The sequence below is a fragment of the Ceratotherium simum genome, chromosome 23 (assembly GCF_057802395.1).
Source record: "Ceratotherium simum simum isolate JZ-2026a chromosome 23, ASM5780239v1, whole genome shotgun sequence".
Lineage (NCBI taxonomy): Eukaryota > Metazoa > Chordata > Mammalia > Perissodactyla > Rhinocerotidae > Ceratotherium > Ceratotherium simum.
Window position 1 is genome coordinate 44264877 of NC_141922.1, and position 62107 is coordinate 44326983.

The window sequence follows — 62107 nt, forward strand, 5'->3', positions numbered from 1 at the left end:
TGACATTCAATTGACCATTGAAAAACCATCCTTTCCTCACTGCACTGCATGCCTGCCTTGTCATAAATCAAGTGACCATATACACCTGTGGATCTGTGTCTAGTCTCTGTTCCACTGGTCGTTGTCTACCCTTGGGCCACAGCCATGCATTTCTTCTGTAATAATAATTATAATAGAAGCAAAGTTATTTTTTAAAGCCCCCAGATTGCTTTATGTTGGGCAGTTTGTCTATCTCTGCTTCTGACACTCCCAGCAATGTGACAGGGTCTTAATGCAGGCTCTGGTAAGACTAATCTGAGTCTTTCAGAATTAAATATTAATGGGACTTACGACCACCACCACCACCACCACTGCTACATAGCTAACGTGGTATTCACTGTGTGCCAGGCACTCTTCTACACTGTACAAACTCATTTAATCTTTCCAATAACTCTGTGGGGTAGCTACTATTATTCCCTTTTACAGATGAGGAAATTCAGGTACGTGACTTGCCCCAAATCACCTAGCCAGTAAGTGGTGGAGCCAGGACTTGAATACAGGCAGTCTGGTTCCAGAGTGCATGCTTTCATCCACTACCCTCTTCTGCCTCTTTTACAGCCAATGTAGTTTCTTGTGAACCATGCCATGTAGCCAGGCAATAGCGGGCAGGAGCACCAGTCTCCCAGCCCACAGACCATCAATTATCCCAGAGCAGTTTGACTGCAGAAGGTCCCCTCTTGCCCCTCTGTCCATTCACTCACTCTTTGGGGGTACTGAAGTATTCATTTGAAGGTAAGCTGGTAAATGTAGCTTGGTTGAACTCTCCATACGCTGTGGCTTGATGTAAAAACCTTTAATGATATGGCGCCTGTTTTCCTTTCCAACCTCATCTCCCTCCAAAACCCCCAAATGTACTGTTCTGTGTTCTTTTATGTGGTGGTCAGTCAGGTGTGGCTACAAGAGGAGACACAGGAGAGGCTCAGGGAAACAAAGATTATTATACTCACAGGTCCTAGAAACAGGAGGCATGCCACACTCACAGGCACCACACGCCACGCAGAGCCACGTGGGGAAGCATCAGTGTTGGCAGGAGGCAGAGGGCCAGGTGCAGGGGGGAGAGCCAAGGCCATGGCCTTTGTTAGTTTCTGCATCTCTGCAGGAGCAGGGTAAACAGCTTAGGATTGGCTAGCTTGAATAATTACAGTGGGTTCAAAGCTATAGGAGTGGTCCCTGGTCGCCTGGTACCTGATCATGGGATAATCAAGACAGAGGAATAGTGCCACCTGGGGTGGAGAGGCCAGACAGCGGGTATGGATCTGGATTGGTGAGTTTGCATATCCAAGGTTTGCTCCTGCCTGGGCCCTTTGCTATCTCTGGGAATTGGTTAGTCCCAGTAGGACAGTCTCTCCCTAGCCAGAAAAAATTTTTAAGATGTCAAAACACATCATAACACACAGAAAATTTAAAAAGCATGAACAATACATGTATTCTGTATTCAAACTACCTAGAGTACCCAACGGCCATGTGCATCATCTCAGAGCACATATCATTCCTTGCTTTCATTGCACTTGTCTTGTTTATCTTTAAATCTTAGATCAAATACCACTTTTCTCAGGTCAAAGCTCTGATGACCACAGATGCACGGTTAAGAGCTTTCCCCATATCACACCCCGGTGGCTGTAGCCCTTTTCAGATCACTGTAATTACTGGTTAATATACCTGTTTCCTCTACTAATTCTAAGATATTTCTGAGGGGCTGGGGAGGGAAAGAGGTAGAAATATTTGAATTGAAAAGTTTGAATGAACGTATAAATGAATGAGCAAATGAAAGAAACTCTCCCTTCCAGAGACAATATGCCACTCTCTTCCCCGTTTTTCTAATCTGTACCATGAACCACGTCTACAATATGGTGTGGTGACAGCTCCTTCTTGCCTCCTTTCACCGACAGCTGTAACATCTACCAGGGCCTCTTCCTGGCGAGGCTGGGATGGCTGAGGTAGATGTGAGGCCCAGAATTTTCGTTGGTCCATTATTGAGATCAGTAATCTGAGTTTCAATATCATGGAATTAAGTTATTGGCAAGATAGAAAATATATTTTGAGGCAGATATTTTAAACTAAAAATTATAAAAATTCCAGTGTTCATAGTTTACTCAGTTATAAGCCTATCTTAATGAATTAATCCTTACAACAAGTAGTAAGCAACGAGAATTATTTCTATTGTAGAGATGCAGAATGAAGCTCAAAGAAGCCATATGACTTAAAGTCCCAAAGCTAGTAAGTGACAGGGGCAAAATTCTAATTCAAATCCAGGGCTTCTGTTACTAAATTTGGAGCATTTTCCATTAAGCCACACTGCTCCTCGACTTACATTTATTTCCTCTCAGCTTTTATTTGTCAATATTTATAGACAACAAACAGAATACATGTTTCATGCTTGCAAGCAGTTATGGTCATTTTGAATGCTTCCTGATCTAGGTAAGCAGCGGAGCCTTCTCAAAAGGCAGTTTGTTAGGACAGCAGTATCAGAGAAGTAAGTAAATATAAACATCTCATAACAGAGAGACTGATCTGCAGAATTATTTTAGGGGCCTATGCATTTCTAAGGAGGAAACAAAGCACATGGCAGCTTGCAAAGAACCTCTAGGTGAACCCACAGTTTGTTTCATTATGAAATGATGAAGAGACTTATCAAATGTTTCTAAGTAATCATTAAAATTAGGGATATAAGATGCAAAGTACAGTGAGTTTGTGCAACAAAAATACACAAAAGATTGTGGATCTAGTGGGAAATTAGGCACATGATCACAAAATTTAAATTGTGGCAATATGAACAAAAGAGTCAACAGTGTACGAAAATCCGAACACATTATTATGTATCTAACCAGAGTAAAAATAATATTGTACAAAACTAGTTTAGAATGATTTTTTAAATGTCTTTTCCTTTCTCTGTTTTATCAGCAGGTGAGCCAACTAATCATATTTTTTGAAATTTCTATTTAAAAACACTCATACTAATATTAACTTCTCATATATGGAATGAGAGTTGAATTTCTTTCTTATGCTTCTGAGTAGGTGGTTTTAAAAATCCATGCTGGTGGGGCCGGCCTGGTGGTGTAGCAGTTAAGTTTGCGTGCTCTGCTTCGGCGGCCTGGGGTTCATGGGTTTGGATCCCGGGCGCAGACCGATGCAGCACTCATCAAGCCATGCTGTGGGGGCATCCCACATACAAAAAAAATGCAGGAGGATGGGCACAGATGTTGGCTCAGAGCCAATCTTCCTCAGCAAAAAAAGGAAGATTGGCAACAGATGTTAGCTCAGGGCCAATCTTCCTCACACACACACAAAAAATCCACGCTGGAACATTTATTTATCTCTGTGGCTTTTATAAAGGCATTTCTTTTTTGTGGGTGTGTGTGAGGAAGATCAACTCTGAGCTAACATCTGATGCTAATCCTCCTCTTTTTGCGGAGGAAGATTGGCCCTGGGCTAACACCCCTGCCCAGCTTCCTCTACTTTATATGGGACGCCACCATAGCATGGCCTGACAAGCAGTGTCGGTGCGCGCCCAGGATCTGAACCTGTGAACCCCGGGCCGCCAAAGCGGAGCGTGAGCACTTAACCACTGCGCCACCAGGCCGGCCCCTATAACGGCATTTCTATACTGTGACCTCTTAGAAAGTGGAGTTTCAAATACTCGACTTACTAGCCCTCCCTCTTTCTCCTCAGTCATACTCAAGATTCAGGGAAATGTAAAAAGATTCAACTTTGGCAATGGCTGGGGACCCCTGTCCCAACAGTGCTGTACTCCTAAATGCTATTTCATGAAACACACATTACTCAAACAGGAAACAGAAACACCAAATGTTTTACTTTATATTTTCAATTCAGAAATATAAATAATACTTATATAGCATTACATTTACGTATTTACATAGTATTAACATAGAAGGCAGTAAGAAATGTCGGTTTAGGGTAAATGAACTGTTACACTTGAAATAAGGTGCTTTTCAAGTTCATGGTATACAATGAAAAGGATTATTAAGGAGTATATTGAAGAAAAATCATATCATGGAAAATTATTAGCTACATGGCTCAGAATTTACACCAATTATATTTTGAATCCTAATATTTTTCCTTATTAAAAAAAAAATACAAGCCTACTAACTTATGAAGCCTAAGTTTGCTTTCAATAAATCACCTTGTTAAAATAACATGACAATCTACAGTTTATTTGTTATTTACAATCTTTAAACATAATTGAAGAGCAAATCTTTGGGAGTGCTTTTAAAATGTTAAGTGATTAAAAATGTATAAAAAACTGCATTGGGGAAAATGTCACACATTATAGCTTAATAAATGTAAATGATATTAGAGATATAAACATACGTTAAGCGACATGCATCGCTTAACAATGGGGATCCCTTCTGACAAATGCGTCGTTAGGCAATTTCGTGGTTGTGGGAACATCATAGAACGTACTTATACAAACTTAAATGGTACAGCCTACTACACACCTAGGCCCTATGGTACTGATCTCATGGGAACACCGTCGTATATGCAGTCTGTTGTTGACTGAAACATCGTTACGTGGTGCATGACTGTACTTCATGGAAAGAGTATACTGACCTGATAATACAGGTATACAAAGGAACGAATACATACCATTTCATGAAATGCCTATTAATCCAATAGTGAATCAGTCCACTGCCAAAGAGGGTGACCAATTAAAAAGAGGCAAATTGAATAAGCAATATACAATTTCAAATTTCTAAGTAAACTTGAAAATATTTTTCAATTTATTTAACCATGAAATATATAAAACAAGAAAATACTGAACTGAAAACTAGGCTTGAACTTGGAATCAATAATTTTGTCAACGTGAGAAAATGTAGGCAAATCCCAGTTTATAAAATAATCTACAGAGACAAATAACGGGGACTGCTTTGATTATCATTAAAAAGTGTTATGCTGAAAGCAACATTTAAATTTTTTTGCTATCTAATTTATGAGTTGGTGAATTAAATACCATACATACTGGAAAAACAATATTTTCCATTATATCACATTATACATTCACACAGCAAGTTATGTTTCCACAAGTTATAAAAATAAGTCTTTCTGTAGATTACAAAACAAAAATAGAATAATTTGTATCGCAAGTTTTAAAAAAACATGGCAAACTAACCTGATAATCATGACTTTTTTTTGCCATGATTATATATTGAGTCTCTAAGTTATCTATTCAATAAATTAAATCAGAAATCTTTGATCCACCAATGTTTTGGATGCCAAATTCTTCTGTCCTACTGTATTACGGATAAATCTAAAAATCTGGAAAAAAAATTAAAACAATTCAGAATAAAAAAAATATATATAAAAGAAATTAAGTACACACATCAAAATATCCAAATTAAACTAGTTAATCACCTCAACTATTTATTTTCATATATCAAACATCTGAATTCCATGGTGATATACAAAATTATTTCAAGATTATCATGTTTCATAATATTGAAGCAGTGTATGTTCCTGCTTAGAATATATACATATATATATTTTTTATTTTGTGAGGAAGATCGGCCCTGAGCTAACATCTGCCAATCCTCCTCTTTTTGCTGAGGAAGACTGGCCCTGGGCTAACATCCATGCCCATCTTCCTCCACTTTATATGGGACACTGCCACAGCATGGCTTGACAAGCGGTGTGTCGGTGCGCGCCCGGGATCCGAACCAGCGAACCCAGGGCCGCTGCAGTGGAGCGCGCGCACTTAACTGCTTGCGCCACCGGGGCGGCCCCTAGAATATATTTTTATAAATTAATAATACAAATCCTCTCATGTTCACAGCAATGCACTTTTAAGTATCTGGTAAGGCAAATTTCCTCTAGCTCTAAAAGCTATGGAAACATCAAAAGAACTGGTAGGGATAGAATTTGTTCATAATTCTAGATCTCTATCAAGGACTAATAAACTATATCTTACTAACTTATATACTTCCTTTACATAGTGGGAAATATTTGGGTGATAGTAATAACAACATTTCCAGAACAAATTTGTCATTTCTTGAAATCTCCATTTCAGGCTCCACACCCATCCAGGTAGTTGTTTTGCCCACACTGGTAGGGAATGTGTGAGTTGCAAGTTGAAGGGGCTGAGCCCTGAGCTAGATCTCCAGTGCCTGCCCTTATGCAGCGTTAATATCTGGGGCAGAGGGTGAATGGGCCTCTATTACTGTTCACTTCTGGCATCTAGGAGATCGGCAATCGAAGTCTCTTCCTACTGGATTCCTTTCACGTTTTCTCAAGCAACTTATGCCCAACTCAGGACCCCAGTATTTCACTGACCCTGAAGGAGAGTGTATAATGAGGTTGGTTGAAATGTTATTCCTTTTTTTTGGTGGGGTTAATCATATTCTAAACCTTTACAAATTCCTAATGAAAGCAGACATTGTTACTCTCAGCTATAAAAATAAATATCTGCTTCCAACATATTTCTTTTAAAAGAAACCCAGAAAAAATTTTAAAATTTACCTCTTGTTGTAGGTATGTAAGGAAGGCTGCTAAAATAAAATTCTGGCAAGCCAAATCCACAACACAGAAGAACAGCAGGTCATAAATAAGAAGAGTGGCTTCATTTCCATAATACAGAACACTGCTGAAAGAATAACCTTCATCTATTAAAAAAAAAGCAATTTTTAAGCTATAAATTAGAAATTTGAAAACAGAATAAACCTGTGATAAATTTCTGGTGATAAAATTTGGATATTTAAAAACAGCATAATAGAAATGAGTTACTATTATAATACTTCATGGCTTATAAAGAAATAAATGAAAGGTATTGAAATTTGCTAACCTAAAAGGTTAGTCAAGGAACTCTGCTCATAAAAAGCGGTTTTAACATTCACATCAAGGATTGGTAGTTTCTAGCACTGCAAGTATACAGTCAATACCTTTCAAATACCAGGTGATGAATAGCCTTTATTTGTTTATACAACTAAAGGGTAAAGAATCTTAGAAAGATTCTCTAAGACAAAGTAAGTTAAAAAAGCAAAACAAAACCAGCAAGGACTAGAACAGTACCTAGTGTGCTATAATTTGTGTCTCCAATAGTTCCCTAGGGCTCTGCTCTGAGACCTCTTCTCTTCTCACTCCACAAGGAGGGGTTCATCCTTTTTGGGATGTGAACACTCTTTTAAGATTCTGATGAAAGCTAGAGACCCCTTCATCAGAGGGGAACAAAAATACACATATCCGAATCTTGCACACAACTTCAGGGAGGTCCAGAGAACCAGTGAAGCCGCCCATGGGGACCCAGTTAGGAATTCGTTTTATACAAGGGGACGTCTGGCATGCTGGTAATATTCTTTTTTGATCAGTGTGCTAGTTAGAGGGATATACTCAGTTTGTGACAATTCACTGACCTTTAAGCTATATCCTTATAAAATACACACTTCTGTATATATACTATACTCGTATATCTACTTAAATAAACAAGCCTGCTCTATATGCTCTTCCTGGGTGATCTTCCACTGCCATTGCTCCAGCAACGACCTCATTTGATGAGACTCCTCGGCTTAATACTGTGTGCATTGACTTTCTCCTAAGATCCAGCCCCTTACATTTAATGCTTTACTGGACATCTCTTCCTAGATGTCCCAGAGGTATCTCAAGACAACATATTCAAAACTAAATTCATCCCCTTTCCCTCACAACCTGGTCCTCCATCTGCACTCCCTGTCTTAGTAAAAGGTACCACCACCAACCACCTAGTCACACAAGCTGGGATTCTGGATAATTTTTGACTACTTTTTCTCTCCTACCTCTTTTTTTCCTTAACATCTCTAGCAATCCTTTCTTCTTCTTTATCCCCATCATCAGTACTGCCTTAGCTCATATTCTCATCCACTCCCAATAAAGATGAAGATGATGATTGTATTATTATTAGAAACAGTAACATCATCACTTTACTGGGTGCCTACCCATATCAGGTACTGGTACGTAACTGGTTCTTTATACATGGTAACACATGTATAAACAAAACAATCTTTAGAGGGTTATACTTAATTTTACAGAGAGAGCATTAAAGTTTAGAAAGGGTAAACAACTTTCTGAAGTTCACAAAATTAGTAGAGTCAGATTTTGAATCCAAGACCAGAAGACTTTGAAAGCTATATTCTTAATAACTAAGCTACATTATTATAGACTTGCATCTCTTTAACTCAACCTATTCACTACTGCCAGAGCAGTTCTTCCAATTTACAAATCAGATCTGCTTAGGACTTTTTCATGACATCCATGTTCATCAGCAGTGGTTTCCAAATTGTTTTGATCATGTATCCCTATCAGAATAAAATGTTGAGGATGCATCCCACAACAGGCATATTTTATTATTTACTACTATATATTATAAATTTTTAAAAATATAAATTAAGAATGATGGAATTGCAAATACACAAAAAGACATTTTAATATTTTCTTCTCAAATCTCCATGGATCAGCCTCCACACCTCTGTGGGACAAAAATTTAAAAACATTTTTTTTGGAAAAAACTGCTCTATAGGATAAAGCAAAACTCCTTAGGGTGTCAGACAAGGCCTCTGGGATTTGGTCTCTGCCCTTCTTATCTCCCATGCACTCTCTGCCACTGCCCCGCCTCATGCCAGGCTCCAATCATCAAGTTCACGAGCGCGTCACGCCCTTCCCCGCTCTGCACCAATCTCTTTGCCTCTCTTCCCTTGACCCTCCTGTTTGACAACAGCAACTTATTTTTAAGACCCAGTTCAAATTTCTCCATGTTGCCTCTCTGGCTTCACCCTGTGTCTGGTTAGATTTTCTACTTTCCTTTCTATACCCAGTGTAACCTGTGTCTGCACAGACTTCTATCCCAGCCTCACTCCACTTGCCTATTCACATGCCTACCTTCCACAGTCTAATAAAGAAGATGCTCAAGGGAGGGACCATTGGTGTGTGTATCCCAGGACTGGCCAACTCAGTAACACAGGGTAACTGATATCTAGGCCAGGACATTGGTCATACCGTTTCCATTTTTACCAAGCCATACAAGAGGCTATCAGTCCCATTTAAAGTGGCAAATATACTACTATTTTAATGATAAGAACCCAGGTTTAGTTACTATTCCTGTCACAGATATCTGCAGTTTTTAAGAATTTAGATAAAATGAAAAATTAAATGTTAAAAATTAATTACAAATGTTATCCTTCTTTAAGTGTTTCATAAGGTTGCCACTAAATGAACATTCCAATAAAATCTAAATTTTATGTATTTGTTTTACAATCTCTTCTATGCATATCATTGATTTCAAAATTCAGCTTTTTTACTTTCTTGTAGAATAATTGTCTTTTATATATTTTTTTCTTGCTACATGACACAATAAAATGGAACACAGAAAACTACTATAATTCTATGAAGGTAAGTCCATTATGTTTCCTTTGTTTTTATATAAAATTATAAAATCAAAAGAAAATTAATAACACAATAAGCACTTTTTCTCAACCTTTGAAAACAGTAATCAAGTTCAACAAAGGCATTTGTAGGATACCATTGTAAAAGATGCTTTTTTCCATTGGTTCCATGAATTCCATGCCAAGAATTCTCTCAAGAAGCAATTTATCCTTTATAAAGTAGTCCATTTCCTTATGAACCTGAAATAAAAAGCCAGAGTCATTTCAAAAACAACAGTGAAGTAAATGCTTCCCAATTTTTATAAAATCAGCAGGAGAGAAAATGAAAAATGAATAGTACACCAAGAAAATCTGTTCTTCAAAAGGACTGAATTTACTACACTGGGCTTTATAACAAAATTCTCTTCAAGAATGTTTTAAATTTTAAATACCCGTAGTAGTATTCAGGGCTAGGTAGACTGAAAATCCATTTCTGAACAAGCTTTTCAGGAATACAACCACAGCACAACATATTTCTATAATGAATAATACAGTAACATTCTGATAACTAACAAAATTTCAGTACAGACATATTTTAAAGTAATCATCATTATGCTAATAGACATGTAAAATCTCATTTTACTTTTACAGAATCTAACTCTATCCCTAAGCTACAGTATTAATTTTGACAGCCAAAAAAAAAGGGAGCGAGGACTCTAAACCCATCAACTTGGCTGACTGAAGAAATAATTGATACTCCTGGTTAACTTTTTAAAAACTGCATCTGATTCTAGATTAAATATAAATGCTGACATACATACATGATCGATGAAAGAGCCAAGAAATTTATTCATAGTATGATACGCTTTTATACTCTGCTCAAAAGTACTTGCTGATGAACTCAATAGTCTGGCAGGGCCATTTTTCTAATGTGAAAAAGAGACAAGGATAAATGCAACATGCCTTATGTTCTTGTCATTTAAATAATATGAAATATTGGCAAAATATATCTGAATAGTACTTTATACAAACCCTCGTTAGTGTCTCATGAATTCTGTCGTAGTGTTGTCTCATCTGGCTAGAAATCGCAATCTGAAAAGTCTGACCATCCGTGTTTGGTACTAAACCTCTCTGGCTACATAAACTTTCCTGAAAAGTTAAAAGATTTAAATTAAGATCAAGATTATGAAAATTTTGCCTATCTCAAAAAGAAAATACAACATTTTTCTCCTAGTTGGTATCACACATTACAAGATTTGGAAGTCAGTTGAAATTTTACTGGAACTATCTCAGTGATAAAGAGATTCTAACATTACCCCAGGTTCCCACTCCCCTCCAGGTTTTCCTCATTTCTGTTTTGTCATACTCCCTGGGAGGTCTTTATATCATCTCCTTTACTCTGCCCTACTTTTAAAAAAAAAATCTCATACTAAGTTCATTGAGTATTGGATATTCAGCTTTTTTCCACAATTAACTTTACTGCTCTTTAATGCATACCAAAAAGTCTAGTCTTGGAATTAACTACTTTTATAAATGGTCTTTTTTGTTTTCTAAATACTTTTAAAATGCTTCCTAATTAATTCCAAAAGGTAGTGATACATGACCGAACAGCTGGTGTCATGGACCAGATATCCATTTCAGGCCTCCCTGACGTGACCTGAATCCCGAAAACCATAACAGGTAACATTTTGCCCCACCCCCACCTAGCTAATTCCCATTGGTGCTTCAAGGTTCAGCTCAAGTTCTTGACTCTGTTCTCTTGCCTTTATTTGCCTACTCCAGAGCTTAACGTTCTCCTTCTTTGTCTAAACCTAATCTGCAAACATAAGGTAACATTTGGTTATTCTACTGACTTAAAGGAAGTCTACGTGTAGTGAATTTCTCTATTCAAAAAAAAAACGTTTTTTTTTCCCTGATTAAAAAAGCACATGCTACTGCAGAGAATTTATGAAATATACAGAGGTAAAAAAACAAAAGGAAAAAAAATTACCTATAATATCAACATCAAGAGATACAGGTTTATAAAGTATTTCATTTCCAGTTCGTTGTCTAGGCATATACATATAGATGGCAGAAAATTGGGATCACACCAATTTCTTTTTCAATTAACATTATATACTGAACAACTCTCCATGTTATCAAATATTCTAAAAACATGACTTTTAATGTCTACCTAAGATTTCACTGTATAAACCAATTAATATTCTCTCATTTTTGCATGTTTTTGCTCTTATAGATAATCCCTGTGATGAAGATCCTGAACCTGATTAGCTATTCACATTACTAATTATTTCCTTAGATTCACAGAATCAAAGTCAGAGATAATGAACTCATAAAAAGCTCTTGGTATATACTGCCAAATGCTTTCCAGAAGGCTTGTAAAAATTTCTCCTAAGACCAGCAGTTTTATGGGTGCCCATTTACTGTGTCCTTGATGCTATTAAGTATTAGTTTTTTAAAAAGTTTGCTAATTTGAAGAGAGCAAAAGTGTTATTTTTACATTCATTTCTTTCATTATTTATGAGTTAAACATTTTTTAGAGGTTTACTAGTCTCTTCTGTTTCTTATTTATGTAATTTTTTTTTTTTTAGGTGAGGAAGATTGGCCCTGAGCTAACATCTGTTGGCAATCCTCCTCTTTTTGATTGAGAAAGATTGTCGCTGAGCCAACATCTGTGCCAATCTTCCTCTATTTTGTACGTGGGACACCACCACAGCGTGGCTCGATGAGTGGTGTGATGTGTAGGTCCGAGCCCAGGATCCAAACTTACAAACCCTGGGCCGCCAAAGCAGAGCACCAGAACTTAACCACTACACCACTGGGCCAGCCTCTTATTTACGTATATTTAAAAATCTTTATGTCATTTTTCCATTGAGGTTTTAACTTAGTGTGTGCTTACTCATTTGTATGACTTTCAATATTGTTATCAATATCTTTTTCATATTTACTGTGAGAATTTTACCCTAATTCACTATGTATTTTATTTATATAATTGTTGGATATGTAAACATTCTATACTAATAAAGTAAAATCAATTAAGATTCCCTTTTTGATGCTTTGTACGTTTTATGCTTAGAATGTCAACTCTCAATCCGAAATATTCTTTTCTAGGTTTTTATAGTTTTTTTTACACTTAACTTTTCAATCCAGGTGTAATTTCTAATAGCTAACCAACTGATCCAGTTCAACGTATTAAGTAAATCATTCTTCTCTGAGAGGCTGTTATCATGCATTAAATTCTTACAAGTCACAGGCATAGTCCCTTAATCAACAAATCCTCTTGGTTTTTCCTCTTAAGTATATATTTTTCTTCTTAAATTTTCTTATGGAAGTTTTCTAATGTATATAATAGGGAATACTAATCCACCCATCACCCAACTTCAACAATTACCAACATTTTACCAATTTTGTTTCATCTATCCTAACTTTTCTTTTTTCTTTTAAAGCAAACCCCAGATAACATGTCATTTCAGCTGTAAATACTTTTGTGTGTATCTCTAACTAATAAGATCTTAAAAAAAAATCATGCCATTTTCACACCTAACAAAATTAATCTTTCTTAATATTATATAATTTTTAGCCCATTAAATCTCCCAGATTTTTTCCAAAGGTTTTTTTATAGTTGGTTTGTTTGCATCAGGATCCAAACAAAGTCTACACATTGTCTTTGCTTGTTTGGTTTCTTAAATCTCTCTCACTATCTAACAGTTCTTCACCCTCACCCCCACCCCTCCTTTTCTGTTCACGCCTCTGACTTGTGGGAGACACTGGGTCATTTGTCCCATGGGACACTGTGGACCTGGCTGATTGCTCCTGTGGTATTATTTAATTTGTCCCTCTATCCCCTCTGTTTCCTGTAAATTGGTGGTTAGATCTAGAGGCTTGATTATATGCAGGTTTTCTCAGGCAAGAATATGTCATGGGTGATGTTATGGACTTCCTACTGAGTCATCACAGGACGTGCATAATGTCAGTTTTCCTAATTTTTACTTGTAGTAAGATTAAGACTGTGTGTTCAGATTATGTCAACCTGGTTCCTCATGACAAAGTGCCCTGTCAAACTTCACTTAATTGTTTTAGCATCCACTGATAATTACAGCCTATATGCATTAATCTATTAGTCATTACAAAATAGTGATTTTCTAACTTAGAATTCCTTTCACTTTCTTCTATAAGGAAGACCTTCCCCTCATAAATTGATTACTCTGAAATACAGTTCATATAGGAACTGCAGGATGAAATTTGCTTCTTTCCCTTTACCAATATTCAAGGTAATGAGTTGGTACTCTAGCAACTTGCAAAAGTAATCAATGAGGATTTTTTAAAAATATTACTACAAATCCTAGATATCTAAAAAAAGAGAACCCATCTCTCAACTTAAAAACAAAAAGATGTAAAATACATTCATACCGCTTCTCTTTTAAGATTCATATTCATTTCTTCCATATTAGTATCTGCATGCCCATGTACTGATCTACCATGAATGTAATATCCAAAACATTTGTGGGATAACAGAAACACTGATATCTATAAAAACAGAGGAAGAAGGAGCAATTAGCAACTCATCTATAAAACAACAAAAATTAAGTTTTAATTAAAATTGCTTCCTTTCTCAAAATAATAAGGGTTGATGTCTTGGAAAATATATAAAGAAAATAATGTAATAAAGGATAATGAGGTTACTAAAAAAAAAGTAGATGGAAAAGAGATTGAAGATATTTTCCAAGAAAGGAAGAAACAGGGTTGACATATAAAAACTATTCAGGGAGTCTGGGCTGAGTGAACTATTTGGTGGCATAAGGAGGTCATAATTAAGAAACTGCAAATAAAGAAGAAAAAACTAAGGCAGTAAATATTAACTTGTAACTCATTGTAACTTTCTGGAATTAACAACCAGTGGAAATTAGACTAAAAATCCAATCATACCAAATCACTTTTAAAGCCTCTCTTAATGTACTCATGACCTTTAAAAACGGAAAAAATAGCAGTTGCAAGATAAAGTCAGAAAGTACTTACATTGCTCATACAGCATAAATCAACAAACTGTCGAATTTTATCTTCTATAAATCTCTCATAAAAGACAGCAAAGAACATGATCTGAAACATTAAGCCAAGTGCATGCTCATTAGCTTTTAGGATTTAATTTTCTTTTATAGCCACAGTGTAGTATCTTAAAAAAGAAGTTTTTTTTTTGAGCACAGTGGCCTCTAATTACTGTGGGATAAAATCCTACTTATCATTTCTGATTCTCTGTCAAAGGAAGAAGGTTTTGGAATTGTGTTAAGATTCATTGAGGGAGCTTATTTTGAGTTTTAAAAATTTTTCTGTGTCATTAAAACAAGATAGGACAAACATGAAGGAAGAAAGAGCTTTAAAAAATTTAGAATAGGGGCCGGCCCCGTGGCATAGCAGTTAAGTGCTCACGCTTCGCTGTTGGCGGCCCGGGTTTGGATCCCAGGCGCACACAGATGCACCGTTTGTCAGGCCATGCTGTAGCGGAGTCCCATATAAAAAAAGTGGAGGAAGATGGGCACTGATGTTAGCCCAGGGCCAGTCTTCTTCAGCAAAAAAAGAGCAAGATTGGCATGGATGTTAGCTTAGGGCTGATCTTCCTCACACACACACACACAAAACTCCTATGTAGGGGCCGGCCCGGTGGCGTAGCGGTTGAGTGCACGCGCTCTGCTGCTGGCGGCCTGGGTTCAGATCCCGGGCGCACACCGACGCACCGCTTGTCAGGCCATGCTGTGGCGGCATCCCATATAAAGTGGAGGAAGATGGGCAGAGATGTTAGCCCAGGGCCAGTCTTCCTCAGCAAAAAGAGGAGGATTGGCATGGATGTTAGCTCAGGGCTGATCTTCCTCACACACACAAAAAATTTAGAATAAACCAATGGGGGCCGGCCCGGTGGCGCAAGTGGTTAAGTGCGTGCGCTCTGCTGCCTCGGCCCGGGGTTCGCTGGTTCGGATCCCAGGTGTGCACTGACACACCGCTTGGCAAGCCGTGCTGTGGTGGCGTCCCATATAAAGTGGAGGAAGATGGGCATGGATGTTAGCCCAGGGCCAGTCTTCCTCAGCAAAAAAAAAAAAAAAAAGAGGAGGATTGGCAGATGTTAGCTCAGGGCGGATCTTCGTCAAAAGAAAAAAAAAAAAGAATACCAAAGTATTAGTGCCAGATTTATGTCTGGTTCTGCAATTCTGCCCATCTCCCAAATTCCAAAAGCCATTAGAGAAGTTGCTGTTTTTTCAAATTAATCTTCTCTGACAGAGTAGCACATAAAAAGCATATATCAAGTATTCTATTTCAATTACACATGTGTTAAATATTCAAATGGAATGGTTTCAAGTGTTTTCTTAGATAGATTTAATTACAGTACTACAAAGGGACATTTTATATTTATTTTATTTTTTGTGAGGAAGATCAGCTCTGAGCTAACATCCGTGCTAATCCTCCTCTTTTTGCTGAGGAAGACCGGCTCTGAGCTAACATCTATTGCCAATCCTCCTCTTTTTTTTTCCCCCAAAGCCCCAGTAGATAGTTGTATGTCATAGTTGCACTTCCTTCTAGTTGCTATATGTGGGACGCGGCCTCAGCATGGCCGGAGAAGTGATGCGTTGGTGCGCGCCGGGGATCTGAACCCGGGCGGCCGGGAGCGGAGCATGCGCACTTAACCGCTAAGGCACGGGGCCAGCCCCCAAAGGGACATTTTATAAATCAAAGGAGAAAAGTTTACATTGTAGACCTTAGATATGCTTCAGAGAAAGATACCATGTCCTAACCACCCAATTTAAAGCTGTCCCCACAGTCCCTCATTCCTGACTTCCATTCCCCTCACCTCCATTGACTCGCTATCTCGTCTCTCTGCTGATGCCCTTCACAGCACTTGTCACAATCTGTAACTTGTTCCTGTTATAGCATATCCTTGAGCTCAGCACAGTGCCTAGTACATAAAATGTACTCAGATATGTGAATGAACAAGTAAATGAATCTACAGCAGCTGATTATTGAAAACACTCTCCTAAACATCTACGTACATATTCTTTAAACCCCTATAAAGGACATGAAAAACAGCAACACTCAAAGTTTAAAAATTAAAGGATACCACTTAAAAGTTGAAGGTGGGTTTAGGGAAATAAAAGGAGCGAACAACAGAGCTTAACACTGTAAGAATGAAGAAGAGTTTGTATAGACAAATTTATGGAACTAGAACAGGTTATTAAAGGAACACTTAAGGATACTTGAGTAATAAACACTGATAACCTTAGAATGTGACCATTGAGAGAAATAGTTTCCTACCAGAATGATAGTGAGAAACAAAGAACAAGGTTAGATGGTGGTGCCTGAGATTGTCACCAGGGTACGCCCTAAGCAGCTCGAAGGAAATTTAAAAGTGTTTAACACCTCAAGGTTGTTTTTCAGAGCTATGCTGGAAAGAAATACTAGCATCAACCGGCCTGAACCAGATGGAGCCCCACTGCAAGGGCAGCGCTTGCGCAGACAGCCCGGAGATGACCAAAAGATGCCCTTTACCTCATCTCAGTAGTAAAATCTCCACCATAGGAGAAGCCTAGGCCTTATTAGCATAACATGTGATGTACGTGAGAGCATGTTTTCAGACTGCGCCTGCGCAAGCTAACACCTACTTCTATATGTGATGACAAAACTTCCCCCTTAAATATTTATTCCCCACCGAAATAAAAGACACCTGCCTCCCACTGTACCGGGAGCCACGACTTTGGAAATGATTCTGTGAGGTCTCCTACGTGCTGCAAATAAACTCTACTTTGTGTAACAACTACTTATGCTGGAGGCTCTGATATTAACTCGCCAGGAGGAGAACTCACTTTGTTTTGATAACAAGATGGCTAGTTGCTGCCCCAACAATCCTTTCCCCTTTCTCCTTAGTGACAGACCCCTCCTTTGAGTGGGTGCACTGCTGCCAAGCTGAAAGATGCCAGTGCAGCCGAGTGTGGCTGTGTAACTAAGTTCCGGCTAAGGAGAGGCTGAAAGGCACTTCCGAAAAGGCTCTTAAAGAAGAGAGGGTGAGCTTTTCTCCCCCGACTCCCTCTTCAGCTCCGTCAGCCATTATGGACCATGAGGTGACCTTAGAGACAGGAGTCCTGAGTACAGAGAAGAACAACAGGCCTGGGTCCTGACAGCAGCCGCCATGCTGGGCTGCATCACTGACCTCTGCTCTCCTTTCTCACAGGGGAGATCAAGTTCTCTTTTATTTCAGCCACTATTTTTTTTGTCGTACTTGACCAAATATGAAAAGCTTCAGATGGTATTCCTTTAAATTCTCTACGTCCAAATGAATCCTATCTATTCATAAAAACATACTGGTGTATGTACAAAATAAGATATTTTCTTACTATTATATACTGATGATAAACATCAAACCCCATACTCTTTTGATCCTATCTTACTTCAAATTCTAATTTCCATTTCTCCTTCTTTTCTGATTGTCAAACTATCCCTCACTAGCTAGGTCCCTGTAGCCTCAAGTTTGAACAAGTCTCACCAATTTAAAATAAACGCAAATTTAAAGAGTCTATTCTCAGGTTACAGAATGCCACCTAGATCCAATTCTGTAGGAATTTTGGGATTTCAATCCCAGATCTTTAAAAATAGGCTTTTTTAGGCAGATATTTGTTTGCCAGGCTATAGAGGTTTAACCTGGTCTTTCTAGAGGTCCCCTCTTCATTTGTTTATTTAAAAGCTAAAGGAATTTTTAATCAAACAGAAAGGCTCTTTCCATTAACAGGAGTGTCTGGAAACAAGAGAAAGAAGCGCAGGTATCAGAGTTAAGTGTTTTAGCTGCTGATTCTTTCTTCTCTCCCTTTCATTCTTTTGTTTTGTTTTGTTTTTCAAGTTTTAAGAAGATAATGAAAGTAAGCATAGAAGAGATCCTCTTTTAGAGCCACGGGACCTGAGGCTGAGAAGATTTATTTTTAGTTTCAGCTTTGCCAATAAATATTTCAAAGAAAATTTCACAAGGGTACTGGCAATTTGAGGGAGATTTAATGATACATAAATAAATGTAAACAACAAGCTACATTTCAAAAGAGAAAATATCAAGGGTAGCTTTGCCATCCCTATAGTTACACATAAAGGAAACAAGGAGTCCATCTTATGACTAGAAAGCTGCAGCCTGTGAATGAGCCTGCAGGGCCCCACTCCTGATAAGAGAGGAGCTCTGAAATCAGACTGCCTGGGTTCAAATTCCCATTCTGCCACTCTCTAACTGCATGACTTAAGGCAACTATTTCTGTGCCTCAGGGTCCTCGTCTGCAAAATAAGGATACTAACAGAACCTATCTCTGAGGGCTACTATAAAGACTAAGCAAGTTAATATGTATAATGCAATTAATTAACACAGTGCCTGGGTTATAACACTACATAAGAATTAGCTAACAGCTATTATTATTATTATTTTTCTTGTCACCTTTTTTCTGCTATAAAAATGAGGACATGGTCAATATTTGAGGATAATGAGTATGTAAACAGTTATAAACACATGTTGCTTAAGAGGCACACTTAGCTATGTGTGAGGCAATGCTGCTTAAGCATGATATAATCTCTTGTTACCTGTATAATTCCAATGACTAGCCAAAGAGCAGTAGACACCGCATATCTCAAAATGCGGCTATAAGGAGCGATGTAGCTAGCTGGGCTTCTGGAAAGACTAGAGGATGAGTCCATTAATGCTAAGTTCTTGAATCCCACAACCTGGAGTAAAAAGGAAAAATAATAATTTAAACAAACATGGATAAAGAAAACTCTTCCAGTCTGAAAATGAGACACTCCTCCCTACTACTTATCTTGAAAAACTAAAATATTCAAGTTTGTACAAACAGTAGAAAATCTAGATAAAAATAATTATCCAGTAGATTAAATACAAAGTATTTAATACAAAATATTTAGTTAGTTCATTTGGTATTCTCTTCAATACGACTAAGGGCCAAATATAACTTTATCATCATATACACTAACAAAACTCAAAAATTTCTGCCAAAAGAATAAAACTTTCTTCAGTAAACTACCAATGAACAACCAGCATTTCGTAAGTTTTTAACATATGCCAGGCACTATGCAAAATACTTTTTATACTTTGAAACAGCATTTTCCAAAATATCTTTTGAGGAAGATACCTTCTTTGAAAAAAAGGAAGCCACGGTTAAATAAGTTGTGTCAGTATATTATGCTCACTTCATGCCTTCCATCCTCATAGAATAAACGCTCTGGGAAGTTTTATGGCAGAGGAATTCTACATGACTTTATTGAATCCAGTGTTTTCCAAACTTACTTGACTATAAAACTTCTTTCTCATGTACACCTTTTAAAGCTTTAAAAAACACTGCTATAAATGAATTTTTGAGATATTGTTCATATGTCCTAGGGACACACACATTCTTCTAACTTTGAAAAAAGGAAAGGAAGGAAAAAGGAGGGAAAGAAGGAAAAAGGAAGGAAGGCAGATAGACATAAGAGTTAATAATTCATATCTTATTTAAGCTGCTAATTCCTGAGAAAACCTGTTACCCATATAAATGGTTTCCATATTTCAGTCTCATACTCAGTACTGAATACTTCAACAATTCCAGTCAGATCCATGAAATAACTGTAAGGGATCATAAGCATGTACCCATTCACTGTATCTTGTTCAGCTGTAGCCCCAGCTCTTAACACAGAAAACAGTCCATAGTAGGTGTTCAATGATAATTTTTTGGAAAATTTCAACCTTATAATAGTGGGTGTAATACAGGAGTGAGAATACGAATCATGGAGGGAGGGAGTTTTTTCAAAATACAGATACCTGGGGTTACTTCAGAGCTACTGAATCAAACATAATCTCTAGGGGTGAGGTAAGGCATAGGTATTTTGCAAAAGCTTCCCAGGGGATTCTGCTACAAACCAGTGGTTTAAGAGCCACTCCTTACCTAGTGTAGTCAAATTCAAAGAGACAGAAAGTAGAATGGTGGTTGCCAGGTGCTGGGGAGAGGGGAGAATGGGGAGTTGTTTAATGGGTTTCAGTTCTGCAAGATGAAAAGAGTTCTAGAGATTGGTTGCACAACAATGTGTGTGTACTTAAACTACTGACCTGTATACTTAAAATTGGTTAAGATGCTAAATTTCATATTATGTGTATTTTACCATGATTTTAAAAAAGCCATTCCTTTTTAATGGGTTGATAACAATATTTTACCCTTTAGAAAACTCTTCCACTGACATGAAAACATGAAATATTAAATTAATATTTATGAGTACCCATAAATTGCATAGAATTACGTCAAACAGTTTATACCTCCAAAAGGAAGAGGACAGTAAGTACTTGAAAGAGGGGATTAATTTTTCTCACAGTCTGAATTTCATTCCATTCATTTGCTACAAAATATGTTCTCCATATGCTCACGGGCACGGTAGCACTCCGAACACCACCCTCACCTGGTCAGGGAGATAAAATGAGTAAAAGAGTTTCATCTTCTTCACTCTGCAAGGGTAGCAAAAGCATTTGGTACAAATGGTTATTTCAGTTACCTTCAACAGCTTTAAGAACCTTTCCTTTAGGTCGCTCCCAATCGATAAAGAATATATCTATGGTAATCTGGGATATGAGCTTATGCAAAAATTGCAGAGCCTGAGAATGACAAACAAAACACCTAAAAGTATCCACATTAAGCCTGCTTATGAAACCAATACTGACTCTTTAAGAAACAAACATACCATAATCACAAGAATACATAATTTTCACAAATGACAAATAAAGTTAAAATACCATTGGGGATCACTAGAAACTCATCAACATGGAATCACCAAATTCACAGAATTTTTATACACGTATTAATTCGTCTTCCCTTCCTCCGTCTTTCTTTAAAATACAAATACAAAAAAAGGAGACATACTACCTCCTCCTCACACAGGGGCCTTGCATAATTGACTCTCCTAAGGTTTCCAAAAGCATGCTTTGTCTTCTAGATCATCTGACTTCTTTATAAGTAAAGAAATTTTTCAACTGTAATTTGCCTGTCTTAATTAAAGTTTTAAGATGCTCTGTCTTTTTTCTATTTCTGGTATTGAAATTTCTGATTAAAAAAATGTATTGTTGAGGGCGGGCCCCGTGGCTTAGCGGTTAAGTGCGCGCACTCCGATGCTGGTGGCCCGGGTTCGGATCCCGGGCGCGCACCGATGCACCACTTCTCCGGCCATGCTGAGGCTGCGTCCCACATGCAGCAACTAGAAGGATGTGCAACTATGACATACAACTATCTACTGGGGCTTTGGGGGAAAAATAAATAAATAAAATTATATTAAAAAAAACGTATTGTTGAAACACATCTTTCTCATTTACACAAGTAAAATGTTTAAACTGAGGCATTCCTCCTAGTAGATGCATTATTGATTAAACAAAGGATAAAAGTCTAAGTATGGGATGATTCCTCTCTTCAAGGAGCTCATAGATCAGTGGGAAAAGCAGACACTTAATAATCACAATACAATGGGATGGGATCTACCACAGAGGCGTGTAAAGAGCTTCACATACATTGACAGAACAATGAAGTAGGGAAAGGGGTTGCCGGGGGAATAGGAGGAAAGGAAAGAGAGGAGACAAATTGTAAGATATCAGCACTTTACCCAGGGTGGTACCTTCTACTCTCAATTAACAGAGACAAAATTCATGCCTGAAGGCATTTTGTCCTGTTATGAATGGATCATCAGACTTTAAAGAAGAAAGTCATATAATGAAATATCATTTTATCAAATTAGCTATACGTCATGTTAATCCAAAAATATTTATGGCTTCTTAGGAAAAATTATTTAAGGCAGATTTTCAGAATGAGCTATCTATTATAAATAAAAATAGACTTCCTATGTAAAATAGAATAATTCATGCTTTCTTTCAGAATCAAACTAAATTTTACACCAAAGATGCTGAAAGCATTTTAATTCTAAAGACTTACAAGTTTATTAGCAGGCCTTCTAAACTTGGTAACCAGTCTTTTGAAACTTACCTTCAGAGCAAAAGCACATCCCACATAAGTAACAAAACGTTTTTCCTGAGCTGGCATTGGTAGCAAAACAGAGACAGACTTCTGTGCCTAAGATAAAAATTATGCTGTTAAATATGACCATACAAGGTTTTTACTAAGCACAATTTATAACCCAAAGAAAGCATAAAAGAGGAAGGTGGTGATGTACTCAGTAAACACAGCACACTCAGGGAAAGGTGAGTTTAGCACTTGCCTCAATATTCTTGATCAGAAATACCCCCAAATAAAAATAGTTCCTTTATAAAGAGAGTTTACTAGTTATTCAGGTATTGGCATCTAGGTTAAATTCAGAAACTCACTTACTTTGAAGAAAATAAGCCAATAAAGACCTGTTCCCACGGTGATGATAAAGAAAACATTGGCCAGATCACCAGCATAGTATACCAAGAATTTCATAACTGTCTGCAATTTAAAAAGAATTACAGCTGTTATAGACTCAATCTATTTATGCTATCACTTTTAATAACATACTATCTACCCAGTTCTCAAGCTTGAAGCCTCGTTTCATGTATCCATGGATCAGTTAGAAAGACCAACTGCAGACACCTCCCAGACATACTTCTGGTCCATTCCCAGTAGCCTCTGTCTTAGTCAACCCTTCTCATCTCTCACCATTTAAGAAAGTGAGAACCGCTTCCTAATTTTCTCCTAGTTTGGAACCCTTCTTCTCAATCTATCCTCCATACTACCACAAGAGTTAGCTTTCTAAAATGTAAACTGGATTGTCACTCTCCTTAAATATGTACGGTGACTCCTCACTAAATTCCTGACCTACCAGGTCCTTCACAACCTAGACCAAAATTAACTTTTTTAGCCTCATCTGCCAGTTCCAACCACTTATTCAATGATTAACCACTCCACACTTTCACCTCAAATATTTTGTGGAATGAAATGGGCATTTTTCATCAAATATTCTTCCCTTCTCTTTGGCAAACTCTCGTGAGCTCTCAGGGCAGGACCATGTCTGTCTTTGCTCATCATCACATCTCCCAGCGCCTGGTAGAGTGCCTGGCACCCAGACAGTAGGCCCTCATTCCTATCTGTAGAATGCACAGACAACATAGCTTAAAGTTCACTTCTCTGGGAAGCCTTTCTTGACTATCCAAAGAAGAAACCAAGCCCCCTCCTCTGATTCCTTGGCACATTGGCTTTGGAGTCAGGAAGATACCTCAGCACAAACAAGTGACTATGTTGTCTTTCTCATGTTCTTAATGAGCTAAATGGAAATACCATCCATTACTGAGTTGCTGCAAAAGTCAAATAAATAGAAAGTTTATTCATATTTAACCTCTGCCATAATTTCATCATGTATAAAATGGAAATGATAATAATAATACCCAAATTCACAGAGCTATTGTAAGGATTAAATGAATTATACATGTAAAGCTTAAAAATATGCCTGGCACATAGTAAATATTCAATAAATGATAGATAAAAACAAAAACAAATATAAAAAAAGATTAAATAAGAGGTAAAAATATAAATTTACTAGAATAAAACATGAAGAATATTTTGATCTTGAGATAGGGAAGGCTTTCCTAAACAAGATTCTAAAAGCACATGCCATAATATGAAAAACTATTCAGATGTAACAGTATCAAAATTGAGAGTTTCTGTTAAACAAAGGAACACACAGATAAAATAACAGATGGGTCACACTTGGAAAAGAAATTTCAACATCAAAACCAAAAGGGTATTCATCTTTAGAAACTACAAAAAACTCCTTTAAATAAATAAGAAAAACTGGAAACCTAATAGAAAAATGGGCAAGGAATATAAACAGGCAGTTCACAGAAGGGGAGACCCAAATCATTAATCAAGCATAGGAAGAATAATAAAGAAAGGAAAATTAAACTCAACACTGACATGCTATTTATACCACCACAGAGAGGCTGGGCAAACGCCAAGCGTGGGCGAGGAGGTGAGGAGACAGAAGAGCAGGCGGGGGGTGCAGGCTGGCCCACAGCAGCGTGCGGAGAAAGCAGCCATGTGCTGCTCCTGGTTACCCTCCCCGAGAAACTAAGGCAACTTTTTATTCACCCTCTAGCTGGGTCTTATTTGTAGGATATAAAAGAGTCAAAAGACAGAAATATACTTTACCAACTCCTGAGGTCATACCTGCAGATCAATCACGGGGCTCCCAATGCGTCTCTTCCACCCTGCTGTCTTCAGGAGAGATGACAACACAGCTAGCCCACCCAACACACCCAAAGCAATCTAATGAAAGAAAAGGGAACATTTTGGAATTTATGTAATTTCCCTCATCAATGTTCAAAAATACTGTAAATAGAAAGTAAGGAAGTACTCAAAAAATGGTGGTGGAGGGTAGGCTGAAAGGACACAGGAACCAAACTGAAGGAACTCCCAACGGTCAAATTTGGAACAATTTGAGCAAGAAAATAGACAGTAAATGGATTATAATCACTAGAATAAATAAATATCCACACGTCCATACTGATTCAAATAAATAATTTTTTTTTAAGTTTTATTTATTTATTTATTCCCCCAAAGCCCCAGTAGATAGTTGTATGTCATAGCTGCACTTCCTTCTAGTTGCTGTATGTGGGACGCGGCCTCAGCATGGCCAGAGAAACCGTGCGTTGGTGTGCGCCCGGGATCGAACCTGGGCCGCCAGCAGTGGAGCGTGCACACTTAACTGCTAAGCCACGGGGCCGGCCCCTCAAATAAATAATTGAATAAATAAATCAATGTGAAGGGATAGCTCCCCTTTACAGCAGAATTCCAATTAACACATAGACAAGAAATAACAGAAAGAGAAAATCACCAGTATCACAAATATCACAGTAATACTTTTTACAGGCAAGAATTATCAATGGATGCAAAAATCAGAAGGCAAAAGAATAATGAGTAGCAGGATATTTGCATAATCTCAAAGTATCTCCCCACAAGATGGGGAGATAAATTAAAAGATTAATATTTATTAATTATAAATGGAAAAATACAGTGGAGAACTCTGCAGACACCACCTTAGCCATATGATGAAAGTTAACATCACCAGTAATAAGACATACTGACATCAAGTAGCTTCTGATATCACTCACTGAGAAGGGCATGACATCATCTCTGTGGTATCTGTGCTCAAATTATATTTAATCACGGGAAAATAAATTGACCAATACTCTTCAAAAATGTTAGGGTCAGTCATGAAAGACAAAGAATGACTGAGGAACTGTCATAGATTGAAGGAGACTAAGGAAACATGACAGCTAAAAGTAACATGCAACTCTGGTCTGGGTTCTGCAATAAAAAAAGGAAAGTGAAAAAACTTGTGAAATTCAAAGAGTATTTAGACTAGTTAACAAGACTATATCAATATTAATTTTCCTGATTATGATCTTTGTACTATGGTTATGTAAGATGTTAACAATAGGGGAGGCTGGGTTAAGGATATATGGCATATCTATTTTGACAACTTTCCTGTACATCTAAAACTTTTTTTTTTTTTGGTGAGAAAGATTGGCCCTGAGCTAACATCTGTTGCCAATCTTCCTCCTTTTGCTTGAGGAAGATTGTCCCTGAGCTAACACCTGTGCCAATCTTCCTCTATTCTGTATGTGAGACACGGCCACAGCATGGCTTGATAAGCAGTGCGTAGGTCCGCGCCAGGGATCCGAACCCACAAACCCCGGGTCGCTGAAGTGGAGTGTGCAAACTTAACCACTACCCCACTGGGCCGGCCCCTAAAACTTTTTTTAATTAAAAAATATACTGTAAACATTTTAACAGGTCAAAATAAACTCACATCTGTCTGGACATGCGCTTCTCCTTGATTCATTTCATATTTGACTGAGAAAGAAACCTGATATTTAAAAGAAAGCAAATCAGCCATACTGAAATAATATAACACAACCTACTTTTACTATAAAAATACATTTGTAGCTGATATTTTTAAACTATCAATATGACTAGAGTTGACCCTTACTTATACATAAATGGATATGCTATTGGGAATTATTCATGCTGCTTTGAATATCCCTTTTGAACACACATTAAAGAGAGAGAGCTTCATCAGGAGCTAGATTAGGTCCATTAACAGCAGTCAAGCCAAACTAATCATATTTCATTTTTTGATAGGGTTCTATAACTAAGGAATGTGACTGATCTTGTGTACCAAGAATTCAGCAACCGGCTAAACAATCACACTCTAAGAAAGGAGATGAGTCAAAGGGCTGAACAGAATCTTAGGGAAACCACTATGTTAAGAGTCAGGAAGAGAAAGAAGAGCTAAAAAGGGTTAGAGAAACGGGAGCGTGAGCGGTAGGAGAGGCACGATACCTAAGTCTTACCATGCTCATAATAGCGAGCTTCAGGAAGAAAGCAGTCAAGAGTACAACGTCGAACGCTGTATAAATGCCAAGTTAAAGAAATAAAGCCCGTGTATGTGGAATTCATTGCTGACCTATGTGAAAGAGGTTTTCAAAAAAACAAAACAGCAAGAGCCAGACTGCAAATGACGAAAGAGTGAACGGCTGGGAAATCAAGCAGAGACATACGACAGCAAGCTGAAAAGCTGGCAGAACTGAGGAAAGATTTTATTGTTCGGTGGTTTTAGTTTAATTTGTTTTTAAGAATGGACGAGGTGTTGTAAGCAAAGGGACCAGCAGAGAAACTGGCTGAATAAGGAGTTGGGGGTGAAACAGGATACTGGAGACACTACCGTAAACAAGTACAGATAGAAGACTAGCGTAAGAGAGGAGGAAGGGCCCTTTTTTCTTAGAAATAGGAACAAGAGACAGGAAGGATAATGAAACAGAGATTCTCAAGTATTGAAGAGGAAAGGTGAGGGAATTCATATTGGATGGTCTTGATCAGCTCAGTAAGATAGGAAGGAAGGTTATTTGCTATTGGTGAGATGGCAGAGATGTAGCTGGATGCTTAAAACTAATGTAGAATTTTTGCAATGGCTGTCATAAGAAATTAAGGAATGATGAGAGAACTGTGCACTCTACAATTAGAATGAATCTGAGGTGGACTGCGTGAGTGCAGTGTCATGACTCTCTCAACTCTTCTTCCATCACTTATTTCCCAATTTGTCAAGACTTAGTTTGGAGTATTTTGAACAGGAAAAATATTTAAAGAAAAGACTCAGAAGTGTTTTATATTAAAATAAATAATACTCTTGGTTACCCAAGAACGATCACTCCAAGAAATTTTGAACTAGGCAGTCTTTTGTTGTTATTAAGCATGTTTCTGGATTTTCTTCTGCTCTCAGTACAGTGTATACAAGCTCAGGCAATGGAAACTAACTTTAACATCGAATTAGGTAATACAAATGAGGATGTGAAATCTTTCCGAGAAAAGTTATGTTACGTGCCTACTTTTTGCTTAATGAAAGCCTGAATCCAAGAGTAGCTGAGCACAAAGCACAACAGAGAGGTCAAAAGCACTGGCTGAAGAACTAGAACACCGAAATTCAGAAAAGTAAAATGTAGACATTACAAGCTATTAGTGAGTCTGGGAGGTAAGGAATGCTTATCCCCAATTGTCATGTTTCAGGAGAGGGAAGGGAATATCCACTTACTCTCTGAGGGAAAAAGAGATCCGGTTTTGATCTCTGCCCCTCTCTCATTTACCCCTCCTCAAAACAGGGAGGGTTTATCTGACTGGTGAAGTTGAGAGGAGGAACTGAGAACGTGTGGCTCAGCCTTTTCCAGGCTCATCCTCTTTGGGGTAGCCTGTCTTCAGGGTGTGCATGGTCTCCCTTCCCTATTCAGGCTCTTCCAGGCAGGGGAGGCCTTTAGCTCTGTGTTAAGTTTAATTGAGTTGGGGAAGTAGTAGGAAGCCTAATTGGCTGCATGTCCAAACTGCATTCTCTAGCTCACTTTAACCCTACTAGTTCTAAATTTGAACCTCTTTCTGCCTGTTGGAGTGTCTCTCTATCAAGCGGCAATGCTGGTAAGAAGAGAACACACACGCTCACTGTAAAGTTTGAGCTCCGGGTTTAATTAGGCAAGGAGACAAAATCTTAACAGAAGTGAGGCAGCCAAAGAGGCCAGGAGCAGAAGCTGCATATCTCAGCTCACCCCAATGTCCTGAACAGGAATGCCTGGCTGCCGCCGATGCTGTCTGCTGAAAAGCTTAATTCTTGCTTTTTGATACTTAGGATCCATAAGAACTCACGTCTTACCATTATTAGTAAAAAATAATTAAGGCTTGATTAGATAAAGTGCAGTGCTTGTCTAAAACTTGAAAAAGGACTGATTGTCTTTTGACCATAACGTCAACTGCATCAGTATTATATTAACACACTTAAATAGAGACACTGGTTAGTAAGGAACTCACCTTCACAGACTGGCTGTTGGGATCTTTGATATCAAGGTCACTGTAGGCAATGGTAATTAAGGGAGGGTAGATGTTTCCATTTTTTGTGTTGGGTACAAGGTGGATACTGTTGAAAAGAAAATACATTTCTAGTTATAAATACATGTAGGCCCTTAAACATACATTTAACTTATTTCTTTCGAATTTAATATGGATAGTCTTGGTGATCTCAGAACTAGTTAATAGGGACTAGGGAAGGTCAAACAAACTAACAATAACAACACAAGCTATCTTAAGTGGTCAAAACTTTAATGTTAAAATACACCCTCTCTCAGGGGGCCGGCTCGGTGGCGCAAGCGGTTAAGTGGTTAAGTGCATGCACTCCGCTGTGGCGGCCTGGGGTTTGCCGGTTTGGATCCCGGGCGCACACCGACACACTGCTTGTCAAGCATTGCTGTGGCGGCGTCCCATATCAAGTGGAGGAAGATGGGCATGGATGTTAACACAGGGCCAGTCTTCATCAGCAAAAAAGAGGAGGATTGGCAGATGTTAGCTCAGGGCCGATCTTCCTCACCAAAACAAAATATGTATATATACCCTCTCAGACAAGTGAGAAACTCTTCAATCTAGGTAGGTCCTATGAAGTTCACAATGAAATCACTGAAGTACTGTGAACCATCTTTGAGGAATACTCAAAAGAGCAGTGTTACATGAAGCCTAGAGAAAGGCAGATAATATCTTGATTTTCAAGAGAAAGATGAATTCCTAACAAAAAAATGTGTCACATCTAGTAATGTTTATGGCACACAGCACTCATTACTGTTTTTTTCTGAATTCAATGCATTAGTAACGTACAGTTTGTAAACTTAAAAAGGAAAGTGCCAGGGGCGAGCATGGTTTCACCAAGGTCCAGTCAGGCTTGACTATGGTCAATTTCGTTTTCACTAGGGATACACATTAGCAGATTGAGGAAATGCTAAAAACACAGTACATTTGGATTTCAGCAAGATATATGACAAAGTTTCTACTGCCTACCTCATAAGATTGTTATGAAAAGCAAAGTGAAAGCAAAGTGAAATAAGTCAGAGGGAGAAGGTCAAATATTGTACGCTCTCACTCATTAAGTAGTAGATAATAACAACAACAAACAAACACATAGAGACAGAGATTGGATTGATGGTTACCAGAGGGGAAGGGGGGAGGGAGGAGGGCAAAATGGATAATTCGGCACATGTGTGTGATGATGGGTTGTAATTAGTATTTGGGTGGTGAACATGATGTAATCTATGCTGAAATAGAAGTATAATGATGTACACCTGAAATTTATACAATGTTATAAACCAATGTTACTGCAATAAATAAAACAAAAAAAGACAGTGAAAAAAATAACATATATTAACGTGCCAGACTGAGGTAAGATAATGGTATTGATTTTCATCAGTGTATTCAAGGTACACACCATAAAATATTGGAGTAGGAAAGTCAGATAAGGTCTTAGAGAGAGGAATCTCACACTGGAAAAGAGAGAAACAAGGGCTACATGGCACTACCTTAAGGTAAGGTGGTCATTAAAGTATCCTAGGAAGAGGGAGGTGTTGATAATTAACAAGGGCCCATCTAGAACAGCAGCTATGAAAGGAGACGAGGAGAGATGAGGCCTGCCTATTGCAATCACCTGGCGGGCTCTTTCCACCACACCAGTTTCAGCCCACTGATATTCTCCTTCCTTCCACCTTTCAACTCATTCTAATTCAGCAGGTCTAGAGTACCGCTAGAACAGCAATTTTGACAAAACTCCTCAAGCACGTCTGATATAATTTTCTTCTTGGTCCTCACCTCCATTGGTGTCTATCAGTCTACACAGATATCTAAAAAATCCTTATGTATTGTTCCAATTCAGTTGTCCTTATGGTTTTCATCTGATACTTACTGATAAACACTTTCATTATGACATTCATTATATACAGTTTCCTCTTCCCATATACTCCAAGCCTAATTTAGTGCATTAGACACTTGTTTACCTCAGTGATATCTGGGTAGCAATTCGAATTAATCTTGGCTGACTTCCTAAGTCATTTTCTCGTCCACTTACTGCATCCACTAAGAAAATACGCCGAGTCAGAAGCCACTTGCTAGAGCTGCCATCTTTTATCGTAAAAAGAAAAAAAAAAGATGACATTAAAAAAATGCCTTCAAACTGTTCAAGATGGCTCTCAAGGAGAAGTTTACTGAACAAATTTAAAACACAAAATTAGTACATTTTATTTTAGTTAAGATGGCTGCAAAAACAGCTACTTCTGTAAGAAATTCCTGCTAACAGCCTTCCTCACCTCACTTGAACATCTTCTGCCTGGATTTTTCATCAATTTGGAAGGATTTTCCCTGCAAATCACCTGAATAAACAGGATTTTATAATATGGGAAATAACAAAAGAAACTAATTTGTCCAAAAAGCAGTTGAGGACAGCTTGAAGAAGTCCCAGTTTACAGTTCTACTAATTTTTTATCAGGATACACTTTTAGCAATAATATAATTTCTTAACAATAAGTCTGACACACTGAGTAAATATTTCTAAATATATCAGCAATCTTACGGTTTTACTCTTTGGCATGCTATATAAAACCACACAATAAGAGAGAATCCATGACCTTTCTTATAACCTATGGTTTATTAAATTATCATGTTGATTGACTTATTTGTTGGTTTCAGCTCAGAGAAAGAGTGGTATGTATGGATGTCTTACCTTGGTTCACAAATATTTTATTGTGTTGAAGATTTAAATTTAACACAGGCACAGCCCAAATATGTTGGTGTTGATTTTCATCAGTATATTCAAGGTACACATCATAAAATATAGGAGTGGGAAAGTCGGTTAAGATCTTAGAGAGAGGAATCTCACACTGGAAAATAAAATAAAAAATAAAAGCATCCCAATTGAAAATTAGAAAGCATATTTATTTATTTATCTTCAAAAGAATGTTTTTTTAATTTTGTAAAATAAAGTATCTTTAAACTATCTTGTTTATATGCATTTCCATGTGCCTTCCAAAACGTGAATACTATAAATATGTTTCTTTTACAAGGGCCAAAAATACTAACAAAAAGAATTGCCTGGTTCTCGTCCTACAGTCTAGCTGGAGAGGGTATGCCTTCATTCTCAACAGTAAGTATACAACAGTGAAAAGGTTTAAAAACTCCTGTCCTATGGGATAAGATCCTAATTCTTTCTCCTGATATACAACGCTGACTATGATTTGGCTCCCCTTAACAGAGCCACACTTATCTCCCACTGCCCCCTACCAGTCTGTCACTCACTCTGTGAAGCCTTTCTACACTTCCCCAGGAACTACCAATGACCCCTTCTTTTTATGGTACCTTGTATACACCTATAGAACGACACATCACATTCTTTGCAATTCTTTGTCTATAAGCTGTCTTTCCTACTAGGCTGTGAAGTACTTGAGAGGCAGCCAGGTTCAATGGAAAAACCATGGTTTTTAAGCCTAAAAGAACACTGGCTCCACAGTTTGCTTGACGCGAGACCTTGAGTAAACTACCTAATCCCCCTGAGCACCACTTCCTCATCTGTGAAACACAGATAACGTTTCTCACGTAGTTATTCCATGGATCAGATGGGATGATAAAATGCTGAACACACAAGAGCAGGCAGCTAACAAATGCTGATTCTCCTGGCCCAAGGTAGACACACAGCCACATTTCTTTTTTTTTTTTTTTAATTATAAGTCATTTCTGATAACAAAAGTAAATTCATATTCATGATAGAAAATTTGGAAAATATAAAAAAAAAAATCACCTGTAATTCCACCATCCAGAGATAAACACTGCTACAAATGTTTATTTTCTTCTAATCTGTTTTCCATGATGGTATTTTTCATTACAGTTTTAACAAAACTGGAATTACAGTTTTGTTCTATGGCGTGTATATATACATTTTATCAAGAAGTATTTTTGTAGACTAGTGAATATCTTTCAAATGTTTAATGGCTCACAATATTCCTTTGTACCATACTATAATTTCAAAATGGGTTACCAAAAGAAGAAAGTCAGAGAGGGAAGCAAAAAGAAAAGTATGCAGAGAGAAAAGGAAGCATTTTTATTTGTTACTGGGGGCTAGAGGGAGGAGAGAGTAATAACATTTTTATTAGTCACTAAAAATAAAGTAATATTTTTACTTTATTCCAAAATGCTCAGAAGTAGACATCATTTTAAGATCTATATGCCTAGAAGCAAATAAACAATTGATTATGAATATCTAACATTATCTGATGTTTAAGACTCTATAGATGACAAGGTACTCTCTTCATGCTGATTAAATTAAGATTTTCTATACCCAGATAATAAAAAAATATATTGAGTGAAATTATTCATTAGTATAAAAAAATTTCCAATTTCAAAAATTCAAAGATTATTCCAATTATTGCTGATGTGAAAAACAAAGCTAAAATATAAAATGTCTAAAATAGTTGAAACTTACATTTTGTTGATAGGTTGTTCCAAAAGAATAAGCAGCATTTAGTCTTGTCTCTGTGTCTGGACAAAGCTACAGCAGAAGAATACAACTGATAAAATATCTCTCACAAATGTTTTCTTTGCTTATAGTCAAGGGTTCTCAAGCCCCAACACGGATATATGCTTTATATAATAGTTATTTAATGTATTAAGGGTATGAAAAGTTAAGGGAACATCTTTATTATAAAGTCATAACTTACTTTTAAAAAAATTCCTATTTAAAGCACAGGAAAAAATCAACTGTAGCATGCAACTGATGCTCTAGTCAAGCAATAATCTAGTCTTTGACTCAATCAAAAATAAGGCACATAGTAATTCTTTAACTAAAATCATGCTCACCTGTAAAACACCTCCTTCTAAAGTTTGCCACTTGAGAAAATTTCCTCTTACATCATAGGAAGCAGCAACAAACTTCAGTTTTGTATTCTGATTAAAGAGAAACAAGAATAAAATAATGTCACATACTCTGAAAGTAATATAATAGTCTGTAAAGAAATTTTCATTGTTGACCGATCCTTTCTTTTTCCAGAGATCAAATGTTAAATTCAATTATCTTTACTTTGAAGCAAAATTAATCTAAGTATCTCTATGATTAAACATACCAAAAATAAATGGACTATTGTTTTGCACAAAAACTATTATTTCAGAAGTAAGAGGATGCTCTAGTGACAGATAACGTCCTTTCAAATTTGTTAAATGTGTTCGTGTGGAGGGGGTGAGTAGGGGACGGAATAATCTATTCTTTCATTCTAGAAGGTCAAAAAGTTGGAGACGAAAATTTGGACCTGTGAAGTGATGAGGAAATGGCACAGAGTCCCAATCAATCTTTGGAAGCCCTTCTTCAAAACATGGAGATACAGAAGGACAGAGACTGTTCTGCATTTGGCGATGAAAACTACCCTCCCCAACCCCACAAGTACTACTTGCTGCCATAACCACATGATCCAGAGGTATCCATATACTCAAGTAAGACAGCCAAACTCTATACAATTTAGTTCCTATACGCAGATGATATTTGGATTTAGTTTAGTAATTAAATTTTTAAAAACAACCTAAAGAAGCAAGAATTATGATTAGTAACATTCTTATTACCATTTTAAATTGTAAATCAAAACGTAGTTATCCTTTAATAATATAGTGACTCGTACCTGGTTTTGATCTCTAAAACTGAAATTTGTAGGAAGAGGTGTAGTACTGAGTACTTGAGGTGCTAATCCTAGCTGGTCTCCATAGAACAGCCATGGAAGATTCTGTCTCCTATAAAAAATTACAATTGTTTTAACAATGGGGAATATTTCTTAGTATATATTTGTGAAAGTAACTGCACTGAATTTGGTCAAAATGACAGTTTATTAATCAGAATATCCTTACCAAAATGAAACAGAATGAACAGTACGCAGTCCAACAGTATTTTCAAAGATAAACTGAAACAGTCGACATGCATCAAAAGTGGCAGGGTCATAAGAATTCATGTTCATCACACATATGTTTCCGAGAGCTTGGCAAGATGTTAGATTGGCATACAACTACAAGAGAACAATGGCAAAGAAATGTAACACAGACTTTAATACCCTAAGCAAAAGTTGATATAAAAATTATGCTTGGTTTTTAATTTTATCTACTCTACAAATTCTTTTTAGGGGTATTCTTTTGCTTTTTAGTACCCTTCCTCTTATTTAAGAAGAAAAGAACTTTCCATATGGCAGATGAATAATGTGTACATTTTAATTATAAATTTTAGGTGAAAATGCAAAGACAAGCAGTTGAAAGAAGAACTAAAACCTTACAGCATGACATTTAAGAAAACTATTAAGTAGAATAATTATATTTGAAAGAATAATAATTTGTTTCTATACTAGAGTTTATGCATATAAATCTAATCCATTTTATTTAAGTAATTTGTTTTATGAACAATAAAATAAGATCATTTGTTGAGTCTGCCCCTCAAACTTTTTTCTCGATTTTCCCTATTAGGAAAAGGCAACTCCATTTTTACAGTTAGTTAAGTCGAAAACATTGCAATGATCTTCTTTCTCTCCCTTCCCATAATCAACTCATCAGTACATCCTGTTGGCTCAATCTTCAAAGTGCATCCAGAAGCTGAACACTTCTCTCGTTTCCGTGGTCCATCCTTGTCCATGGGTCCACGAGCTCCCACCTGGATTACTCTAACACCTGCCTCTGTCCTTGCCCCAACAAAATCTATCCTCCTTGCTAGAGTGATCCTTTCAACACCTAAAAGTTCCATCATGTCTTCCTTTGCACAAAATCCTTCTATCTCCCCTACAATAAACTTCAGGTCCTTGCCACAGCCAGTCCCTTCATCCCTGAACTCATCTCTCCACTTTCCCTGCTCACTCTGCTCCAGCCACTCCAGCCTCCTTCCTGTTTCTAAAGCATGAACACACCACAGAGCTCCTGCTCTGGCACCTCTGCACGTGCTGCAGTCTCTGCTTAGAACTCTTCCCCTAGATATTTACATGGCTCACTTTTACTTCCTTCAGGTCTTTGCTCAGATATCACCCTCTCAGAGATGCCTGTCCTGACTGCCCTATATAAAATAGCACGCCCTTTGCACTCTCTATGCCCTTTATCCTAATTTATTGGTCTTTACAGCACTTAGCACCACCTGACATTTACTTAGAATATAATTCCACAAGGGTTTTTTTTCTGTCTTTTCCTGAAATACATAAACTGATCCGAGAACAGGACCTGGCACACAGTAGGTCATCAATAAACATTTACTAAATAACAGTATCAATCAGTTTCCCCTAACATTCAATTCCAGCTGAATAAGCTTGGACACATTTAATTTGTGTATAATGAAATGTGAAATGAATAACATTTTCTTTATGTATTCTCTTTCAGCCCACTAGAAACGGTTTATTCTTCTTATAGAACATGACCAAAAAGATATATCTACTTAGAGAGAAAACTTTTATCTGGGGAAAAAATGGTACCACAATTCTTCAGAATGAAATAAAATTATTTTCTAAAAATTCAAACTTACCCAACAAGCAGCTGCTGATGATTGCAAATACTTTGCAAACCATTCTGAAGTGAAAGACTTGCCCTGTAAATAAAAAGATGAATTTTAGTTTTAAGTTCAAATGAAAATTCCTTAACCCTACACTGTTAGGAAGACATTAATATGTATATTGTTGAATGGGAAATGACTATTATTACTTTCTCAATTTATCAGAAAAATAGACTCCAATGAGAATATAAGAATTCTAACTAATGTCAGTTATTAGATATATGACTGCATTACGAAATCACATTACTTAGGCAAAAGATATAAAGAAACAAAGTACGTCTATAATCCAAAAAAACTATTATGTCTATTTCACTAAGAAACAAAAATCAAACTGGCAAAAAAACGAAAGAAAAACTGGATCCTGACTTCGTGTTGAATAATTAACATTTGCTGACTTAGGATTATCATACTGTATTAAATTGGCAAGTAATAAAAAAGAAATATTTGTGAATGATTTCTAAGCAACAGGAGATTGTTGATATACAGTTGGCCCTCCATATCTGTGCGCTCCGCATCCAATGATGTGGATACAGGTAGAGAGGGCCGACTAAGGGACTTGAACATCTGCGGATTTTTGTATCCTGGAACTAATCCCCCGAGGATACTTAGGGACGACTCTACAGAGTAACTAATGTTTAAAATCTCCTAAGTGGTGATTGTCAAACAATGATGGGCATCAGAAAGAATCACCTGTGGAACTTCTAAAAACAGAAAATGCCTGGCTTCATTCCAAACCAAATGAATTAGAATCTCCAGGATGAGACCAAGTTCACGCATGTGCTCTGAAAGCTGCAGATATAAGCCTCTGGCTAAAGAATCACTGCTTTAAAGCTTATTTGCACATCTTACTAAAAAATGAGACAGTGAGAAGCATCATTCAGAGTAAATTCTCTGGACATGGACAAAGGAGATAAAACTGGATTATATGGAACATGGCACCACAGCTATCAAAGAAATCTAAAGTAAAATTATGAGTCACTATTTTCATCTCTTCAATAAGCAAAAATTTTCATTTTGTAAGAAAAAACATAGGCATAGAGGGTTGAACAACACACCAAAACACTAGTAAAAATGGAAGGCAATGGCAACAGTGCTGGCAAATGCATGTAAAACAAAGCTACAGACAATGCCAGTGATAGTGTTACAGCTGCATGATCCTTTATAAAACACTATCCACATTCTTTAACCCAGGAACTTAGAAACACTTAGGAAATCTGTTGTAGGCAATAATCTCACCAAAAGGAAAAACACGTCTATGTGCATAAAATGTTTGATAGCAATATCATTAACAACAAAAAACTTAAATATTCAATGGATGTACAATTACACAAATTTCAATGCATAAACTAGAGTATTATGTGACTATTTAAAATTATAATTAAATTGGTTGGGCCTGGAATATGGTATGGAGAAACCAAGGTAGCGCCTAAAGACTGACGGAGGCATGTCAAAATAACACAGGAGCTATGTCAAAGGGAAATACAAATTTGGGACAATTTGAGCTTTGAAAAGAAGAATAACAGTAACAGATATAACACACTGAATAAACAAAGATTCTAGGAGTTTGCAGTAAAAAAATAGAAAAAAAAAGCACAGGGAAAAAGGAAATTGCCCTTTATAGAAGATTGCTAACTAATAAATATAAAGGGAATAATAGAATTGTGAAAACATTTTGAAATAACCAATTTAACTACTGATTCAGGCAAGAATCATCAATGGTTAATAAAATGGGTATTTACATAGTCTCAACATAAAATATCAGACTAACATATTAATCACAGTACTTTACAATGGAGAGAAGTGGCAGACAGCAGCGTGACCAGCGTCAAATCTAGCGTCACCAATAATTTGACAGCCTGACATTATGTGCTCCTTGTTATGATGCAATGGGCTGTACACAACATCTATATCATATTTTTGCAAAAAGGTGTTCCATGAGTCTATCATGAGAAAACAATAAGAAATATCCAGATTGTGGGACATTCTATAAGAAAGCTGGCCTTGATTCTTCAAGAGTCAATGCCATAAAAGCAAACAAAGCAAAAACAAAAACAAACACAATAGCAAAATAGAGCGAGCGTCTCTGTTCTAAATTAAAGGAGACAAAAAATGCTAATTGTAATGTGGGATCCTTGATTGGATTCTGGAAACCTCCCCCCCCACCCAAAAAAGTGGAAGGGAATAAAAGATATTTATCGAAACAAGTGGGAAATTTGGATATGAATAGTATATCAGGTAATTCTATTATTATCAATTTTAAATTTCTTAGGAGTGATGCCAGGAAAATGCCCTTGTTCTTAGGAGCTACATAATAAAGTATTTAGTAATGAAATGTCATATGTTTACAATTTATTTTCAAATGGCTCAGAAAAAAAATATGTGCACGAGTGTGTGTGTGTGTTGGGTGTGCATGCATTCACATACACAGAGAAAGATAAAGCAAATGTGGCAAAATATTAATAATTTGTTAACCTAGGTAAAAGATATATGCATAGCCACTGTCTTACTTTTTTCAACTTTCCTGCAATTTTGAAATTTTTCAAAATAAAAGTTGGGAAAAACCAAAAACAAAGATGTGAGATCTTTGGAGAAAGGGAATGATGGGAAGACATTGACCCATATATATACAAATTCTTTACTGACTGGCAAGTATATTCCTGGAACAGGACTGGATGCCTCTCTAGTAAAATTATACAAAAATAATTACATTCCAATTCTGTATTACCCAAGAAAACATCTGACCTGTAATGTTCTAACTACACTTTCCAATTAGGAAGAGTGTATGTTATTAGTCAATACAAGTATTTTAGTTTAGTTGGCAATTACATTCTCAACTTAAACTAATAAACACGCATTCTGGCTTATCAATCAGTCTAATGTCTTGTGAATTTAATGACATTGAACTGGTCCCTTAAAACCTGACTGATCTACAAGTGCACTGATAAAACTGAGTCCTTACACCTGCCAAGCTGAGGACTGGGCCAAGACAGTCAGGCCATCTTACCTACATTTTGTTGACATGTTTCACACATTGGCTATGCAGAACCAGTCTGAACACCAGTTATGACTTAAAGTCAGAGACTTCACGTTTGTCCTTAGGAAAATGCCAGTGTTCAAGACTGGCATGTTTAAATAAAATGCATTAACTGGATAAAATAAACTTTAAGAGTGGAATAGCCTTTCCCTGCCCACCTGCCCTTCCTAGCAGAGAAGTCTGCAATGGATCTACCGCACAGTGGTGTCGGGGGAGGGAGGATGTGGAGGTGGTGTGGAAGAGAGCTGTGTTACATGAAGCAAATGAGTAAATTGAGAATGACACCCAGATTTCTCACTACTGAAGAAAGTACTGTCAAAAGTCTCACTACCATCAAAAGAAAAGGCTAAAAAGAACTCTGAGGTATTGCTTTGAAACTGTAAGTATCAGTACGAATTCATTTATTTTAATATATATACAAGATAAATACAGAAATAGACGTATGTATGTATTTTCTGGCTATGTCTGCTAAGAGGGAATACTAATTGTGGTAATCTTGGTTTCTAAATATTATCCTTAAGAGCTTCTTAGAGAAATGACTGACTCCAAGGCTGAGGCAGGAAAAGTACAAGATGAGCCTGGATATCTTGTGCCAGAAGGTAAGGAAATGTTCAAACGATGATTAGGACAGGTCAATAAGACATAGGAGCCAACTTCCAGGGGCTTCTATTGGCCAAATCTAGGAAAATTTGAGGATCAAAACAAATAATACATGTATTGGATTAAGTATTGAATAGGAACCAACTAAATAAAATAGGAATCCACAAATCCATACTGTCATTAATAAACAAATAAATATATAAATGAGAAGAAGGGAAAATTCTTCCTTAAGGTAGAATGTTAATTAATAAATGTGGAAGGAATGATGGAAACATCTGGCAACCATCATAGTAGTAGTTGAGAAAGGCAAGCAACATCTAGTGGAGACTAAAGCTACTATGTTAAGGTTTAGTGAAGAAGAGGAAGCGTAATCTTGGAAATTCTCTGCAAAAATACTAACCAGAAAGGTGATGTCAGCATCATGGCAGAGTGAACTCTTCCCTTAGACTCTCCCCTCTAAGATACAACAAAAAGGACATTCACATACCAACAGAGGACATTCACACAACACAAAAGACGTCTGAGAGATTCATGCAGAGATACATCTGAAGGTGGAGGTGCGGGACCCCCAGAGGAAAGTGGAAGGGGGTAAGAGGACTCCTCTCCCTCCCGCAAAAGCAGTGACCCAAGGTGCAGGACCACACACAGCTCTGAGATGAAAGGGGGGAGGGGCAGCCCTCTGAGGAACACCTTCACTCTCCAAGTTCCCTCACAGCCCGTGGGAAAGCCCCACGCAGAGGTGACTAAGCTATTGTGGGGGTGTCTTCATCAAGCCAGCACCCCAGAAGAGAAGATAGTGAGGGCAAAGCAAGAACACCCCTGGGATCATGCAGGTGAAAGAAAGCACCCCTTCCCCTACCTGGCGCTCCAGCTCAGCCAGTCAGCCAGAGTGCCTGCACCTAGGTTAAAAAAACAGCAGCTGTGAGCCAGCAAACCGGAAATCACAGGCAGGACCTATCAGCGTAGATTCTAAAGACAGGCACAGACGCCAGGGGTCACAGCAAGCTCAGAATACACAGCTCTTGACCCCCAGCCAGTGTTGCCAGGTGGAAGCTGCAATCAGATACTATCACTATGCGGAGGTACAAATCCACACCATCAAACAGTATGAAGAAATATATTAATACTCCAGACCAGAAGGAAAATGACAAGAACTCAGAAATCAACCCTGAAAGCACAGAAATCTATAATCTAAATGACAGAGAATTCAAAATAGCTATCATTAAAAAACTCAACAAGTTACAAGAAAATACAGATAGACAGTGCAATGAAATCAGTTACTTCTTCACAAAAGAGATTGAAACTACAAAGAAAAACCAATCACAAATGTTAGATATGAAAAACACAATGGATGAGATAAAGAAAAATCTGGACCCTGAATAACAGAGCCAATATCATGGAGGAGAGAATCAGCAGTCTGGAGGACAGAAATACAGAAATGCTTCAGAAGGAGGAGGAGTGAGAACTAAGACTAAAAAGAAATGAAGAAATTCTCCAAGAAATATCCAACTCAATTAGGAAATGCAACATAAGGATTATAGGTATTCTAGAGGACTTCAGAGAAGGAGAATGGAGTAGAAAGCTTGTTCAAAGAAATAATAGCTGAGAATTTCCCAAACCTGGGGAAGGAGTTGGAAATACAAGTGAAAGAAGCTAACAGAACTCTGAATTCTATCAATGTTAAAAGATCTTCCTCAAGGCATATAGTAGTAAAGCTGGCAAAAGTCAAGGACAAAGAAAAAATGTTAAGGGCAGCAAGGCAGAAGAAAACAACTTACAAAAGAACCCCTATCAGGCTTTCAGTGGTTTTCTCAGCAGAAACCTTACAGGCTAGGAGAGAATGGAATGATATATTCAAAATTCTGAAAGACAAAAACTTTCAGCCAAGAATACTCTATCCAGCGAAAATATCCTTCAGGTATGATGGAGAAATAAAACCTTTCCCAGATAAACAAAAGTTACGGGAGTTCACTGCCACAAGATGCCCCCTACAAGAAATGCTCAAAAAAGCCCTCATACCTGAAAAACAAAAGGGGTTACAAAGACTGGAGTAAGGAGATAAATAGGTAGACAAAATCAGAAAATTGCAGCTCTCTATCAGAACAATTATAGCAAACGATTATAACATTAAAGATAAGGGGAAGGAAAATATCAAAAATAAATAAAATCTCGTCATTTTAACCACAAACTCACAACACAAGACAGAATAAGTTGTGACAATAACAACTTAGAAAGGGAAGAGGAAAGGATGGAATTGGCTTAGTCTAAGGAAATAAGAGGCTATGAGAAAATGGACTATCACATCTACCAGATTTTTTATACAAACCTCATGGCAACCACTAAACAAATAATCAGAACAGAGACACAAATGATAAATAAAGAGAAAACTAAGAAACCATCATAGAGAACTACCCAACTGAATTGGTAACCCAAAATACATGTGACAAGAAACAAGGGAAATGCAGAAGAACCTGAAAATGAGCAATAAAATAGCAGCATTAAGCCCTCATATATCAATAATCACTCTAAATGTAAATGGATTGAATTCTCCAATCAAAAGACACAGAGTGGTGTCTTTTGACAATATGCTGCCTCCAGGGAACACATGTCAGCTCTAAAGAAAACACAGGCTCAGAGTGAACGGATGGAAGATGATACTCCAAACTAATGGCAAACAAGGAAAGTAGGTGTTGCCATACTTAAATCAAAGTAGACTTCAAGATAAAACAGGTAATGAGACACAAAGAGGAGCAGTATATAATGATAAAAGGGACACTCCACCAAGAAGACATAACACTTATAAATATATATGCACCCAACACAGGATCACCAAAGTACATAAAGCAACTATTAACAAATCTAAAAGGAGATATTAACAACAACACAATAATAGTAGAGGACTTTAACACGCCACTTACATCAATGGATAGATCATCAACAAGGAAATACTGGATTTAAAAGAAAAACTACACCAGATGGACTTAACAGATATATATAAAACACTCCATCTGAAAACAGCAGCATACACATTCTTCTCAAGTGCACATGGAACATTTTGAAGGATAGACCATATGTTGGGAAACAAGGCAAGCCTCAATAAATTTAAGGAGATTGAAATCATATCAAGCATCTTTTCTGACCATAATGCTATGAAACTAGAAATCAACTACAAGAAAAAAGCTGGGAAGGTGGCAAATATGTGGAGACTAAACAACATGCTACTGAACAACCAATGGATGATTGAAGAAATTAAAGGAGAAAAACCAAAACATATGCAGAGACAAATGAAAATGAAAATACACCATACCAACCCATATGGGATGCAGCAGTTTGCTAAATGGTCCTAAGAGGGAAACTCATAGCAATACAAGCCCACCTTAAACAAGAAAAATCTCAAATAACCAATCTTAAACTACACTTAACAGAATTAGAAAAAGAAGAACAAAGCCTAAAGTCAGCAGAAGGAGGGAAATAATAAAAATTAGAGCAGAAATAAATGAAATTGAAACAAACAAAAAAAACAGTAGAAAGCATCAATGAAACTAAGAGCTGGTTCTTTGAGAAGATAAACAAAATTGACAAATGCTTAGCCAGACTCACTAAGAAAAAAAGAAAGAAGGCTCAATAAATAAAATTAGAAATGAAAGAGGAGAAATTACAACAGATATCACAGAAATACAAAGGATTATAAGAAAATACTATGAAAAACTACATGCCAACAAACTGGACAACCTAGAAGAAACGGATAAATTCTCAGACTCATACAACCTCCCAAAACTGAATCAAGAAGAAACAGAGAATCTGAACAGGTCAATCACAAGTAAAGAGATTGAAACAGTAATCAAAAACTTTCCCAAAAATAAAAGTCCAGCACCAGATGGCTTCTCTGGAGAATTCTACCAAACATTCAAAGACTTAATACCTATCCTTCTCAAACTATTCCAAAATATTGAGGAAGATGGAACACTTCCTAACACATTCTACAAGGCCAACATCACCCTGATCCCAAAGCCAGACAAGTACAACACAAAGAAGGAAAATTACAGGCCAATATTGATGATGAACATAGATGCAAAAATCATCAACAAAATATTGGCAAACTGAATACAGCAATACATCAAAAAGATCATATACCATGATAAAGTGGGATTTACATGAGGGACAGAGGGATGGTTCAACATCCACAAATCAATGTGATATACCACATTAACAAAATAAGTGATAAAAATTACACAATCATCTCAATAGATGCAGAGAAAGCATGTGACAAGATCCAACATCCATTTATGATAAAAATTCTCAATAAAATGAGTATAGAAGGAAAGTACCTCAACATAATAAAAGCCATATATGACAAACCCACAGCCAACATCATACTCAATGGAGAAAAACTGAAAGCCATTCCTCTGAGAACAGGAACAAGACAAGGGTGGGTGCCCACTCACGCCACTTATTCAACATAGTACTGGAGGTTTTGCCCTGAGCAAGTAGGCAAGAAAAAAGAAATAAAAGGAGTCCAAATAGGCAATGAAGAAGTGAAACTCTCGCTGTTTGCAGACGACATGATTTTATATATCCCTAAAGAATTTTATATATAACCCTAAAGAATTGATCGGAAAACTATTAGAAATAATTAACAACTACAGAAAAATTGCAGGGTACAAAATCAACTTACAAAAATCAGTTGCATTTCTATACTCTAATAACAAACTAACGGAAAGAGAAATCAAGAATATAATCCCATTTACAATCGCAACAAAAAGAATAAAATATCTAGGAATGAATTTAACCAAGGAGGTGAAAGACCTATACAATGAAAACTATAAGACATTATTGAAAGAAATCGATGATGACATAAAGAAATGGAAAGATATTCCATGCACATGAATTGGAAGAATAAATATAGTTAAAATGTCCATTCTACTGAAAGCAATCTACAGATTCAGTGCCATCCCAATCAGAATCCCAATGACATTCTTCATGGAAAGAGAACAAAGAATCCTAAAATTCACATGGGGCAACAAAACACCTTGAATAGCTAAAGCAACCCTGAGAAAAAAGAATAAAGCGGGAGGCATCACAATCTCTGACTTCAAAATATACTACAAAGCTATAGTAATCAAAACAGCATGGTATTGGCCCAAAAACAGACACACAGATCAATGGAACAGAATTGAAGGCCCAGAAATAAAAGCACACATCTGTGAACAGCTAATTTTCGAAAAAGGAGCTAAGAACATACAATGGAGAAAGGAAAGTCTTTTCAATAAATGGTGTTGGGAAAACTGGACAGCCACATGCAAAAGAATGCAAGTAGACCATTATCTTTCGCCATACACAAAAATTAACTCAAACTGGATCAAAGACTTGAAGGAAAGACCTGAAACCATAAAACTCCTAGAAGAAAATATAGACAGTACATTCTTTGACATCGGTATTAGAAGGATCTTTTCGAATACCATATCTACTAGGACAAGGGAAACAAAAGAAAAAATAAACAAGTGGGACTTCATCAGACTTCAGAGTTTCTGCAAGACAAAGGAAACCAGGAACAAAATGAAAAGACAACCCACCAACTGGGAGAAAATATTTGCAAATCATATATCCAACAAAGGGTTAATCCTCAAAATACATAAAGAACTCACAAAACTGAACAACAAAAAGACAAACAACCTGATCAAAAAATGGGCAGAGACTATGAACAGACTTTTTTCCAAAGAAGATATACAGTTAGCCAATAGGTGCATGAAAAGATGTTCACCATCACTAATCATCAGGGAAATGCAAATCAAAACTATACTAAGATATCACCTTACACCCGTTAGAATGGCTATAATCACCAAGACAAAAAATAACAAATGTTGGAGAGGATGTGGAGAAAAGGGAACCCTCAATACACTGCTGGTGGGAATGCAAACTGGTGCAGCCACTACGGAGAACAGTATGGAGATTTCTCAAAAAATTAAAAAGAGAAATACCATATGACTCAGCTATCCCACTACTGGGTATCTATCCAAAGAACTTGAAATCAACAATTCAAAGAAACTATGCACCCCTATGTTCAATGCAGCATTATTCACTATAGCCAAGAAGTGAAGCAACCCAAGTGCCCACTGACTGATAATTGGATAAAGATGTGGTATATATATACAACAGAATACTATTCAGCCATAAAAGAGACAAAATCATCCCATTTGCAACAACATGGATGGACCTTGACGGTATTAGGTTAAGCAAAATAAGCCAGACAGAGAAAGACAAACACCGTATGATTTCACTCATATGTGGGAGATAAACTAACACACGGACAAAGAGAACAATTTAGTGGTTACCAAATGGGAAGGGAGCTGGGTGGCAGGCACAAGGGATGAAGGGGCACATTTATATGGTGATTGACGAATAATAATGTACCACTGAAATTTCACAATCTTATAAACTATTATGACCTCAATAAAAGAAAAAAAACTAACCAATTACAAAGGGAAAATGGTAATGATAACAGACACGGTGACTTGATGGCAAGTGATCAAGGTTAACCGGTGGTGGAACAGGTGAACATCAAGTGCCCAAGGATGGGATGCAATGCACATCTGTGTTGTGGTTTCCTGCCAAGCATGTCCTGATTATGAAGGAAGATTGGATGGACCCAGCTCGAGAGTCATCCTAGATTTTAAGGCCTGTAATCTTCAAACCTGTTGAGTTCACGAAAGACAGGGAAAGACTGAGGGCCTGTTCCAGACTGAAGGAGACTGAAAGGAACATGACCTCTAAATGATTGGTGATCTGAGACCAAATATGAAAAAGACACATTGTTGGGACTTTTGGCAAAATTATTTCAACTTATTTTGAAAAGGAAAAAATGAAAATTAAACGCCTGCAAATTTGATAATGTTATATACAAGTTCACTTATAATCAAAGACTAGGGAAAAATGCCCCAGAAGACATGCATCTTGTTACAAATGAGGCAATTTGGGGATGATCTTAAGCTTCGTATGTATATCCCCATTTTGGCATTTATTTTGTTGTTTTGCAAATATTTGGTACTTGCTTGTTACCCCACAAGACTATACTGGAAGAGGAATTTTTGCTTGATTTATCAAGACCCCAGATTCCATCCTCATCATGACTATCATCCTCACAGCCCTCCTAATCACTCTCACTTATTCAAAGATGATTTTAGCAAGCAGATCCTAGACTGTTCGCCCCAAGCTCTGCTGGCATACTGGATATCTTCAATGCTCATTAACTAACTCCTAGTTAGTCAGCTAACTCCTTTTCTTTTGGATTCGTGACCTCTTCAGTTCCAATTCATCCACTTACTTCCCATTTTACATCTCAGACCTTGTCATCACCAGCATCTGCTGCAAAAGCTGTAACTCTATGCCACCATGCTCTCATCTATAAAATAAGGAACCTGGCCAGATATGAATAATCCTCATGTCTCCAGTGACTACCATGTACAGGCACTGTGAGGTAGGTATTATTATTACGCCCAATTTACAGACAATAAAACTAAAAATGTTAAGTCCAAAGACATAAAACTAATGACTGATAAATCCAGGATTCAAATCTAGAGTCTCTGGTGCTCTTACCTCTATTATACTGCATTCTTTATAGGATCTATAAAGGAACTTTCCAGCTTAAACCTTCCGACATTCACTGAAAAAGGAATGAGCTAAGGTAGAGAAGAGAGTAACTGTACTTATAAATTATAATGCTGAGTTTGTTAGTGTGAGGTTTCTTACACTGATAATTTCTGTTTTAAAGTGATTTACACATAAACGTTTCTCATTTTAGTCCCAAATTAATTACCAAAGGAAGAAATGCGGAAAGATCCTTAACAATGGAACAAAAAAATTGAAACACACTCACAAGCTCTCCATAACGTGCAGCTGAAATCATACGTGGAGGAAAATTCCCTGTGCTGCTGAAACATAATCCCCCTGTCTTCGTAAATAAATAAGAAAAAAAATTCCATAAAATTCCAGTATATGGAAAGGTATAAGCAATTTAATTTTAAAATATATACTTTATCAATTTGATTAGCCTTACTAAAATGTTAGGGTCTGAACATGCACAGGATCTGCTGATATTGATGAATGTTGGTTCACATCGAACACATCTGTCAATATAACAAAGATAATTTTTAAAATGTTAACGAATTATACTAAACCTAATCGAGAACTTGTCTTCCTAAATGCTGGATTAGAATAGATTCATTCAGCTAAGCTATTACTTGTAATAAAGTGAACAAATTAAAAATATTAACACTGATTTGAATAGTTTTATACCACTCTTTGTATTACAAAGGAAGGTCTAAATAATGAAATTAACCAACAATAGGAGAGTATTCTTTTGAAACCACTTGGAATGTACAGAATAAATAATACTGAATAGCAAAGTTTGCTAAGTCACTCAATTAACAAAAGAGCCAAAGAAATTCATATAAGTGAAACCCAATTCATTTTTATAAGTAGTTATACCAAAAATACTTTTCTTAAATACTTTGCCACAAAGCAAAAACATAATATAAGCTGAAAAGATACATGTATCGATCCCCTCATCAAATCTACAACCAATACTCTTTAAAGTCTATTCATCATCTTTGTTAATTTGAGGAAAATAGTTTATATTTTTCATTAATGAAGGATATATAGAGAGGGCGGGCACTGGACTAGTGGGGAAACAGATGGGTTTATATGAATGTTCATTACTTGCAAGATAGAGCAGGTAGGAGGAGGGGCTGGGGCACGGCACAGAACTCAAACTGGGCTTGGGAAGGTACTGAAGGGGAAGAATTGGGGATCAGCCCAGTAATCAGTATTTGGATGCTACAACCCAGGTCAGGCTGAAAGAAAAGATAATCCAACACTAAGTATCTCCAGAAGAAGCTGCTCAAGTATTTTCTATCTTAAACTTGGGAATCAAAGAGAAAACTGTGCTTAGAGGGAAGTCATCATGTAGGCATCTAAAAAAATTGAAGAAGTTGAAATAGGGATAATGTGTTTGTGTCAGAAAGAGGGAGGGGTGTATGTGTGTGGTGTGCACATATGCATGAATAAATGGGCAACAGGAAGTGATAGAGAATAGGGCTATAAATCAGGTTACTTGGGTTACTACAATTACGATTATATTTATTAATATGCTTTTTTATATAACATAATACTATATAAAGCACAGTACCTGGCACACAGTAAGTATATGGCAAACAGAAGTTACTATTATATACTATACATCATATTATAGATGATGTACAAATTACATAATAACAAACAAAAATAGCTACAGTAGTCCTCCCTTCTCCACGAGGGACACATTCCAAGACGCTCAGTGGACGCCTGAAACCGCAGATAGTACCGAACCCTATACAGTCACATGCTGCATAACAACATTTCAGTCAACGACAGACTGCATATATGACAGTGGTCCCATAAGATTAGCCTAGGTGTGTAGTAGGCTATATCATTTAGGTTTGTGTAAGTACACTCTATGATGTTTACACAATGACGAAATCGCCTAACGATGCATTACTCAGAATGTATCCCCATCATTAAGTGATGCATGACTGTATATACTATGTTTTTTCCTGTACGCACACACCTATGATAAAGTCTAATTTATAAATTAGGCATAGTAAGAGATTAACAACAATAACTAATAAGAAAATAGAACAATTATAACAATATACAGTAATAAATGTTACCGTAGATCTCAGCAACCTCAGCATGTAACTTCTTTTCCTTCCTTATTAAGTCAAGAACTTTCACCTTTTCACTTAAAGGAAGCACTTTACACCTTCTCTTTGGCGTATCCAAATTGCCAGCATCACCGCTCTTGTGCTTTGGGGCCATTATTAAGTACAATAAGGGGTACTTGAACACAAGCACTGCGATACCGTGACAGTAGATCTGAGAACCAAGACAGTTACTAAGTGACTAATGGATAGGCAGTGCATACAGTGTGGATACGCTGGACAAGGGGATGATTCACATCCCAAGCAGATTGAAGCAGAACAGCATGAGATTTCACTTCTCAGAACTGTGCCAATTTAAAACATGTGAATTGTTTATTTCTGGAATTTTCCATTTAATATTTTCAGACCGTGGTTGACCGCGGATAACTGAAACAAGGCAAGTGAAACTGCGGATAGGGGGGACTACTGTACCTTTTACTGAGCACTTACTCTGTAGCACTATGCTAGGACCTTTACATATTTATTTCTGAGCTGTGATAACAGCCATGAAGTGGGTGGTATATCCCCATTCCAAAGACAAGCGCTGACTTACTGAGCTGTCCAAGGTAAAACAACTAATAAGAGATGGAGCCAAGATTTGAACTGTATTCTGTCTCATTCTCTGGGGTTCAGCTTTTTTATCTGTTAATGCTACTTCTATCCTTCCTTGGGTTATTGTGAGGAGCAAGTGACATGATAGGAAAGTACTTTACAAAGGTATAGATTCTACATAAACACAAGATATTAAAAAAGTCAGCACCCAGCACACTGCTTACCTGTCTCCTACAGCATTTGCTACCGTAAAAGAGTTTTCATTTTCATCACAGAGCTTACAAGTTGCTTGAGACAACAACGTTCCATTAGTATCTCTTTCCACTAAATAATTTAGAAACAAAATTAAGATGTAACTCACAGTCAACATATAAGCTTCCATGTACTTAGTAAAACCCATTTGTAATTATTATTCTCATAATTCTCGAAATATCTTATTTGCATAAAAGGCATGTCAAGAATCTCCATGATAAAGTATAGAAAAGCGAAGCCTCTTAGCGGTTAAGTGCATGCACTCCGCTACTGGCGGCCCGGGTTCAGATCCCAGGCACGCACCGACCCACCGCTTGTCGGGCCATGCTGAGGCGGCGTCCCACATACAGCAACTTGCAGGATGTGCAACTATGACATACAACTATCTACTGGGGCTTTGGGGAGAAAAAGGGAAAAAAAAAAAAAGGAGGAGGATTGGCAATAGATGCTAGCTCAGGGCCGGTCTTCCTCAGCAAAAAAAAAAAAAAAAAAAAAAAGAGGAGGATTAGCATGGATGTTAGCTCAGGGCTGATCTCCCTCACAAAAAAATAAAAATAAAAAAAAAAAGAAAAGTGAAGCCTCCCCCATTCCCACATAAAAAAATACAGAAACTAATTTTCCAAATCATCATAATAATAAATTAATATTTTTTCCTCCAAAATTTTCTTAGCTCTTACCTGTATGTTCCTGTTATACTGGGTATGAGGAGAAAAGTATTTTCAGAGACTGCTGATAAGTTTCTGCAACTTAGAGGGCTTTTGGTAGTATCTATTAAAATTTTAAATTCACATACCCTACAACACTATGACTTCATTTTTAGATACCTAACCTACAGAAACACTTGTACATGTGTATAAGGATATTCATCAAAGCATTATTTGTTAGAAAACAACCTAAATACTTAAAATAGCAAAATGGTGGTATATCCATGCTGTGAAACTATGGAGTGGATTAAAAAGAATGAGGTAGATCTAACAGGTCATAATGTTAAGTGAAAAAACTATACTGTAGAACAATATTTTTGGTATGAAACATTTATTAAAATACCACTTATATTTCCTGTGGCCACAATGTATATCTGTATGTTAAAAACAGGAAAAAAAAAGATTCCAGAAGGACACACTCTCACACACACACACACCCCAAAATGGTAACAATTACTTTGGGGCTGAGGGAGTAAAAAAGAATCAGCATTGGGAAAAATGGTCAAAGATCATTAGTCTCAATGATAATGTTATCCATAATGTTTTATCCATAATGTTTTAAGTTTTTGCAAGGTGGTAAAAATTATTTTAACAAAAGGTGAACAACTTGCTCCTCCTACAGTCATCCCCATTTCAGTAAATGGCAACTCCATTTGACTATTTACTCAGGCCACAGTACTTAGAGTCTCTCTCCTCTTTTCTTCTCATGCTCCACATCAAAAAATAAAATTAAAACTAAAAAGCAGGGGCCTGACCCATGGCATGGTGGTTAAGTTCACTCGCTCTGCTTTGGTGGCCTGGGGTTCACCTGGTTCAGATCCTGGGTGCAGACCTACGCATTGCTCATCAAGCCATGCTGTGGCGGCGTCCCACATACAAAATAGACGAAGACTGGCACAGATGTTAGCTCAGGGGCAATCTTCCTCAAGCAAGAAGAGGAAGATTGCAACAGATGTTCGCTCAGAGCAAATCTTCCTCAGCAAAACAAATAAATAAATAAAATAAAATAAATCTGCAAATCCTGTCAGCTCTCTCTTCAAAATATACCCAGAAGCTGAACTATTCTCTTACCTCCACAACTATTCCCGGGGCCCAGAGCTGCCATCTATCACCTGGACTTTCGTGACAGCTTCCTAACTGGAGCCCTGGTTCTACCTTCCAGGCAGAAGCTAGAGTGAGCCTTTTAAAAACTAAGTGTGATCATTTCACTCCTCTGCAAACCTCATGGTGGTCTTCCTTCTCATGTGGGGTAGTTTCCAAGGTCACCACCACAGGCTTTTAAACGGCCTTACAGGATCTGCACACCATCACTCCCAACTTCTCAGACCCGCCTGCTTCTGCTTTCCTCCTCCTTTGCTTCAGCCACATTATGGTGCTTGCTGACCCTTGAATATGCCCCCATTTTAGGACCTGTGCACTTGCTATCCCCTCTACTAGAATGAGTTCCTCAGACATCTACATGGCTCTGTCCCTCACTTCCTTCAAGTCTTTGCTCAGATGTCACCTTTCCAGAGAGGTGTTCCATGATCGTCTATGTAAAATAACACCCTGCTCTCTTCCTTGCCCTGCCTTATGTGTCTTCACAGCACTTACTACCACCTGACATATACCCAGTCATCTGTTTATTGTCTTTCTCTTGCCACAAGAACGTAAGTTTGATTCACTGCTGTATCCCAGCATCTAGCAGGTGGTGCTCAATAAACTTTTTTTTTAATTAGAATGATTTAAAATTGAGGGATTTCATATAAAAATTTATATTTCTGGCATGTCTTCAAAAACAAGACAATCTAGTTTCATGTGACCCACGTTCTTACATGACAACAGTCTGCTGGAGCTGAACTGGGGCTACCTACTGCCCTTTAGCTTAACTGTCCTTCTGCTAAATAAAGTTTTAAAAATTTATTTTAAAATTTATTTTAACTTTTTATCAACAAATATTTATGAATAAATGAATAAGTATGATGACACTTCCATAAATATTTTCAAGGATATATAGAGACATATAAATACACAAAGCATTCCTGGAAGAATATAAAAGAAACTTAATAGTGGTTACATTTGAAGACTGGGAATGGGAGTGAGGATAAGAGGAAAGGACCTTTGGTTTTTATTTTGTATTTTTCTATACTATTTAAATTTCTAACCATACGCATGCATTATAATTTTAAAAACTAAAATTTTGAAGTTGAAGTTGATAAATACAGATTCATGTATTTTTAAACAGTAGATCTATATGTGCTCTTTTGGATCTATCTCCAAAATACACTACACAGAAACACTCTGAAATATTTGCACATAAGAAAAAAAACTTCACAAGGATAGAGAAGTAACAATTACCTTAGGGTAACTTCTGGAAAATGAAATAGGTGGGGAGTGTAGACTTTCACTTCTCATTTTATAGCCTCAAGAATTATTTGATATTTTTAATCATGTGTACTTACTGTCTTAATAATTTTTAAAAAATTATTTACCTGATAACCCAGGCATTTTCTTCTTCTATCAAAAATGGGAAGAGTTGGGAGAAGCTGTGTAAGAAGAAAGATGTACCCTCTTTCTGTCCACTCTTCCATTCCTCCCCAACCCCTCTTGCAAATCCACAGAAGAAACTGACAGCAAGTGCAAGGTGGCTCTAAGGAGCTCACACCATACAGAATTTTAAATATGTAATAGTAGCCTCTAAAATAGTGAAATATGGGGGCCGGCCCAGTGGCGCAAGAGGTTAAGTGCGCACGCTCTGCTGCGGCGGCCCGGGGTTCGCACTGACGCACCTCTTGGCAAGCCATGTTGTGGCAGCGTCCCATATAAAGTGGAGGAAGAGGGGCACAGATGTTAGCCCAGGGCCGGTCTTCCTCAGCAAAAAAAGAGGAGGATTGGCAGATGTTAGCACAAGGCTGATTTTCCTCACAAAAAATAAAAATAAAAAAAATAAAAATAAAAAAATAAAATGGTGAAATATGTTTCCACAGCTGACCCAACCTTAAGGGGTCACTAGGTGTCAGAGCCACTGTTTAGAACCCCTGGAATCGAGCCTTCATTCTCAACAACTCACTGAAACTGCAACTTCAGCACCAGTGATTTCTGACTGCCAAAAGTAACCTCAGTAACTTAGTCCACACTGACTTCTCCACAACATTTGAATCTATGGACCCATCATCGCCTTCACTCCCACTTAGAAATCCCAGAGATATTTGTGACTTTTCCCTTTTCCTCATCCCCATATTCCTCCACTCATCTAGGTCTATTATCATCCTTTTAATGTTTCTAGCATCTACTCCTTTGAGTATAATTTGTCTTAACTCTGGTTCAGGTCCTTATATCCTCATGTCTACAGAACAGCCTTAGCCTCTTCAGTTCTCCCTACTTTTGGCCTTCCATTCCTTAAATGTAAACTTCATGAGGGCAGGGACTTTGTTTACTGTATTCTGTTCATTGCTTTATCCCTCGTGCCCCTGGACAATGCCCAGCACATAGCAGGAGTTCAATAAATATTTGTTGAATGAACATACACAACAGATGGCTGCCAGATTAATCTTAATCATTCTCCTGTTCAAAACCTTCAAGGAAATACCTATGCCTACAGAACATCCTACCATTCAAGGCCTTCCACAGTCTGGACCAATGCACCTAGCAAATTGTTATCTCATTGTCCCTTCACATTCCATCTGGATGTTTACATTTGTAATAACACCCTTACTCACACTGTTCTTTCTGCCTGGAATGTTCTCCTCTTTCTTCCTACCTTTTGAAATCCCATTAATCCTTCAAGGTCCAGCTATTACACTGCCTCCTCATGGCAATCCTCTCAAACAAGCCTGGTTGAAGTGAGTTCTTCCTTATAGAGCATTTACTGTCTATAGTGCTCATTTGATGATTTAATATATGTGACCCTTGTGAAAATCGTTTATTGCTATCTTGCTCTGCAAACTACTTTTCCATATGCATGTCCTGCCTTCTAACGAAATAAATTGATGGCAAGGATTTTTATTCTTTTTAAAAAATTAATTTTTGAAAAGGTAATGCATAAATAAAGTTTAAAAATAAAAGGCACATAAGAATTTAAAGTGAAAATTAAGTCTCTTCCCAACTCCTTTCCCCCAGACACCCAGTTTTCTACCCTGGAGACAATAGTTATCAGTTTCTTATGAATTCTTCCAGAAACTGGCTATGTATAAGCACATATGCATAGATAATCTTTTTTAGAAAGCATAAATGGTAGCATACCAAAAACATAAAACAGAGCTTATGATAAATAGCAAGTACTCAATACATATTTGTAGATGAATGAATAAACTTTTCTATACCTTGCTTTTTTACTTAACATATCTTGATTTCTTTTCATAGCAATACTTATAGAACTGCATTATTTTTCTATAGCCACATCCTATACCATTGTATGGATGTACTATAGTTTATTTGTCCAATATTCTCTTGACAGACTTTTACATTGTTTATAATCTTTTGTCTTGGGAATAATGTTGCAATAAGAAACCACGCATACACTTCTGCAGACATATATTTACCTATACTGGAACAAGAAATTTCTAGACAAGGGCCACTGGGCAATGATCTGCATTTGATAAATATTGTCAAGTTGCTCTCCATAGATATTGCGCCAATTTATTCTTCTCTAATAATATATGAATGACTATTTCCCTGTATCCTGTACCCCTTGCAAACACACTGTCAAAGTTCAAAAGTTTGATAAAAAAATCTGGTAGGTTAAAAATAAAATTTACTTTAAAATTAAAATTTTAATATTATTCTAAGGTTGAGCATTTTTTTCATGTTTAAATATTTTTTTCTCTGTGAAAATTATTCATGATTTTTGGCCATTTTTAAAATTCAGTTATTCATCTTGCTCTTAATTATCTGTAGAAGCTTTACATGTATTGTAGAACTTAGCCCTCTGTCTGTTATATGCATCATAAATTTTCTCTAGTTTGTAGTCTTTTTTATGATGTTGTTTATATTTTTTTTCTTGTGGTGTTTTTTTATTTTTATGTAGTCAAATTTACCAGTTTTTCCTTCTATAGCTCCTGGGTTTTTTCCCATACTTAGAAAACCTATTCCACAAAAAGACTATAAAATTTTTCCTTATTTTTTATGAACTTTCATAGATTCATATTTAATATTTAAATATTTGACTGACCTGAAACTTGTTTTTCTTTAAGGAATAAGGTGGAAACCCAACTTTGTATTTTCCCAGTTTCCCCAACAACATTTATTAATCAATCTTTTCTCCATTGATACGAAATGGCACTTTTATCACATACCCACATTCCCATACAGGCTGAATCTATTTTGATTTTCCACTTAAAGCTCCATCCACCAGTATGTGTTACTCATATGCTAGCCACACATTATTATAGTAGCTATAAAGTGTACATAATATCTGAAGCAGCTGTTTCCTCTTTCCTTTTTCGGAATTTTCTTAGGTTTTCACATATTTTTCCAGATAAACTTTAGAATTAGTTTGTGTGGTCCCTAAAACAGACAAACAAAATCTTACCAGAATTTATTAGGGCCCCTTTAAACATAGAGACTGGTATTGGGAGAGCTGACATCTTATAACATTTAATCTCTCCATCCAAGAATGAGGTATGTATTTCATTTATTAAAGCCTACCTTTGTGTCCCACAGTAGCATTCTAAGGTTTCTTCAATTAATTTATCTTGCGCATTTCTTCTAAAGTTTAAGCTTAGGTGTTTTTCTCTTTTTTGTTGTTACTGTAGATGAGATCTTTTCTTCCTTCACATTTTCTAAAGGATTGTTGTTTGGATAGAATTTCTGGATACTAATTTTGTATCCAGGAACCTATACTGTTTAAAATTTTTAGTGTTTCCCTTGGGTTTTCTAAACATATAATGAAATCATTGGAAATTAATAATGTTTACCTTTTTAATTACTCTACGATCTATCTCTTTCTAACGGCATACTTTACATCTTTATCTGGGTTCTGACATTAATAAAAATGCTTATAATTTTTCCCTGTTAAGCATCATGTTGGCTTTTGAGTTGAAACATACATATTTTATCACGTTATGTTACGGAAGTGTCCATCTAACCCTACATTATTAAGAATCACTTTTCTAATCAGGTAGGGCTTTTTATTCTCTTCCCAATCCCTGCTGCTGTCTTAAACATCATTAAATTTTGGACAACATAAAAAGAAATACTGTTAAGAAATCACCAAGCTATTCCAATTAACGTCTTTATCAAAAACAAACACGAATCAAGATTCACCACTACTATTTCATGAAGAATCTACTTCTTACCTAAAATATGGCCGGTGGGACAGTGGCATTTGCCTTCTGTAGTTAAACCACTAGGGCAGGAAATGCAGTTCCAGCCATCTTGAGTAACACCTTTCTAAATTAAAAAAAAAAAATTATTTTCTCCTTAACTGATTATATAAGTTCAAAAAGCCACAATAGTGTATAATTTGTAGTTAATATTCAAATAAATCATAAACATATGAGCCACATAAAAATTTCCTGGATAGCCAATTTGTACTTATATTTCCAAATGGAGCTATACATTATGACTATGTACTGATGACTATTAACTCTGGCCAATAATTCTTTCTTCTTCATGATTTTCAGTTCAAATGAGTCCTTACTTTCATAATTAATATTGTCATTGAGTTTTTCCATTTATAAAGATAAAACAACAAAATTCAACAAGATTTTATCAATAGATAGCCAATTAATAGGTTAGTCTTATTTGTTCTAAAATAATTATTCTAATTTTTAAAAATTCAAATACCTTAGCTTTTAAAAACTGTTATGATTCAAAATGGGTGAATTTTATGGTATATAAATTATATGTAAATAAAGTTGTTAAAATTAAATTATGAGGATATTTCCTCCTATCCATTAATAGCTTGTATTAATAAAGGTTTTTGATAAAATATGACATCATTCAAAATTGGGCTTATTATATTACATTGTTTAGGAAAAACCTGGGGAACATACAGTAATTATAGTACAAACATGGATGTAACCAAAATTAACGGAGAACAATGGCAATAACAAAACAATGCCACAAATTATTTTAAATTTTGGTTGAAAAGACTGAATGTGTTCATAATTAAATTCACTCATCTACTTTTCTTTATAACTGAGTTACTCTAAGAGGAAAAATAGACACAAATTTTCAAAGCTTTTTGGTTTTCTGGATTCCAGATTTTAAAAACTAAAGCAATACATTTCTGTTTTTTCTAAGTTTGCATAAAATTTCACTTATCTCCCAAAATCTATTCAAACAAAAACAAAGTTAGCTTAATAATTGTAAAGTTTGTGGGAAAATATTAGAGTACAGCATCTAGTCATAGTTTAAAAAATAAAGACATTTAATTTACTTTTTACAGTAAAATTATTTAAAAATAAATACTCCATACCATGTTTTCTGGGCACTTTTTACAAATAATATCAGGTCCTCCATTATTAGAGATCATCTGAAATCCTGGTAGACACACACATGAAGTTCCTAAAAAGAAAAGAGCCAACTTTGACCTTGGTAAATAAAAATAAAATTCCAAGATAGGGAAACTTGTAATAATTCTTAAGATCTTGAAAAGCAGCATAGTAGTTAAGAGCAAGACTCTGGAGCCAGTACTGCCTTGGTTCAAATGCAGAAACATACTCCTTGGGTTCTAATCTTGATTCTGCTACTTGGTTGCATAACCTTGAACAAGGTACTCAATTTCTCTGTGCCTGGGCTTCCACTTTGGCAAAATGAGGACAACAGTACCTACCTCACAGGGTTAGGATGAGTATTAGTTACGTATGCATATGTATTAGTTACATGTCAGTATGTAAAGGTCTTAGAATACGTCTGGCACACAGTAGGCATTGTGCTTGCTACCATAATAACTAAACTATTAAATTACTGGATTAAACTAATAAACTATTGATTTATTGCTATGGGAAATTTTACCTTTCTATTTCACCCAATCATACACATATATTCAATGAATTCAAATTTACTTTGTCAGAACAAAACCTTATTAGGAAAGTTACCTTGATTAGAGTAAAAATCACTGTTTTCCTCTGTTTGGACAGATAGTAAACATTATAAGATAATCACTATTCAACTTGCTGGGTAGGTAAGGACGGCATTTTCGGGCCGGCCCTGTGGCTTGGTGGTTAAGTGCGCGCGCTGCGATGCTGGTGGCCCGGGTTCGGATCCCGGGTGCGCATCGAGGCACCACTTCTCCGTTCATCCTGAGGCCGAGTCCCACATACAGCAACTAGAAGGATGTGCAGCTACGACACACAACTATCCACTGGGGCTTTGGGGGGAAAAATAAAATAAATAAAATCTTTAAAAAAAAAAAAAAAAAAAAAAAAAAAAAAAAAGGACGGCATTTTCTAAGGAGGCATTAAGTGGAAACAGCACCCACAGGAATCTATGTAATAGAACGCATATGATATCTGGGTTCATAATGCTTTCTCATTCATATTTCCTCAGCTGCCGAGCCTGACCTGTCCTATACAATGAATTGCATGAGGATATATCACATTTGAAGATGGCAGAAAATTAATACCACGGGTGACTAAATCAAGATTAAAAACATCTTAGACTTTAGAATACGGGAAAAGTCTTATTCTGAGCAGTGCAGGGAGGAGAACTAGGATCAAATGATGGATGTATCAAGAAAAAAAAATAAGCTTAATCTAAAGAGACTTTAAGAGCAATTAGTAATATTCAACAATAAAAGGGATAAGTCCTAAGGAAATCTATAATATTAAGGACACACTATAGAGTGGAAATACAAAGTTGGAGACTGAGAGCAGAGAGACACTTCCAGAGTCCCCCAGTCCTAATTTAGGCGACACAGAAGACATTACAACATCATCTGGGCTTCAATTTCCTAATCTGTAAAATGAGATGACTGGACCTGATCATGGTTAAGGTCCCTTCCAGCTCTCAGTTCCTGGGATTTGAAAAGCAAGATGACGGGCTATTCAAGTTCACACGCGCTAATTTGCATTCCCTTCCCAACCTGTCCTGTCTCCCGCTCCTCTGCACCTCAGGTTACTCCTCCATTTCTTTTCTACCTTCGGGGGGCGGCTTTCCAGGTGCCTCTCTAAAGACCCCTCGGACGAGGAATGGGGGACTGGCGACGGCTCACAGGGTTGCGGGCTCGGGATTCCCCAACCTCATCACCGTGCAAGCTGCAATCCTCAAAGGGAACCCTTCTCTCAGGCGCCGGCGGTTACCTTTCCTGAAACATTCTTCCCGCAGATGAAACGGTGTTCCAGCGACGCCGGGGTCTGGGAGCAGCGCCAGGGCGGCAATGTTACTTTCCAGAGCCCACCCCAAACGTCTCACCTCGGGAGTCCTGCCTCTGATTGGCTCCACACGAGACACAGGAGAGCGCGGAGATATCGAAGTACTGGTTGTGGCCGCACGTCTCCGGCTGCCGGAAAGGTAAGGAGAAGGTCTGGGCCTGTGAGAGGCGAGGGAGGACCAACAGGAGGAGCGCAGTCACAGCCACAGGGGAAGAGGTGGACCAAGCCTCCATGGCCGCCGCGGCCCCACCGCCGCCCGTCACCATGGTGCAGACGCCGGCGGCGATCAGCCCCATCAGCCTCTGCGGCGAGTCCGCGGAGCCGATTGGACAACTCCCGGCCTGGGGTTCCGGAAGTATCTGCCTGCACTGCCTGGTTGCTAGGTTACCAAAGCCCGGAAGCTGCCTAGTCCGAGAAAGGATGGGTTGGAGGAAAGCTAACCCTGGATCCTGCAGGCGCGACCGCCTGTTTCAAAAGGTTGTTTCAAACTCTGGGACGCGACCCATTAGCGGGACGTGAAATCAATTTAGGAGGTCGGGAAATAGGATACCACAGCAAAGAAAATATCTGATTGTACCACAAAATTAAGAGTATTGTTTCATTAAACTGTTGAATGATGATTACCTCAGAATTTATCCAGACTGGGTCGTGGTGAAGGAGACATTCCATCAATGTATTTGTCAAAATACATTTGTCAGGGGCCGCCCCGTAGCGCAAGAGGTTAAATGCGCGCGCTCCGCTGCGGCCTGGGGTTCCTGGTTCCGATCGATCCCTGAGTGTGCATGACACACCGCTTGTCAGGCCATGCTGTGGCTGCGTCCCATATAAAGTGGAGGAAGATGAGCACGGATGTTAGTCCAGGGCCAGTCTTCCTCAGCAAAAAGAGGAGGATTGGCAGATGTTAGCTCAGGGCTGATCTTCCTCACAAAAAACAAAACAAACAAAAAATACATTTGTCAAAAACGTGGGGAAAACACCTATTTGAAATATGCAATGCTGGAAGATTGGCTCAAGCACTAAAAAAAAGATCTTCCTGCCAGACCTTTCTTTGTGTTTCTACTTTCCTTGTTTTGAGGATAGGAAATAATGTATATAAAATGAAATAATCTTTACACTACTTGTTAATAAAGAAGGAACCTAATTTTTTAAATCAAATTTACACATACATGAATTTTGTCTTTCAAAGTAGGCACCCTTGGAGGCTGTTAGCCCCAAAACATTTTAGAATTACCTTCAGAGCCAGTTTATAGATCATAAAAGAAAATATAGAGATATATATATATATTTTTGTGAGGAAGATGGGCCCCTGAGCTAACATCTGCCAATCCGCCTCTTTTTTTGCTAAGGAAAACTGGCCCTGGCCTAACATCCATGCCCATCTTCCTCCACTTTTATATGGGACGCCGCCACAGCATGGCCTGACAGCAGAGCCTCGTTGCGTGCCTGGGATCCAAACTGGCGAACCCCGGGCCACTGCAGCGGAGTGTGCACACTTAACCGCTTGCGCCACCAGGCCGGCCCAGAAAAAAATATTTCTTAATATTTAAATCTCACTTCTGTTTTTGTTGTATTTTGTTTGTTTGATTGTTGTTATTTTGTCCTCCTCTCCCCTTCCCAATAAAATCAGCCGGCATAATTTTAAGCCACTTTATTCATC

At 37.2% G+C, this 62107-nt stretch overlaps 1 protein-coding gene across 3 annotated transcripts; it reads right to left on the reverse strand.

Annotated features, from left to right (window-relative positions):
* Positions 1-3827: 3827 nt before the first annotated feature.
* Positions 3828-60746, reverse strand: TMEM67 (transmembrane protein 67). 3 transcript variants are annotated; one of them, XR_015555981.1, is made up of 29 exons: positions 60491-60746; positions 58554-58642; positions 57430-57523; positions 50423-50522; positions 47966-48035; positions 47786-47860; positions 36252-36314; positions 34613-34767; positions 34390-34498; positions 33581-33667; positions 33207-33272; positions 31455-31611; positions 30733-30856; positions 28733-28838; positions 26193-26249; positions 24548-24646; positions 22733-22831; positions 22391-22477; positions 20919-21018; positions 20686-20825; positions 18969-19109; positions 14397-14477; positions 13791-13907; positions 10413-10529; positions 10202-10306; positions 9539-9641; positions 6511-6653; positions 5168-5313; positions 3828-4686 (listed from the first exon to the last, which is right to left on the reverse strand). XR_015555981.1 is itself a non-coding variant. In XM_004431167.3 (28 exons), exons 1-28 carry the CDS (start codon positions 60744-60746, stop codon positions 5233-5235), a joined length of 3021 nt encoding a protein of 1006 aa, XP_004431224.2. In that variant the 3' UTR covers positions 3828-5232. The 3 variants fall into 3 exon arrangements, 2 of the variants coding, with proteins under 2 accessions (XP_004431224.2, XP_087303781.1); XM_004431167.3 differs by having other exon boundaries at positions 3828-5313; XM_087447655.1 differs by lacking the exon at positions 26193-26249 and having other exon boundaries at positions 3828-5313; positions 60491-60735.
* Between the last annotated feature and the right edge of the window lie 1361 nt (positions 60747-62107).

Bases quoted from the DNA above. Each gene is read 5' to 3' on its own strand.
- TMEM67 (XM_004431167.3), bottom strand. From the start codon at position 60,746: ATGGGGCTGATCGCCGCCGGCGTCTGCACCATGGTGACGGGCGGCGGT. The intron at 34,768-36,251 runs GTAAGTTTGAAT...GTTCTCTTGTAG, and splicing joins CATCAGCAGCTGCTTGTTGG to TTGTATGCCAATCTAACATC. The intron at 6,654-9,538 runs GTATCCTACAAA...TTTTTTTAATAG, and splicing joins AAAAAGCATCTTTTACAATG to ATGAAGGTTATTCTTTCAGC.